General features: G+C 37.2%; 1 protein-coding gene and 1 non-coding gene across 3 annotated transcripts; both read right to left on the bottom strand.

Annotated features, from left to right (window-relative positions):
* Positions 1-7,584: 7,584 nt before the first annotated feature.
* Positions 7,585-7,691, bottom strand: LOC141603099 (small nucleolar RNA R71). The gene has a single exon (XR_012524994.1). It is a non-coding gene; the product is annotated as a small nucleolar RNA R71 (small nucleolar RNA).
* A 22,510-nt stretch (positions 7,692-30,201) lies between these two features.
* On the bottom strand, positions 30,202-51,674 carry LOC141600409 (sterol 3-beta-glucosyltransferase UGT80B1-like). Of its 2 annotated transcripts, none has more exons than XM_074420644.1 (14): positions 51,308-51,674; positions 50,417-50,571; positions 49,389-49,631; positions 47,790-47,901; positions 47,059-47,181; positions 45,867-45,930; positions 44,861-44,918; positions 44,590-44,767; positions 35,129-35,259; positions 34,612-34,714; positions 33,002-33,078; positions 32,388-32,435; positions 31,335-31,484; positions 30,202-30,825 (listed from the first exon to the last, which is right to left on the bottom strand). In XM_074420644.1, the coding sequence occupies exons 1-14, from the start codon at positions 51,438-51,440 to the stop codon at positions 30,622-30,624; spliced, it is 1,779 nt and encodes a 592-aa protein (XP_074276745.1). In that variant the 5' UTR covers positions 51,441-51,674; the 3' UTR covers positions 30,202-30,621. The 2 variants fall into 2 exon arrangements, with proteins under 2 accessions (XP_074276745.1, XP_074276744.1); XM_074420643.1 differs by having other exon boundaries at positions 47,011-47,181; positions 51,308-51,646.
* Between the last annotated feature and the right edge of the window lie 20,415 nt (positions 51,675-72,089).

Below are 72,089 nucleotides of genomic sequence, written 5' to 3'. Positions count from 1 at the left end.
CAATACACTGAACACTTTTATGTCCAATACGCCCACATCAATATTTGAAAATTTCATCATACTTAAACTGAATCTCAGTTTGTTTGCACAACGCGCTAAGAAAAAACCCGGATTAAGAGGATTACGCAACGAACTTAAACCCTCATACATAGATAATCATGTTCCGAAATATTGTCAAATTTCTCAACAATTGTATCATTCCCAAAGAGCTGAGCCATAATGTTTGCAACATTCATGTTTAAGTACTCAAAAGGAAGACCACAAACTCTCACCCAAACCCTAGCCGTGGGGAAAGTAACAATTCTAGGAACCAAAGCTAGCTGCCACTTCTTCAAAACCAATATGGCACCATCAATAACAATAATGCTTTGTTCTAGAACATCATGCAAATCACGCATGTCATTAAAATGGATAATATAATAAATATCACCCATTCGCTTGACATGCACATGTCCTCTAGGTAGCTGAGTAATCTTCAAGTATTATGTTGACATTATAAGCACTTAGAAGCCTATAATCCACTAACCCCAATAAATACTTACTCCAGTATTCCACAAAATCCCCTAAATCATTAGGGTTAGGGGAAATAACACTTCCACTCCTTGGAAATCTCCACTCACTTAGAATCCCCAAATTATTAGCAGCTTCTGTTCTAAAGTTAATATCATTAAAGATATTTTCTAAAGCAGGATTTATGTATTTCGTATAAAAATTGTAATTATTTTCCATATTGAGGCAAGAAAGAGCTTTTTAGAGAAAAGATTGGATAAAAGCTGGGAGAAAAGGGAAGGTTCTGATATAGAAAAGCTAAGTAGAAGAGGAACGTCTAGAGAAGAAATAATAAAAGCGACGAAATAGCTTTCGCTACTTTTGAAAGCAAAGTTTCGGACATAAAGGAATTTTGATTGGAATAACCAGTAGAATACAAAGTTCTACAATCATTAAATTGTTGGGAAAACCAAACGTTAAAGATAAAAGATTTTGAGAACTAAGCATGCAAAAGAGCACTACCTATGATTGTGATGTGACTCATATTTGAGCACATTTAGTCCCCGAATTAACCTCGTTTCCATGCTTTATAGCACATATTTGGGTCATTTACTATCTTTAGTTTCCCATCTTGCATATTCTTTGAGGTTTTGTCTCCTTGTTAGGAAAGGATTGTCAACCTTGCATTTATGAAGCGAAATGGAGCTAAATGGATCGCATCTAATGACCGAGCATCAAAAAGAAGACCGACACTAGAGGCCTAAGTAGATAATTAAAGTGAAATGGGCAATGATGAAAAGATCCTTGCATCTTCAACACGATCCTTGCGGATTGTTAAGGAGCTAAAGAAGAAAAGCACTTTGCCCAAGGATCCGAGCGGCCCGAGCATGATCCGAGCGTGCCACACTGCAAGGATCCGAGTGGCTTGAACCCAGGACGAGCGGACTGTGCAGCAAGGATCCGAGCGTCCCCCCTAATCCGAGTGGGTCCCAAGACAGAACAGCCCATGCCACAGCACGGGACGAGCGGATCGTGGCAGGACTAGCAAGGAGGATCCGCGCATTTCCCTCAGGAGTAGCATTTCCTCAATTTTTCTTAGGGTCTTAATATTCATTTAAGCCCTTAGTAACCTTAATCCTTGTACCTAATCTTTAGTATAAATACCCCTTTGTACTACCTAGATTAGCATCAAAATCTTATCAATTCCTAATCCAATCTTAATACTCTCTTAAATTAGTCTTAATTTAGTTGTAACACAATTCTCAATATTAATCACATCTTAATCTTTCCTTAATTTCTCTATTGTTCTTCCTTTTATTTGGGTAATTAGAAGATTATTTGGGTTTATTTGGAGGATTGACAACCTTCCATAAATCATCAAGTACTTCTATTATTCTTTGATTTATTATTTTGGATCATCTCCATAGGTATAATTCCTTCTTAATCTTGTTTAATTATTGTTAATCACTTTCATTTATTCGTCATGTTTTGCTTTGTTAGTATGATTGACAACCTTATTTGCATTCTAAACTTGATCATGACTGAGTAGTTTCCTTAGCTAGGGTTAATGGGGAAGTAGGGGAAACAAACATGGGGATTGATCTATGCTTAATCTAATATGTTTTCATAATTAATTTGCTTGCTTGTTGTGACTTCAACCTATGCACATGTTATGTTTGATGAAATGCGAGCCTATGAATCCTTGCATTTTTTTTACCATCCATTATCTTTTCAATGAGGCTTGTAAGACATAAACCAACTCGAGCCTCATTAGACCATGCATAGAGTTGAATAGGAAGGATTAAGTCGACTTGTAGGTGTTGTACAGTCTAGACGACTCGGCTCCGGGGCCCAAACATTTTTAGGGAATGTAAGATATACACTAACTCGATCCCATCACACCAATAAGTGCTTGCATCTAATTGAGAACATGTTTGTATGATCAACTCCCATGAATCCCCTATGAACCCATGACACCCTAGTGCTTTTAATCATTTGTTTACAAACCCCTTTAATTACTTTGCTTTGTTTTCATTAATTTACTTTCATTTTGTTGATTAGTTTAGATTACACATCACCTCAACCCAAATTGTGACACCCTAAGATATAGCTATTTACAATTGAGAATCCTACATCAATACCCGTCCCTTGGGATCCGACCTTTACTTACCTCTTTACTAAGAGTAGTTTGTAAAGTTAAAAATATTGTTTTGGTTGGTAGCTTTTAACGACGAGTTTGAACCGGACCAGATTGTTTAATTATTGTTAGTGGAATTTTGATTTATTATTAAAGAAAATTTAAACTCTCAAAAGAGAGAAAAGCCTCTCTCTAGGTCTAGAGAGAGAAAAGTACAATTATTTAGTTTAAAATGTTGGAAGTTAACTATGCGTGTACTTAGGCTAGTTGTATATACAACTTTCCTATTAGTACTGATGCAGAAGCAGAGTCGAAGAAACAAGAAAATGAGGTCTTACTTAGTTAGGACATTTTTCTCATCCAAGAAAGACTTCAAATGAGGCTTGCATCAAGTAATGGAGCTAACTTGGGATGGGAATTAAGAAGCTTGGACAGCAAGGAGCTAAACCGTATCAATCAGATCAACTAGCTAACATGTAATCTTAGATCGTATAGGAGCAGCCGTGAAAGAGAAGGCACGGTTTCCTAGTCCTAAACCGTGTTGGATTAGCTACTTAGTTTATTTTGCTGTTTTCGAATAAAATTAGGAAACTCTGTATTTCCTAATCTTAGTAGAATTGTTAGCTCTAAAAAATCTGATTGTTGTAGTTTATTATTTAATAAATTTCCTAGTTAATTTAAGAAGAATTAGATGGCTTAATTAGCAAGCTAAGGAATTAGAGTTATAGTCAGATTGATGACTTCAAGTAGGACTATAAATAAGGACCGGTTGTGGCCTTATTTTTCAGATGACATTGAGATTTCAATAAAGTTTACAATTTGTAAGGAACTCAGATTAGTCTTGCGAGATTAGTTTAGGACTCTTCCTTGCGAGCTTGAGTTATAGCAAATCGAGCTATAACCTCGCGAGGTTCGAACAAGATTTAGCTATCTCTATCCCTTATTTTCGGTTCTTTAATCACAAATATCCACACAATATCATCAATCACACGCCTCGCTCATAATACAATCAACAATTCTGCTGCAACTTTATTTGAAAGCTACGCGTTTTACATCAAATTGGTTACCAGAGCCAGGTTTAGATTTATTCCTTAATAGATCTGTCTTGGGAAGTTGTTAATTATGGTTAACGACAAAGATGGTAATGGAACTCCGAAAATATGGGAAGATGGTCATAACGAGTTGAAGACAGAGATGGCTCAGATGTCTTATGCTTTAAAGGGGATAGCAGCCATGTTAATGAATAAACACTACTACAAAAGGGCGAATAAGTAACGCAAGATAGAGAACTGTGCTGTGTGAAGAGCGTTTTTTAGGATTAAAGAAACTGTTGTTCAAATAAAAGAATAGAGAACGCTTATATAGAAAACCGTTATTTACTTGATTAGTAAAATAAAGTAGAGAACGCTCATCATACCACCGTATTGTATACCACCACTCACCCAAAATAACCACGCACAACTTATCCCCACAATCCCAGAACTGGAAAAATTTTGAGACTATCGTGCCGAAAATCTGATTTCGCTCTTATAATTATATACCTACCAAAATTCTCTTATTCTTATAATTATAATTGAATCAATTTGGTAAGTTTTCTTCAAAGCGACGGCGTCTTAATCAATTTGGTAATTTGCTCTTATAATCCCAGTACTTATCCCACAATCCAAGACTTTCGTGCCGAAATTCTGCAAAGCGGCATCATTGTCTTCAACCTCACATCAATTTGGTAAGTTTTCTACTGTGTGCTTGGTATTTTTTTTTTTATTTTCTTTCAATCGTGGATCAATTTGTATAATTAAACCCTAATTTTGTTGAAGGACTATGTAGTTTTTTTGATTTTGTCACTTTCAGTTTACTGATTATGGTTTTATTTTTTTCAATCCCAGTAAAGTTAAACCCTAATTTTGATTGACGATTATATGATTCGCAAGTTAATGAATTCTCCATTGGTTGTTTCACCTTCTATTCACAATTTTTTTTACACTATATATTATGTCTTTAGTTGTTTTGTTGTTATCATTGTCGAAACTAGTAATAATCTATTTAATCCTTGCTAGTGTTTAAAAATGGATCGAAGTTGGATAACATCGTCAAAATTGGGGGACTCAAAATATGTTGCTGGAGTTATGGAATTCATTAGATTTGCTTTAGAGAATAATAGTGAAGATCATGAAAAGTTGCCATGTCCTTGTTATATGTGTCATAATCTCATGCATCACAAAGTTGACGTAATACTCCGTTATTTGAATAAATGGGAATTTGATAGAACATACACTTGTTGGCACCGTCATGGTGAAAAAAGAGTATAAATTCCAACAAATAGTCATCAAGGTCGTAATACCGACGAGGGTGATAGATTAGAAGACATGATGAGTCAGTTTGAGGAAAGAGTTTATGATGAGCCAAATATAGTAGAAGAACTACTAAGTGATTTTGAAAAGCCTTTATACACAGATTGCAAGTAAAATAAACTGTCAGTTGTACTTAGGCTATATGATGTGACCATAATTGGCGCATATTTAGCCCCCGAATTACCCTTGTTTCCATGCTTTTTAGTGCTTATTTGGGTCATTTCTTATCTTTAGTTCTTTGTTTTGCATATTCTTTGAGATTTTGATCCCTTGGTAGGAAAGGAGTAAGAATCTTGCATTTTCGTGGCAAAACAAGACTAAATTGATCAAATCCAATGACCAAGCATCAAGGAGAGACAAGATTAGAAGGCCTTTGTACATATCATAGTAGAAGAGCAATGTTGAGAAAGGATCCTTGAGTCCCCAAGGAAATCCCCAAGGAATTTATGAAGAAAAGGGAAGAAAAAGAAGAAGTATCACGGCGACGACAATCCGAGCGGATTGTCAGCAATCCGCCCGTCCCACCTAGCCATAATCCGAGCGTCCCAGCTGGAATCCGCTCGGATTCCCCTCAACAATCCGCCCGGATTCCCCAGAATCCGCTCGGATTCCATCGACCAAATCCGGCCGTCCCGACCCTAATCCGCCCGGATTCCTTCACAGCACGGGTTGTCTTCTTCAAGCTACGAAAAGAGAAGCCCTTCTCTCCAAAAATACCGGCTTCTCCTTGCTCTACTTAAAAAGTATAATTACTAGTTTAGCCCTTAGTTAACCCTAATGCATCCTCCCTAATTTTCACTATAAATACCCCATTAGTCTAATTAGAGGAGCATGTTCTTCTTATCAATAATTAGTGTAGTTAATATCAATCAAATCTCTCTTCAATATTGTAATCAAGTATTAATCAATTTTTAATCCAAGTTTTAGTTCTTTAATCTCTCTTTTGTTCATCCTTTATTTTGGGTAATTGAAGATTATTTGGGTTATTATTGGGAGATTGACAACCTCTCAATCTAGCATTCAAGTACTTCTATTATTCTTGCTTTATTATTGGAATCATTAGTAGGTATAATCTCTTAATCCCCTTTTAATTATTGTTAATTACTTTCATTTATTCATCATGTTTCATATTGTTGGTATGATTGACAACCTTGCTAGCATGATCAACATGATAATGAGTGAGTAGTCTCTTAGCTAGGGTTAATGGGTGATTAGGGGAAACCAACATGGGGAATGATCCATGCTTAAATTAATATGCTTTCATATCTTATTTGCTTGCTTGTTTTGATCTCAACTCATGCACATGTTATATTTGATGAAATGCTAAGCCTATGAATCCTTGCATTTACTATCATCTCCTATCTTTTCAATGAGACTTGTAAGACATAACCCAACTCGAGTCTCATTAGACCATGCATGTTGTTGAGTAGGGAAGATTAAGTCGACTTGTAGGTGTTGTACAATCTAATCGATTCGGCTCCGGGACCCAAACTTTCCTAGGATTGTAAGATATAACCCAACTCAATCCATCACAACAATAATTGCTTGCTTATAATTTGAGAACATGTTTGTATGATCATATCCCATGATTCCCCTATGATCCCATGACACCCTAGTGCCTTTAATCAATTGTTTACACCCCCTTTAATTCATCTTGCTTGTTTATTTTCATTGTTATTCTAGTTTAGTAACCTTCTACATCAACCCAATTTGTGACACCCCTTAGACACCACTAGTTACAATAGAAATCTCATTTCAACTCCCGTCCCTTGGGATCCGACCTTTACTTGCCTCTTTACTAATTGTAGAGTTGCTTGTTAAGCTATAAATTGTGTTTTGATTCGACCGTGACCAACGACCACATCTATCTATTTGTGAATACTAAACGGACTCGATCAAAAAATGGCGCCGTTGCCGGGGACGGTGTTTGTTTGATTTAGATTTCCTTTTTGTTATTAGTTGTGTCTTTCTTCGCCTTGAGGAAGTAAAAATCCTCAAGGTTTGTTCTAATTGTTTTTGAGTTGTTTGATATTTTGCATGTCTAGAAGGTTACAAAGTGATTTGTTACCTTTTGACCGTGAAATCGAAAGAACCTTGACGAATAATAGGAGACTTGTTAGAAGGAATTTGAGAGGTGTTGGTGAAGTTGTTCAACCCACTAGTGAGTTTGTCAATCCTTTCGCAATAGAAGGAGAAGAAAACCCATTACACAATACCTTACAAAATCCACCTACAATGCCAAAATTCTCGTCACACTCCGTACCCACCGAGGAGAATCTACCAAATGGTACTCCTACACCGCAACATCTCACCGGTAATTTTATTGCCAAGTCCGCCTTCATCCAACTAGTTGAGAGAAGCCAATTCGGGGGAATGCCTAGTGAGGACCCTCATTCTCATATGGAAACCTTTTGCGATTATTGTGATGCTATCTCTCAAACGGGCGTGACTCAAGACCAAATTAGATGGGTTTTATTTCCTTTTTCCTTAATCGGCACCACAAAGCAATGGTTGAAGGGCCTTGATAAGGCCACCCTTGGAATAGATTCTTGGAAGAAGTTGGCTCTAGCTTTCTACAAAAAATTCTACCCACCGGAAAAGACCAACATGCTAAGAGCTCAAATTACGGGTTTCAAGCAAAGGGATGAAGAGTCTTTGTATGAAGCTTGGGAGCGGTTCAAAGGTATTTGTCGCTCATGTCCTCACCATGGACTTAGCGAATTTGGTGCAACAATTTTGGAATGGTTTATATGAAGATTCTAGGAACATTCTCAATATGGGATCAAATGGAATGTTCACCGAAGTTGATGACAATCAAACATGGAACAAGATTGAGGAAATGGCGGTCCATAATTCACAATATAGTAGACCTCGCAAGGCTACTAGAGGAGGAAAGCATGAAGTGGACTCCGTTACTCAATTGGGTGCTCAACTTAGTGCTCACATTGACACAATCAACTTGAAGTTTGAACAAGCTATGGCTAGACTTAAGGAAAACTCAAAATCATCGAAGCATCATGTCAATGCCATGACGGCATCCTCATCAATCCCAAGTGGGATATGTGAGAATTGTGGAACTTTGGGTCATGACCCAAGTGAGTGTAGGGGAACAACCGAACAAGTTAATGCTTTCCAAGCTTACAAAAGTGGTACCCCTTATTCGAATTTTTACAATGAAAACACCAAGTTCCATCCAAATCTCTCATACAAGAGCCAAAATGTTCAAAACCCTCAAACAACATACACTCCACCACCCATGAGAAACCAAAATCAAAGACCCTTTTACAATCAAAACCAAGGTTACCAAAATCAAAATCCATACAATCACCAAAATGACCAAGGCTTTGATGTCCAAAAAGCGGTCCTCCAAATGCAAAAGAATCAATAAGAATTTTTCACCCAAATGCAAAAAGATAGCCAAGCAAAAGAAACCACCATCAACAACATTCTAGCTCACACCAAGATGTTGGAAACACAATTGACTCAACTAGCATCTTCAAGCTCACAAAGACAAAAGGGGCAATTACCACCTCAAAGTAATCCCCCTAGACATGAAAAGGTTAGTGCCATTCACTTGAGAAGTGGTACAAGGTATGAAGCACCGAAGAAGCAAGTTGAGGATGAAGTTGTGGAAGCTAGTGAAAAGGAAGAAATTGTGCAAAACTCCAAAGATGGAGAATCATCAAAAGAAGAAAGTTCAAAGAAAAATGAAGACAAGGCCAAAGAGAAGGAGCCCATTGTGATTAGACTTCCTTTTCCAAGTCGTCAAGCCAAGCCCAAATTTGATGATCAACTTGGAAAGTTCATGGAAATTGTGAAAAATTTAGAAGTCTCAATTCCTTTCACGGAATTAATCAATCACGTTTCGGCCTATGCAAAGTACATGAAAGATATCCTCACAAAGAAGAAGTCGATCCGGAAACTTGAGACTATCGCCTTCACTAAGGTGAGTAGTGCAATACTTCAAGGGAGTTCACCTCCAAAGTTAAAGGATCCGGGAAGCTTCTCAATACCGTGTACCATTGGCGACACAACGATCAACAAAGCCTTATGTGATCTAGGGGCTAGTGTGAGTGTCATGCCGTACTCGGTAAGTAAAAGGTTGGGAATGGGAGAGCTTAAATGCACCAACATCACACTTCAAATGGCCGATAGATCGACGAAGACACCATTAGGGATATGGGAAGATGTCCCCGTGCGAATTGGGAAGTTTTTCATCCCGGTGGACTTTGTCATTGTTGATATGGAGGAAGATTCCAACATTCCAATCATCCTAGGAAGACCTTTTCTACACACCGCCGGTGCGGTGATTGATGTGAAACATGGAGAGCTCACTTTAGAAGTGGGAGATGAAAGCATAACTTTTAATCTTGACAAGACCATGAGAGCTCCTCGTTTGCATGAGCCATGTTTCATGATTGATCATTATAGCCGAAAAGATGAAAGGAAGAGATCGGAACTCCAATGGAGGAAGAAAATTGAAGATGCTCCATTCAAAGAGCAAGTGAATTGTGACAAGGAGAGCTTGCAAGGCTCATCAAAATCAACCAAGGAAGAAGAGGATGGCCTCATTGGCCAAGAGAAGAAATTGGGAGAGTTGTCTCCATCTAAGCAAGAGATTTTCAATGATCAACTCAATGAAGTTTGTGGTCTTTGGGACGACGAGTTTGAAGGGATTTTTAATCCCTACATTGGGCATGCCATCGATCATGATCAACAACAAGGGCAAACGGTCTATTGAGGACCTCTACCATAATAATGAACAAGCTTTTGATTACTTTTTCAAGGTGTTGAGCAACATCAACAACACCTTGAACATGCCCCCTTGACATCTCATCAAGAATGAGAGTTTGGTGGAGTCCTCCCTAAACCACCACTTGTAAATATTTCTAACTCCCTAACTTACATTTCAATTCTTGTATTGCATTTTTGTCATTTTTGGATTTTTATTTACTTTGATCAAAATAATTGTCATGTAAGAGAAAAGTGAGGGAGGGACTAACGACTTCAATTGATGTGTAGTGCTTTACCTTAGTGTGGGGATGGGAATTGCCTAGGCTATCCATGCCTTAGTAATGCCCCCACAATGAAGAACACAAGAAATGAAGAAGAATGGAAGAATGGTAAAGGGAAATGCATTGTGCACGAATGGAATGAATCCGGGTACAAAGGACCAGAATCCGAGCGGATTCCCAAGAATCCGCCCGTCTTATGCAATCCGAGCGTCCTGCACAAAAGACGCCCGTCTTGAACTGAGCTGAAATTTGAAATTTTCCCACTGTTAAAGAATCCGAGCGGATTTCCAAAAATCCGCCCGTCTTGAAGAATCCGGCCGTCTTGTAAAAAAGACGCCCGTCTTTGCAGCTGAGGAAAACAAGCAAAAATCTCTGGACTGAAATCCGTCCGTCTTTGAAGAAATCCGCCCGTCCCGTGTTCAGACAATCCGAGCGGATTGTACCAAATCCGCCCATCTTTAGGCGAGCTTTCGCAAAGATTGAAGAAGCAGAATCCGCACGGATTGTACCTAATCCGCACGGATTGCCCCTGCAGTTTTGAAAATTTCGGTCCCTTTATAACCCCTCCCACCTTCATTCATTCACTCATTCATTCATAAACACTACCCACAACATCAAAACCCTCATCCTCTCCATCATAAAAACAAAAACCCTCAACAACATTCAACAAAAACAAATCAAACCACCCTTCCAACAACAATTTAATCACTCAACCTTCAACAAAAATCAAAACCAAGAACAAAATCTTCAACCTTTGAGTCGATTTTTGTTTTCATAAAGGCAAAACCTTTCACCTTCAAATCGATTTGGGCATCCTACATATTGAAGATTTTTCATTCTTTTCTTGGTTAAGCTCATCAATGGCAAGGACTAAGGGTGCAACAAAGGCAACCAAGGCACCAAAGGCTAAGACACTCTCACAAAGGCAAAAGGCTCTTCAAACAAAGAAAGCTTTGGCTATGGTGGTGGCAACACCAAACTTGGAAGTGCAACAACAACAACAACCTTCTATGGGACCATCAACATCCTCTACTCCGGTAATTAATCAACTTTTGCATTATCCGGAGGTAACTTTTATTTCCGATACCCATAGAAATACCTTTGTCAAGTTTGCTATGAAGTCATTACAATCCACCAAATTCATATGTAAAGATGCCTTGGAAAAATTGGGTGTTCTTGAACAAACAAAAGCCTTTTTCAAAGCCATGGGGTTGGAGAAATTGTTTGAAACAAAGGAATTGACATACCCCTCCCTTGTCTTGGAATTTTTAAGTTCTTTGAAAGTCACCAAAGTTGAGAGTAGGGAAAATATCGAGTTTCGTCTAGCTAATGTTAGTAGACGCATTACCTTTAAGGAATTGGGTGAAATTTTGGGTCTTAGTGATAAAGAAAGTTATTTCAAGAGTTATGGAAAGTATGACCCCGAACCTCTTTGGGAGGCAATCTCCGGGAAGAAATTTGAGGATTTTCATGCATGTCGTGCTCTTTTGGTCCATCATCCGGGCATAAGAGTATGGCACAAGGTTGTGGGAAATACTATAATTGCTAGGAAAGACACCAATCATTTCACAAGACTCGATTTTATTCTCCTTGAATCGGCTTTGAATATCGGAAGAATTCACACCAAGCCTTACAATTCTTTGAGGCTATTGGTTGATAGATGGCTTAATGTTGATAATGGGAAGAAGGGCACAACCGTTATTGTCAATGGCGGGCTAGTCACGGTCCTAGATAAGCACTTTTATCCTAATTTCAATAAGGATAAGAAGTACAAAGCAAAGGAAGGTGGCCATCTTATTGATATGCACATTATGATTAACAAGTTCAAGTGGGTTGCCCATAACCCCCTTGACACTAAATATGGATGGTTAACTAGTGAAGCTAGATCGTTCACCTTGCCCTCGAAGATTTGTCGCCTAAGTGTCCACCGGACAAATTATCTACTTCCCCTTTCCAAAGAAGCCGAGTATATCATTCAACAACAAAAGGGTGATCTTGAAACCCCCTCCTCTTCCATTATCATACCACCTTACCCCTTTGAGTATGAAGAGTTCAAGCCGGAAGGAATTGAAATTGGGAAAGACTATGTGACTCTTCTTATGCAAGCAATGCACAAGCAAGCCCATGAAGATCGGAAAAATGCGTATTTGGCTCAATATCCACCCCTCCTACATCTAGCTAGGCAAGGACTCCTTGATCCATCTTGTCCTTTGCCTAGTTGGGCGGATAGAGAAGTCTTATTTCCGGGTGCATCTAGGGACGTGGTGGGAGATAATGAGGTTGTTGGAAATGATGAGCAAGTCGATGATAATATTGAGGAAGAAGCAATGGAAGGAGAAAGAGATGGTGAAGATGATGATGAGGAAGAAGATGAGGAAGAAAGTGACAAGGAAAGTGGCAATGTGACCACTTCTCATGGGGGAAGTGGTGATGATGATAGCATGATGGAAGACTAGCAAGCCTTGGAGACTCCTACACTCCCATGGTTTGTCTATGCAGTGTAATGTCCAAGGCTTTAGACAAAAACAACAAAACAAACCAGCAGAAATAAGACAAGTTCTCAGGAATGCAATAAATTTGTGCTATTTAATAAAATTATGAATTGACCTCCAAAAATCATGAAACTTGGTAGTAAATTAGTTTGATATGAGAACTAACTCTGAGTAAATTTCTAGGATTTGTAGGAGACTCAAAGTAGCATAAATACTCCACTGAACGACGATAGACACAAATGGACAAAGTGAATGAGATAGTTAAGGGATTTGACTGAAAGGAGGGGACTTTGGATATAATTATCAACTGTAAAACCCACAGAATTCTCACAGGGAATTAAGCTAACAATTTGGGGTGTTAGAGTTAAGAGATTCCACAGTTTAACATAGGAAAGACTCAACTGAAACAACAGCAAAGCTAAACTAACCACATCTCAAAGACAGGATAGTTTATACTCTACTAACAGGTACTTAATCAATAACCACAGTCTAAGCACAGGTTATTATCAAGCCTGACTCTAATCTACAGACTAAGCACAAGATTAAGAGGTTTAAATTTGAGAGAAAACTCAGGTTTCATTCATAAATCAGCTGTGTTACAACAGTCTGAGCTAAGGTCCTTATATAGGCCTTTTTAGGTTACAAACTTGAAAAGAAATTACATCCAAGGGTCGGGATCCCTCCTCACATGCTGGTAAGAGTCCAAGTACAATATTACAACGGTTTAAAAGCTCTTAATTGTAAACTGGAATGAAAACAAAAGAGAAATGCAGGTGACAAAGTGACGGGTTGTGGTCCTTTCTTTCAGATTGCTGGCTTTTCTGTTGAATGTAGGCACTTGAGGACGAAATGATTGAGTCCTTGGTATTAAAATTGGCTCTAGGTCGTATCTGGTATATGGGAAGACAAGCCAAAAGTTCTTTGCATGCTTTTTCCTCATGGTTTAGCCAGAAATGGAAAGGTTGCTTTTGTTGTTTGTCATTTGCTGCAGTTCTGTCCAGCTTGGATTTCTAGGACTTGCACTGTGATTCTTCCTTGGACCCCTAGGACTTTTCTGAGCCTAGTTTAGTGGCCAACCAGCTGGCCATGGTGGCAGCTGGTGGTTGGGCTTGTACTCGTATCTTTTAGCCCCTAAACTTAGCCCAGTTTGGCTGCTTCCTGAAATGGGTGTGGTGCTGTTTTGGCCTGCTTGCATTTGTGGGGTGTCCTGGTCAGTGGCTCCTGCTGCAACCTCCCCTGGTTGAACAGGGCTTGTCCTCAAGCCTGGTGACTCCTCCCCCTCAGCATCCTCATAATATGGACTTAGGTCACCTACATTGAAAGTGTCATGCACCTCATACTCTCCTGGTAGATCCACTTTGTAGGCATTTGGACCAATCCTCTCAATAATTTCAAAGGGGCCATCAGCTCTTGGCATTAACTTGTTCTTTCTTCTTGCTGGAAATCTCTCCTTTCTTAAGTGAACCCAGACCAAATCCCCTGGAACAAATTCCTTTCTTTTCTGATGCACCTTGGACTGTTTTATGTATTTCTTATTGGTTTTCTCAATCTCCCTTTTCACAGTTTCATGGAGTTTCAGGAGTTGTTCTGCCCTGGCCTTAGCATCATGATTTATCTCATTTCTTGGTACAGCTGACAAGTCTACAGGCATTAGGGGATTAATCCCATAGACAACCTCAAAAGGACTATGACCAGTAGCAGTTGATGGTGATCTGTTGAAGGCAAATTCTGCTGCTGCTAACTTGATGTCCCAATCTTTTAGACTCTTGCTCACAAGACATCTCAGAATCCTACCCAAGGTTTTGTTGGTGACCTCAGTTTGGCCATCTGTTTGGGGGTGGTGAGAAGTACTGAACAACAGTCTTGTCTTGAGCAGCTTCCATAGAGTTTTCCAAAAGTAACTCATGAACTTTGTATCTCTATCTGAGACAATTATCTTTGGAACTCCATGAAGCCTCACAATTTCCTTTAGGTATAGCTCAGCAACACTGGCAGCATCTTCTGTTTTCTTGCAAGCTATAAAATGGGCCATCTTACTGAACCTGTCAACAACAACCATGATTGAATCCTTTCCCCTCTGTGTCCTTGGCAATGCAACAATAAAATCCATGCTCACATCCTCCCATGGCCTGCTTGGTACTGGTAATGGGATATATGGACCAGTTTGGAAGGAACTCTTAGCCATTTGACATACTAAACATCTCCTGAGAACATTTTGGACATCTCCCATCATTTTTGGCCAATGGAACTGTTCCTGTAGTATGTCCAGTGTTTTCTGAACACCAAAATGCCCTCCCAAGCCTCCTGAATGGACTTCCCTGATTAGGAGGTCCCTGTAGGAACCCCTTGGAACACAGAGCTTGTTCCCTTGGAATAGAAACCCATCTTGCAGCAAGTATTTGTTCCCTGGAACCCTATGCCCTTCAAACTGTGTGATCCACTCCTCAGAGAAGTCAGGGTCTTCCTTGTACATCTCTTTCATGAACTCAAACCCAAGGACCCTGGTTCCCATAGCTGATAGTAAGGAGTGCCTCCTTGATAGTGCATCTGCCACTACATTTTGTTTCCCTTCCTTATACTTGCTGGAAAAAGTGAATGACTGCAAGTACTCCACCCACTTAGCATGCCTGTGACTCAATTTGTGTTGACCATTGATATACTTCAATGCTTCATGATCAGAATGCAACACAAATGGCTTTGGTTTCAAATAGTGACTCCAATGCATGACTGCCCTGATAATTGCATAAAATTCCTTGTCATAGGTAGAATACTTTAACTTAGCTCCACTCAACTTCTCACTGAAGTAAGCTACAGGTTTCTGAGCTTGGATCAGGACTGCACCAATGCCCACCCCACTGGCATCACACTCTACTTCAAAGAGTTGATCAAAGTCTGGCAATTTCAGAATAGGAGTCTCACACATCAATTTCTTAATCTTCTCAAAGGACTGTTGAGCATTCTCAGTCCAGTGGAACTCTCCTTTCTTCATACACTCAGTAATTGGAGCAACAACTGAACTGAAGTTCTTGATGAATCTCCTATAAAAGGAGGCCAATCCATGGAACCCCCTCACCTCAGTGATTGTTTTAGGAGTAGGCCATGATTGAATGGCTGCAACTTTGTCCTGATCAACTGTAATCCCCCTCCCAGAGACAATGTACCCTAGGAATGCCACTTCTTTAACCATAAAAGTGCATTTTTCTAGTTTGCCAAATAGTTTTTGTTCCTTGAGGATCCTGAACACAGCTTCAAGATGTTTTAGGTGTTCCCTTTCATTGCTGCTATAAACCAAGATATCATCAAAGTAGACCACTGCAAATTTGCCTAAACATGGCCTTAGCACCTCAGTCATCAGTCTCATAAAGGTGCTTGGTGCATTGGAAAGACCAAATGGCATCACAAGCCATTCATACAGCCCATGTTTAGTCTTGAAGGCAGTCTTCCACTCATCTCCCTCTCTTATCCTGACTTGATGGTACCCTTGCCTGAGATCAATCTTAGAAAATATCATGGCACCACTGAGCTCATCTAACATGTCATCCAACCTTGGTATTGGGAACCTGTACTTGACAGTGATGTTGTTAATGGCTCTGCTGTCAGTACACATCCTCCATGTTCCATCTTTCTTTGGGACAAGTAGAGCAGGGACTGCACAAGGACTGAGAGATTCCCTGACAAATCCTTTGCTCATAAGTTCCTCAATTTGGCTTTGTAATTCTTTGGTAGCAGTGGGATCACTTCTATAAGCTGGCCTGTTGGGAAGCACTGAGCCTGGAACAAGGTCTATGTGGTGCTCAATGCCCCTCAATGGTGGCAACCCACTAGGCAGCTCTCTTGGAAACACTTCCTTATACCTCTGAATTAATGGCCTAACTTCAGCAGGCATCTCAGGGCTCCCTTCCTTGCTTACTTCTTTGGATAGTAACACCCAGACAGGTTGTTCTTGCTTCATTTCTTTGATCATGGCTGCTTCAGAAAGAAATAGCACACCATTGTTCTCCTCTGGCATACTTGGACCTCCATAGTTTCTCTGGTTGGGTGGTAATGGGGTCAGAGTGACCTTCTTGCCTTCATGCTTGAAACTATAGATGTTATCCTTCCCATGGTGAGTGGTATTCCTGTCATACTCCCATGGCCTTCCCAGGAGTAGGTGGCAGGCATCCATTGGGACAATATCACACAAGACTTCATCTTTATACACTTTCCCAATAGAAAATGGAACCAAGCATTGTTTGTCCACCCTTACTTCTGCTCCCTTGTTCAACCATCTCAACTTATAAGGGTTTGGGTGCTCTTGAGTTGTCAGGTTGAGTTTACTAACCATGGCATTTGATGCCACATTTGTACAACTTCCCCCATCTATGATTAGGTTACAAACCCTCCCCTGGACTGTGCATCTGGTTCTGAATATCAGGGATCTTTGATCAGCTTCCAGAGGTGAGTGTTGGGAATGCATGACCCTCCACAAGACTAAGCTGTGACCTGTATCAGGGGGGGCCACAACTGCATCTTGTTCTGGTTCTCCTTCAGTCTCCACTTCCTCCATTATCAGGGTCTCATCTTCCTCATATTGAACCAAACCTTCCCTCTCCCATTGTTCTACTTCCATTGCTGTCAAGGTTCTCTTAGAAGGACAGTCCTTCCTAAAATGGCCATACCCTTGGCACTGGAAGCATTTAATTTTCCCATCAGTCACAGGTGTGTTGGTTCTAGGATTCACATGACTCTTCCCCTTGTCTGGTGTTGGTTGGGTTGCAAGTTTTGGAGTTTCTCCAATCCTAACCCCAGAAAAAGGTTTGAAAGTGGATCTGGTAAGGGGTTTGGAAGCAGTGACCTTGGCTTTTCCCATCTTTTCAATCCTCAATGCCAGGTTGACTGCCTCATCAAAGGACCAAACTTGTTGCATTCTAACTCTTATAGCAATCTTAGGATCTAATCCTTCAACAAACCTAGCAATTTTCTGTTCAGGCTTTTCAGTGATCTCACATTGCAGGGTAAGTTGTTCAAAGCTCCTAAGATAAGACTCAACAGATTGTTGGTCTTGTTTTGACTTTGGTTAACTTGATAAACATATCCTGTGTGTAATCTTTGTTGGAATATGTGTCCTCCGACAATAATGCGATCACGACTGTTGATCATGATGATCACATGTTTAAGTCTCATTAAAATGAATAAAATTGGGAAGTAATATTGTTACTGTCAACTGGTCAACATATATCGGTAATGATTGGCTGACTAGAGTTTGACATTACTGTCGTGTGACGGTGGTGATCAGTTGACCCCCTAGGTCATACCTAAAGGGCAACACTCTTAATTGATTATTTAATTAATCGTATAATGTTACGAGTTAATTAAATTACTTGAAAATTGACGGACGATTTTTGAAGTAAAATTTACGTATCATATTGAAATGTGATTTAATAAGATACGGTCTGAGTAATTGAATTGTATCATTACTCGGATGAAATAATTGTTTAATGTAACAATTAAATTAAATTAATTGTTATAAATACAATCAGTTGTGATTTATAAATTGGTAAAATATTTTGGCACAAGTAATTATGATATTACTAAGTCGATTTTGTATGTGACGTATTTTTATTAATACGTTGATTTTTAATATGTTAAAAATACATAACAAATATATGTGACATGTGACATGTAACATATTGACAATTGACAAAATTAATATGGAATCCATATTAGCTAAAGGTGCCGAAAATAGGAGGGGCTTTTAAGCTAATTAATTGTTTAATTAGTAGCTAAACACAATGATTGTTTTGCTTTAGTAGCCATGCAAGCCTATGGTGCATTGTGAAGACAAACCATTTCATGCATTGGCTCACCCAAAAGCCCCCCCTACCACCCGGTTTTTGATGTGAAAAACCATCATTGGTTTTTCATTTTATTTTACCTATTACTCTATAATGTGTTAGAAATTAATTCATTCCACTCATCATCCAAAAATATAGTTTTAGAGAGAATTAAAATCCTCCCTTTTATCTCTCTAAAAACCGAAATAGTATAAGAGTTTATAAATATTTTGGTTCCATTTTTCTACCTTGATTAATATTATAACTAGTATTTGTAATATTAATTTAATTAAGAGGAGCCTTGGGTATAATACATAGGGAGAGATCTTACACTTAGATCTTTGTTCTTCCATTGGAAAAGCTCAAGAACAAGAAGAGAAAGGTGATCTCTCTTGTGCCCTAATAGCCGAAATTTACCATGTAAGGACATGATTTCTCCTCTATTTATTTTATTGTTTGCATGCATAAGATCCGTAATTAATTTTATGACATATTATTTAGACATATAAGAGTATGTTATAATGTATATGAATCTACATTTCCTTCAATCTTTAGCTATAAACTTATCCTTCAATTTCTTTTTAAGTTTTAGCCAAGATTTAATGGGTTCCTTGCCTTCTCTCATTCTCTGGCTTTTCAGGGTTTCATACCAAAGTGAGGCATAACCTTTGAATTTAAGGATAGAAACTTTGAAAGCTTTCCTGTCAGTATACCCCTTAAATTCAAAGACTCTCTCAATAGTTCTAATCCAGTCTAACAAATCTTCAGGGTTTAAACTACCATGGAAATCAGGAATTTCTACCTTTATATCTTTGTCTCTTTCCATGTAGATGCCCTCTGCCATAGATTCATCAGTATCTGACATGTCTCCTTCATGTTCCTGGTGGTATGGTTGTCCTCTTCCTGCTCCAACAAAGCCTCTACCCCTGCCTCTGCCTCTGTAGGGTGGCCTCCTTGGATCATGGTTAGGAACTCCTTCTGCAAGAGTGTTGACAATATTTACCAGTTCATTGATTCTTCCTGCTATCTGATCCACCCTGGTTTCAATACCAGTAAATCTCTCTTCACTCATGGGTTATTTTTTGTAGTTTTGTTGTAGTTAGGGTAAAAATGAACTCACTTTCCTTCCCAAGACTAACACAAGATGGAATCGTGTTAAAACCTTGCTCTGATATACCAATTTGCAGTGTAATGTCCAAGGGTTTAGACAAAAACAACAAAACAAACCAGCAGAAATAAGACAAGTTCTCAGGAATGCAATTAACTTGTGCTATTTAATAAAATTATGAATTGACCTCCAAAAATCATGAAACTTGGTAGTAAATTAGTTTGATATGAGAACTAACTCTGAGTAAATTTCTAGGATTTGTAGGAGACTCAAAGTAGCATAAATACTCCACTGAACTGACTGATAGACACAAATGGACAGTGAATGAGATAGTTCTGGGATTTGACTGAAAGGAGGGGACTTTGGATATAATTATCAACTGTAAAACCCACAGAATTCTCACAGGGAATTAAGCTAACAATTTGGGGTGTTAGAGTTAAGAGATTCCACAGTTTAACACAGGAAAGACTCAACTGAAACAACAGCAAAGCTAAACTAACCACAGTCTCAGCACAGGATAGTTTATACTCTACTAACAGGTACTTAATCAATAACCACAGTCTAAGCACAGGTTATTATCAAGCCTGACTCTAATCTACAGACTAAGCACAAGATTAAGAGGTTTAAATTTGAGAGAAAACTCAGGTTTCATTCATAAATCAGCTGTGTTACAACAGTCTGAGCTAAGGTCCTTATATAGGCCTTTTTAGGTTACAAACTTGAAAAGAAATTACATCCAAGGGTCAGGATCCCTCCTCACATGCTGGTAAGAGTCCAAGTACAATATTACAACGGTTTAAAAGCTCTTAATTGTAAACTGGAATGAAAACAAAAGAGAAATGCAGGTGACAGTGACAGGTTGTGGTCCTTTGCTGCATTGCTGGCTTTTCTGTTGAATGTAGGCACTTGAGGACGAAATGATTGAGTCCTTGGTATTAAAATTGGCTCTAGGTCGTATCTGGTATATGGGAAGACAAGCCAAAAGTTCTTTGCATGCTTTTTCCTCATGGTTTAGCCAGAAATGGAAAGGTTGCTTTTGTTGTTTGTCATTTGCTGCAGTTCTGTCCAGCTTGGATTTCTAGGACTTGCACTGTGATTCTTCCTTGGACCCCTAGGACTTTTCTGAGCCTAGTTTAGTGGCCAACCAGCTGGCCATGGTGGCAGCTGGTGGTTGGGCTTGTACTCGTATCTTTTAGCCCCTAAACTTAGCCCACTTTGGTCGCTTCTGAAATGGGTGTGGTCTTTGTTTTGGCCTGCTTGCATTTGTGGGGTGTCCTGGTCGGTGGCTCCTGCTGCAGTCTATATCTCTTTGTATTTTATTTCATTTTGATCATTGTTGGTTTAGTCCTAGCAACATCAAAGGACTCACACCTCGGTACCATTGAGGTGTTCTTTATTGTTCCCATTTGTAAAATCCAAAATGACAAAACTAGTTTCATGCATAGCATAGTGTGTGCATGAACTATACCCATCCTTGGACATTAGCAATAGTGTCTCACTCGGTTTGGGGAAGTTAATGCATACACAACGGGAGGTAATCTAAATTATCCTCTCCGTCATAACAAAAAAAACCATGCATCATGTAGTATAGCTTAGTATAGAATTGCATTTAGTATAGAAATCATGCATCATCTTTGCATAATTTCCATCATTTTGGCCATTGAGGACAATGCCCATGTTAGTGTGGGGATGGGAATTCTAACATTTAACTCTTATTCAAAAACCCATAAAAACATGAAAAATTTCAAAAATCATAAAAATTTGAAAAATTGAAAACCCAAAAACAAGTTCATTTCCTTTGTATATATTGTCTTGTATATATTGTGTTTGTTTTATCCTTGTTCACATTGATTGACTACACCACATCCGAGACATGAGGATATTGAAGACCGCATGGTATGATCTTTCCAATCTCCTTTTTCCTCTTTATGTTAATGACTATGTGGCTTTATTTTGATTGATGCGGTATAACAATGTGAATTTAGGACTTGCATTTAGTTTATTTGTCATATTAGTTGGTAGAATCATATGCATTAGGATGTTTATATGTTAGTTGCATCATGGCATGTAGTTTGCATGTTAGAAAAATTTTGCGAAACCGTCTACTTGGGAAGCTTGACAAGTGTATATAGGCCTTAGTAGATGCTTTTTATTCTTAAGACTTTGCTTGTAGAATACTTGTAAAACACCCTAGGATGTGTCATGCTAGTATCCGTTGACCCATGGTTTAAGGCCTAGTCAAGAGTACCTTGCGGTGTGATAACTCCTTGGCTACCGTTTATTCCAAGGTGACCCTTGAAACCATGCATCCATCCATCATCCATGTTCTATCATACCTTTTTGTCATCAAAGGGAATGGGCACAAAAAGAAATCAATTTGAGTTCAATGAAATGAAAAGTGAAAGAAAGTTTGCAAAAATGCATCAAAAGAAAAGAGGAGCAAAAATAGACTCCTAAGCTTCAAATACAAGGCACCCTCGTTACTAATTGGGGTGACTTTGAAAATGTTCAAAAAGAAATGCAAAAAGTTGTCAAGTATTGAAATGCCAAAAATCAAAAAGAAATGGCAAAAAGAAAGTGTTCTCAAATGTTATATGCCACAAGAAATTGGGGGGAAAACAAAAACAAAAGCAAACTCCCAAAGTGAAACTCAAATATCTATTGATCCCTTTATCCATCATATCCATTTTTGTGCATGGTAGAGAGGGGACGACCCTTCTTCTTGTCTAGGCAAGAGGGGGAATTCCGCGATCCTCCAGTGTTTCTAACACCATAGGGAGTCTACTCTTGACAAAAGCATTTAACGATTGAGGACAAAGGTACCCTAGCTTGACACATTTTGGAGGTGATTTATTGGTATCCTTCTAGGCTTAGTAGTTTGAATAAATTGCATCTATGAAGGATTGTGTACCCTTGAATTGCTTCCCTTGTAGATAATTTCCGCCACTTGATGAGGGAGTGGCTATTCTTTTTGTAGATGCATCCATTATGTGTTTTTGTGTGCCTAATGTTTGGATGTGTCGCCATTTTGGCAAGACCCACCTTGCCTTGCAAGAAGGCATCCTACCTCATGGTTGTCTTGTTGTGAGTTGAAGGGGCGGAGTGAGACCCGCTAATTGTCTCATATCGGCTATATTATTAGGATAGGTTAGTATTGGTCCTAGTCTTTGTCACCTCTTTACTCGGGACGAGCAAAGGTTCGGTTTGGGGATATTTGATGTGACCATAATTGGCGCATATTTAGCCCCCGAACTACCCTTGTTTCCATGCTTTTTAGTGCTTATTTGGGTCATTTCTTATCTTTAGTTCTTTGTTTTGCATATTCTTTGAGATTTTGATCCCTTGGTAGGAAAGGAGTAAGAATCTTGCATTTTCGTGGCAAAATAAGACTAAATTGATCAAATCCAATGACCAAGCATCAAGGAGAGACAAGATTAGAAGGCCTTTGTACATATCATAGTAGAAGAGCAATGTTGAGAAAGGATCCTTGAGTCCCCAAGGAAATCCCCAAGGAATTTATGAAGAAAAGGGAAGAAAAAGAAGAAGTATCACGCTGACTGACAATCCGAGCGGATTGTCAGCAATCCGCCCGTCCCACCTAGCCACAATCCGAGCGTCCCAGCTGGAATCCGCTCGGATTCCCCCTCAACAATCCGCCCGGATTCCCCAGAATCCGCTCGGATTCCATCGACCAAATCCGGCCGTCCCGACCCTAATCCGCCCGGATTCCTTCACAGCGCGGGTTGTCTTCTTCAAGCTACGAAAAGAGAAGCCCTTCTCTCCAAAAATACCGGCTTCTCCTTGCTCTACTTAAAAAGTGTAATTACTAGTTTAGCCCTTAGTTAACCCTAATGCATCCTCCCTAATTTTCACTATAAATACCCCATTAGTCTAATTAGAGGAGCATGTTCTTCTTATCAATAATTAGTGTAGTTAATATCAATCAAATCTCTCTTCAATATTGTAATCAAGTATTAATCAATTTTTAATCCAAGTTTTAGTTCTTTAATCTCTCTTTTGTTCATCCTTTATTTTGGGTAATTGTAGATTATTTGGGTTATTATTGGGAGATTGACAACCTCTCAATCTAGCATTCAAGTACGTCTATTATTCTTGCTTTATTATTGGAATCATTAGTAGGTATAATCTCTTAATCCCCTTTTAATTATTGTTAATTACTTTCATTTATTCATCATGTTTCATATTGTTGGTATGATTGACAACCTTGCTAGCATGATCAACATGATAATGAGTGAGTAGTCTCTTAGCTAGGGTTAATGGGTGATTAGGGGAAACCAACATGGGGAATGATTCATGCTTAAATTAATATGCTTTCATATCTTATTTGCTTGCTTGTTTTGATCTCAACTCATGCACATGTTATATTTGATGAAATGCTAAGCCTATGAATCCTTGCATTTACTATCATCTCCTATCTTTTCAATGAGACTTGTAAGACATAACCCAACTCGAGTCTCATTAGACCATGCATGTTGTTGAGTAGGGAAGATTAAGTCGACTTGTAGGTGTTGTACAATCTAATCGATTCGGCTCCGGGACCCAAACTTTCCTAGGATTGTAAGATATAACCCAACTCAATCCATCACAACAATAATTGCTTGCTTATAATTTGAGAACATGTTTGTATGATCATATCCCATGATTCCCCTATGATCCCATGACACCCTAGTGCCTTTAATCAATTGTTTACACCCCCTTTAATTCATCTTGCTTGTTTATTTTCATTGTTATTCTAGTTTAGTAACCTTCTACATCAATCCAATTTGTGACACCCCTTAGACACCACTAGTTACAATAGAAATCTCATTTCAACTCCCGTCCCTTGGGATCCGACCTTTACTTGCCTCTTTACTAATTGTAGAGTTGCTTGTTAAGCTATAAATTGTGTTTTGATTCGACCGTGACCAACGACCACATCTATCTATTTGTGAATACTAAACGGACTCGATCACTATACAATCTAAAGGTGGGTCATAGTTGGACAGACCAAAGTTTTACGGCATTACTAGAGTTGTTGGTTGACATACTTCGGCCTAACAATGCTCTGCCAAATGGTACATATGAGGCTAAAAAATTATTATGCACAATGGGCTTGCGTTACGAAAAAATTCATGCTTGCCCAAACGATTGCATACTATTTCGTAATGCACTTGCCCAAAGCTAAATTATAATCCTTTCCACTGTTTATGGTTGGGTTATTACTTTGGCTAGTCGGGTTAAGCAAAATTTTGAGAACATTCATAATTCCCTATTTATACGTTTAATGGCTCATCAATTTTTTTTTTTTTTTTGTAGTATTTTGACAAAGTTCCTTCCATGTATTCTCAACAACTGATTGACGAAGTTAGGGAAAGATGGATTTCTTTTGTTAGTAGATATCCTCAGCCGACTGATAACGATAAGACAACGATGGGAATGACGATCTATTATTATAGGTTATGCGGTATCTCGATTGCCTAGTATTGTGTATTGTTTTTCATGTTTGAAAAATTTTGATCGAACTCTTGGCACGATTTTTTGTCAGCTTAGTTTTGAACTTGCTTGTATTGAATATTTTGTGGATGAATGAAACATTTGTTCGTGTTTTTGGTTTTTGAGATTGAGCTGATGATATAGTACGTCGTTGGTTATGCTAATTTGGTGGCCAGGATGTATATACATTTTGTTTAATAGCACACGACACATACAAATATATTTAAATAATAATATTAATTAATGGCCGCATTTTTTTAAAAAAAAATTGTAAATTAAATAGAGAACTGTTGACTTGGAAATATGATATCTAAATTATGAGAATAGAGAACCGTTAATTACTCCACCCCGCTTTCTATTACAGGAAAAGAGAACACTCATCTTACCAGGGCGTTCTCTAAACAAATATTAGGTAAGTAACTCCCCCAACAGAAACATAATGGTTCCCAGGAGCGTTCTCTATAGTGAAGTATACAAAACGCCTCTTTCACCTGTTATCTATACAATATAGAACGCTAAGCTAAAGAACGGTCCTAAGGCGTTTTATAAAGCCTATTTTAACTGTTCTCTATGCCTGTTTTTCTAGTAGTGAAAGAAAAGAAAAAGAATGGGGACGACCAATCCGGATCTGGTTCCGAAGAGGACGAAGGGCCAAGGGGAAAGATGAGGAGCAAGAACGATGATTATCGGGGTCTTAACTCGATATTCCTGATTTTAATGGCGATATGGATCCAGAAAAATTCTTAGATTGGGTTTGGCAAGCCGAGAGGGTGTTTGAGTACAAAGAATATGACGACAAGAAGCGATTCTAGATAGCAATTTTGAAACTTACATAAAGTGGTTTCGCCAACGATTACGAGCAAGAAAACTACCTAAAGCTCCAATCTTTAGCGCAAGAAAGTATGTCTCAGAACCGACTACATCAAGGAATTCGAGAACATGTCCATCATTTACGATTTGGAAGAGAAGGAAGAATTGAGAACATCGCGTTTATTCGTGGCCTCAATCCGAGTCTAGCACAACGGGTGAAAATCCAGAATTATGATAGATTTAACGATGTTTGCAGGTTGGCTCTTAAATTCGAAAAACACAACAAGTGTAATAAAGCATACAGAAAACAAGGTTGGTCTAAGGAATCAGATTTTGTGTTCGAAAATAATAATCATACTATGAGCCCGAGTGGGCCACATAAAGAAGAGCCTAAGGATAAGGGGAAGAGTGTGGCCGTGGAGCCTAAGAATGCTTGTTCAAGGCGGTGTTTCAAGTGTCAAGGCTATGGGCACATAGCAAGTGAATGCCCGCAAAAGAGAGCTCTTACACTACAAGAATTGGGTGATATGTTGCCTTGTTTTGTGCTACCAAACAGTCCAGTAGATTGTAAACTCCAGAACGATGAAACCAAAGGAGAAGGTGAGTTTATCACATATGTTGTCGAACCAGTAAGTGAGGATGACCAACCAGAAGCAGTGGTTCGAAATTTGCATCTTCAAGCCGGTCTAATTGAGCCTTTTGATGATGATGATCATGAAGAAGAGGAGCACATAGAAGGCGGGGATGAACAATCCAAGGTTAATGTAACCTTAGCCAAGGTTAATGTAACCTCAACCGAGCTTAATATAACCTCAGCCAAGGGTACTATAACCTCGGATAAGGTTAATGTAACCTCGTTTCATGAACTTTCAAATCTATCTATTCATGAACCCAGCAAAGCTAATCTGATTTTGGATAAGGTATTATTAGATGGTAATGATTGTTGAAATTTTCACGACAAAGAACTTTATCAATCTCCGCTTGGTAAAGAGATTAACAAGAAGCTATATGTTGAAGATTATCAGTGAAATTCATTTTTAAATTCGTTTTTTGTGGAAGCTCACAATGGTCTTACTATCAAAAGCAAATAATGTTTCAGTTTTTCTACACTTGTGCAAGGAGGGAGGTGGGGTGGAAGGCACAAAGACAAGAGATTCGAAATTCATATCCTATGCAAGAGAGGTGCTGCCATCAAAGAGCTGGAAGGAACACTACTTAGGGTCGCAATTACAATTATGGATAAGTTTGTGTGGGGTCATTTTTTATCCAGGTGGCTCGAAATTTGAGGGAAAATTAAAAAAAAAAAGGAGAGAATGATGTAAGAGCAGAGTCGAAGAAACAAGCAAATGAGGTCTTATTTAGTTGGGACATTTTTTTCATCCAAAAAAAACATAAAATGAGGCTCGCATCAAGTAATGAAGCTAACTTGGGACAGGAATTAAGAAGCTTGGACAACAAGGAGCTAAATCGTATCAATCAGATCAACTAGTTATCACGGAATCTTAGACCGTTTAGGAGCAGCCGTTAAAGAGAAGGCACGGTTTCCTAGTCCTAAACCATATTGGATTAGCTACTTCGTTTATTTTACTGTTTTCAAATAAAATAGGAAACTCTGTATTTCCTAATCCTAGTAGAATTGTTAGCTCTAAAAAATCTGATTGTTGTAGTTTATTATTTAATAAGTTTCCTAGTTAATTTAAGAAGAATTAGATGGCTTAGTTAGCAAGCTAAGGAATTAGAGTTATAGTCAGATTGATGACTCCAAGTAGGACTATAAATAAGGACCGGTTGTGGCCTAATTTTTCAGATGACGTTGAGATTTCAATAGTTTACAATTTGTAAGCAACTCAGATTAGTCTTGCGAGATTAGTTTAGGACTCTTCCTTGCGAGGTTGAGTTATAACCTTGCGAGGTTAGAAGAAGATTTAGCTCTATCCCTTATTTTCGGTTCTTTAATCACAAATATCCACACAATATCATCAATCACACGCCTCACTCACAATACAATCGACAATTCCGCTGCAACTTTATTTGAAAGCTACGCGTTTTACATCAAGTAACTTGGTTCCTTTACAAAATTCTTAAAATTATTTACTGAACTTCTTTATATACTTGCTCATGTCATAAAAATTAGTAAGTGAGCCGACAAAACCGTTCGTTTTCATCATGCATGTAATTTCGAAGCTCCCCTATATACTTGATGGATATATTCATCGATACTTTCTAAAGTTCGTTATAAAGTTTTCGAACTCGTTTACAAAAAAAGTCTCTCACATTCCAAATCCCCCTAATACAACTTGTTAACCGAATAATAATAGTGGATCCTTAGATAGTATGGATACTCCTCCTAATCAGCATACCCGTGTCCAACACGTGTCCATGGTATTTGGACACATTTTTGACACACCTTCAAGCGAAATCAAGTTAAATTTAAAGTGTATGGTGTGAATTGTTTTATAGTGGAATTTGGTGGGGAAATAAGTCGAATTGGAAGCAAATGATGTCTTTAGACGAGTAATGAGATGTCGAAAGAGATTGATTATAAGTTGGCTTTTGGTTTTGAAAATGAGAATGGGTTATATAATTAATGTCAACTTTTACCTTCACTTATTTAAATTTAATATTAAATATTTTTGCAAAAATAAAATCGTACATATATAACTACTCCCACTCACTCCTTCTTAGTCGCTCATTTCTTACCCTTCCATTTTGCACAAAAAATAAGGAATTGATTTTGGACCACATAAAACACTCTACTCCACATGCAAAAGAATTTGGACCACACAAACCTTTTCAAAAAAGATAAGAGAAAAGAAAATCCGATTACCATGAAAAATGAAAGAGGGAAGAAATGAGCGACTAAGAAGGAGCATAAAATATACTTCCTCCGTCCCAGCCATTTATTATCAATATTCACTTCGGCAGAAAAACCAATGAAATGATAAAAAAAGAAAAAAGAAAAAAGAAAAATAATGATAAATGAACGAAGTTTATTTTCACAATACAACTTTTACTCATCTCAAATACCGATCATTTTACGCGGTATTTTCCATGATCTACCCCAATTAAAAAACGGTGTTGCTTTTTCACATACGGACTTTACTCTTTCACATACAATTTTTCATAAAATTTCCATACTATACCCTTTTCCTAAATCTAAACAAATTAGGTTTACATATGACTTTTACCCTAAAATTAAATCGAATTGTTCTAAAAAATTGAAAAATGGATTACAATTTTTCAAAATTTTCATTTAGTGAAATAATTATTTTGTTTAGCAATTATTAAAAACTTATTTATTAGTTATTTTGTCCTAAAATTAGGTTTATAATTTTTCACGTTCTTTAATTAGTTGATGCCTGATGCCTGAGTAGTCGAGTATTTATTACCCTAAATGAGAATTGTGTTGCTGGACACTGCCAGGACATGATTGAATCTTACCTAGGCAAACAATAGTCTAAGCTAGTAAAGCTACAACACGTAGATGTTAGTTATCCATCTATCTGTTTTGGGTGTCTTGAATTATTCTTAGGATTCACTAATTTAATGTCGCTAATGATCAGTCCGGCGTGAGGTCGGCTCGAGTGAGGATCGCCGGCGAGTAGACTGACCGGAGGTGGTGACTGGAGGTGGGTGAAGGTGATTTAGTGGTGAAGTGAGAAAAAAAATTAATTGGGTAAGGATGAAAAAAATGACAAGGGTAATATTGTAAATGACGTATGTGAAAGAAAAAATTCGTATGTGAAAAAAAAATACCCTTAAAAAAAAGCTCTAACCCAATTCTTCTTTGAAAACCTAGCCTACAACCATACAACATCCCAATTAATCAAATTTATTTAATCATAAATGACAATTCCTTTAATTTGATTCACTAATCACAAACTACCCATCAAATTAATACTTCTTCCATGTTTTTTTATTAACTTTATTTATGGGGGGTTTGGGGTTGTTTTTAGTTTGGTGCTTGGCGGCGTTTGACGACATGAATAGGTGCGGGTCGGCAGTGGGATTTCTATGTACAATACTTCAGTGCTACATTGAAAGCGAAAAACAAAGAAAAAGAAATATCCATTATGCACTATGCTTTTATGGCTGTAATGCTGTATGCTACATAATTATCTGTTCATTATGCTTCATGTTGTATGTAATACATTTATAATTATCAACGTAATACATAATACATAATTATTTGTGTTTATCAATAATTTATCAATGTGAAATCATTTGTGTACATAATTATTTGTTCATAGTCATAAGGTGAATGGAATTAGAGGAGAATGTGTATGTGAAGTTAGAGAGAATAGATTAGAGAGAAAATAGAGAGAAAATGAGAGGGGTATAACTGTCAATAGTGTACTATGATGAGTAAAATATGTACTGCGAAAATCAGGACTCATATGTCCAATTGCACACAACATACTTGTCCAGTTGTGTGAATTTTACGAAAACTAGAAATAGATAACAAATGAGTAAGACACCCTAAAACGAAAATAGATAACAACTGACCAAGGAGAATATTTTATTAAATTTAAATACTATATCCCGTGTCCTAAATTTCATGGGATACCCTATGTCCGTGTCCGTTTCGATACTACCTAGGTGGACCCTCTATTTCCCACCAAAATCCACCCTTCAAGCAAAATCTTGAATGACTAGTACATACAATAAAACTCAAAAATCTGCCTTTTACTCACATTGCCCATTCAAAAAATAAAACGACACCTGAAGGTATTTTCTACGCACCACCAACAATATACACCAAAGAATACAGACGCTGGAGGATCTATATGCTTATTTCCAACCATGCTAAGTTGTAGCATAAAAAAATTAAATGGCCAATAAATTACTCCGAATATGATCAGATTAGGTAGGCATAAGATATAACTGTACAAGAACTCCCAACACCTAGAAGCCTATGAACAAACACCGCCACAAAAGTTTGCAATTTGAGTAAAGAACCATTGAATTGGGTTCAGATGATCTTCATCCTCGAGTTTAGACGACATGGGAGGCTTTGGAAAATCACGAGGTAAATGACGATGAAATGCATCAACTGCAGCAGCAACTCCATCTTCATTTTCTATTAACTGTGCAATTTCCAAAACCCGAGATTTTATCTGAAAAATTATAGAACGCTTTAATCCGAATAAGATCATCCCAGACATCACAATAGAACACACATTCCTGAAATACAATTCATCAATATTATACTAGTCCCATTATTGCCCCATATGCGTAGGTCTAACATATCAAAACACTCACGTCTTTTGTTAATCTCAAAAATATAAAGGTAAAAATCATAAAAGCATATTCTTTTGAAAGCTTTCCCTTACGAAATTGTTGATATGTATTCACATAAGACTTTAGACGAGGACTTTTTAATTTTGGTTAAATTGATGTCCAACCACCTTTCCGGGTCAAATTGATGTACACATTAATGCTAATTAAACAAACCTATGAGGAATTTTATCTACCGTCCTATACAATTCAGAGTTTTCAGGACATAATGTAAAAAAGACATTCGTGCCAATATAACCTAGTGTCTCAAGTCTTTGCAGGTAATTAATGCTCTATACTAGAGAGCAAAAGCTACTTACATGTATTTTGCTACAAATAATGAAATTACCTCAGGATCAAGCATAAATCTTATAGCATTTGAAAGAGCTTCAACGCTAAGCTGAGCAATAGGAATGGGTTCTGGTCCCAAGCCTGTTTGATGAATTCTATCACCCCAGAAAAACTGGTCTCCGAAAAATGGTACAATAGTTGTCGGACACTGCAGTAAAATCATATTCAATTACACGCGGTGCATTTTGCATGTGGCAAGATCAAATATAACACAAGTCATTACTGGCAGTCTACTGAAATTAGCAGGTGACTGCACCTGTTAAAAACAAAGAACCACTTAACGTGGATTTGGAGATGCAATACTTCCTACTAATAATGGATTTAGATGCTCCCTTTCTATTTTTCTAGAATTGCGCTATTTTCCTTTTGGACCAATTTAACAAAATTGCGCTATTTCTAAACTTGTCAAATTGTGGATATAAAATCTCTCTCTAACCTCTACAATATGAATTATAGTACCACATACATATATATGTGCGTGTGTGTGTGCGCGCGCGTGTGATGGCACATCTGATACCTTCATCTTTTCTTTCTTACACTTACTAATTATTTGCATTACTTGCTCGCCCAAATCTCTGTACTAACAGTAGATGTGGCAGTTGCAAATGCATAAGAGATTAAGAGGGAGTCAAATATTTGCTATTTGAATATGGCATCTGATTGTAAGAGAAGATAAAAACATGAACCAAAGATTAGTGTTGGGAAATTATCTTCAAGCACAACGAATGCAAAATCGACAAGATTATCCTAGAAGTAAATAAACACAAGCCAATAACAAAATGAGACAATATTTAGGGTAAATAAACCTAGACATAAATAAACGCAAGCCAATAACAAAATAAGACAATATCTAGGGTAGGAACCAAAGACAACCCCACAAAACATGCTCTAATGTGGACTTCGCAACATTTACTTTTGGGTGGTCATTAATTGGGTCATAACCCAATAATTAGATTAAACTGCAATAAGCTCTTTTTCTTATTGTACAAATCTAAGATAACTAGCTTCTCAAAACTAAAGTCGCATAAACTAGAAAAGCCATGAAACTTACTCCAGCTCTTAATCCAGCTGCTGTAGTTCCTGCACCACCATGGTGTACCTGCATTTATGTTACTAATTGGTAAATGTGGTGACAACAAAGAAAGATACGAGTATTTCCATTTCTTATAGAGATAGTATTTGGTTCTGAATTATGATGGCATGAAGAATAATGACTACCTAAATTAGGGGTGTGTTCTTTTTCCTATCAAGAAACAGTCAATCAATAGAATTGCAAGTTCAAATGCACAATTTTCATTATGGGTCGCCCAACAACTGCCTCACATGGCAAGTTGGCTATAGATTTACGGTTTTGTACATCAACTCCTTCTCCCCTTTACCTAATTGTAGCAGGAGTTTTTGATCCACTAGGAAAAGTAGTTGTAATTGTAGTGACTAGTGACAACTGAAAAGTAAGAAAGAATGAGCACAACTAAGAGTTAATAGTGTCTCTAATGGCATACTTGATCTCTAGATTGAGGAGACATGTGTAATGTATTTCTAACATGGGATTTGGAAAAAAAAATATATATTATTTAAAGCATGTCAATCAAAACAATGGGAAAAGATCCCCGGAAAGACGAAGGCTCCAAGTACTTGATTGCAGGAGAAATAAAATATACTTACCACAGCACAGCATTGAGGGAAAAGCCAATCATGAGGGCAGTTGTCAAGAAGGAATATATGACCTGGGACTTGTGAAACTGCATGACACAAATTAGCATTTGGAAGATCAACCAAGATTCAAGACATCAACTCTATCTCAAAGGTTCACGTCTTTGAAGAATTAGGGGCTACCATGTACACAATCATTTCCCTTGTGTTGATCCAAGAAAAGTGTTTCCAAATTACCGACGATGGAAATTGCTTTGAAAATGTAGAGATAAGTGAGACTTTCTAGAATTAACTAGTAAATTCAAGTTCATGAACTCATTTAAGATAAGTTCTAGAATAGTTTAGATTATTCATGTATGCATCCTAGAATGTGAAAGCGTGTGTGTTCAATTATACCGTGTACTCCTAAGGTTTTGGGTATCAATCAAAAATAGAACATTTTCATCACAGATTATTTTCTTCCATCAAACATATATTTCTGCACTTTCTTATTTATAAACTATCCCAAAATCCAAGAGAAAATTTAGTTGACCAACTTCTAATTCATGTTACAAGGTGCACAAATAATTATACTATCGGTTTTTTTTCATCTCTTAAATGTGAGGTAGTCTCGTTGTGATGGGACTTCTTAAGGCTTTGATTGGATTGAAGGTCATCGTTACAAGGAGCAATAGAGCAGAAATAAAGGGAAGAGAAGAGAACATGAAACTACTAACGAGAACGATAATAATTGCTTTTATATCACATAGTTAAAAAACACCCTTGTAGCACATTTGTTAAAGACTAGTCACCTCCCCTCGAGGGTAATGCATTACATTCATATGGCAGTAATGGTTTTCCCATCACCTGTTCACCTTCACCTTCCCTTCACCACCCCTTTATTTTTCCTTCACCGCATTTCACTCATTTTCTCCTCTGTTTTAATGGTCACTACTCCAGTAACAACTATCCCCAATCCAAGCAATCCCTAGATGTGTGAATTTTCTGTTGAGGTCAGTGTTAATGTGTTATTCCCGTACGGATAGGTAAGAGGTGTGACTTTTCCAAGCAGTTTTCTCCAAAGAGTTAGCAAAACAAGGAGGTGGTTTCCAAATAAACATTGCATTGTTAATTGTATCAAATGACTGCAACTTCATAATAAAAAGAAGCGTAATCAGTTATGAACCATTTTGCTTTAGTCCACCATAATGATGAACAGAAGAGTAATGAGCCGCTGAGAGCATTGGAAATATAACATAGCCTTAGAGTGTGTTTGGATGGAGGGGTTTGGAGGGAAAGGGAGGGGAGAGGAGAACATGAATCATCTTCCGAAACCGCTTAAGCGTGAATCCCACAATACAGCCAAAGATATCATAAATATACAAGAAAAAGAAAATAAAAGATAAACAGCAATAATGAATATAAAAAAAAAAAAAAAAAAAGTAAAATCCAAGTGGCAAAACTTTATGAGAAGAACTTCGAATCAAACAGCATTGGGCAAATATAGCTTCTACACTCTTAACAGAAACAAAGTTAACTCGTTGTCAAAAAACTACAAATGCAGATCTAGGATTTGCAAAAGGCAGCAATTAACTGAGTTTTAAAGATTAGAAGACAGAACACAAGAGGTAAAATAGACTTACAAATACCAAGGTCTCCCCAGCCACGGTCGAGAATTCCACGCTGACCAGTAACTTTCAAAGCTTCAAGAATTATACTTGTGGTTCTTCCTGGATCTTCAAGAGGCTACGAAGGGGGGGAAATTTTAGAGAGAGGAGAAGCTCATATGTCACTTTGAATCATGAAAGCGAACTAAATACAAACGGGTCAGCGCATATTCCGCTAATTTATCTATTTTTGTAACCTTATTGATCTGCATTTGGTTTTTATCCAACCCCTTCCAAATTGGTGCACAAGGCCATTAAGGGATACACTTACATCAGAATATTTGATGCTTTAATTGTTCATACTCGTCACTATGGAGTATTAGGTTGGTACTGATGTCGTGATGGTGCGTTTTTCTTCCACACTCATGGTGCACCGCGTGAAAAATGTAATAAATTAAGCCAAATGGAAATTAAAGATAATAAGAACATTTAAAGTGCAGGCAGTCAAACGAAGTTAACTACTGAAAAAAAAAACAATAGTAAGTGACCTTACCATGCTTCCAAAACCAATATATATGGGCTTTGTCCCTCTATCTATCCATTCAACAAAATCTTCCCCTGGTTGATACTTCGATGCAAGATTTAAGAAACAATAACCAACAACATCAACTACCGGTCCCCAATCTGCAAAGCCATTGAACTTCTGTCAAAACTGTAAACTTCAAGAGCTAATAACTCAACCAGAAAGCATACTAGCAAGGCAAATTAATAAAAATAGCCCAACATTTGTAAAATCCTTTTATAAGAATATGACGTCTTAATTTGAAAAAAAAATAATTTAACGTTAGCGGACGCGTCAGAAAAAATGCCCCATACCTTGTTGCTTAGTTTAAAGAGACACACGGCGACCAATGCACTAAGTGGGGCGCAGAGCATAAGGCAAATGTGCGTGCCTTTTGGACGCGAGGCACCTTATTTTTAGTAACAAGGTTGTATTTTCCAAATAAATTTGGGAAACATTACCTTTCTTAGGAGTTCTCAGGTTGGCAAATATGTAAAGGAGTAAAAGTTGGAATAATGGGAAAAAGAAAGGGCATTCTTAAAGATTTTGCTGAAAAAGATAGGGAAAGTGCATACTAGTGACTAGTGAATCTTGTTAAGTGAGACTTGTCAAAAAGGTGCATTCCAGGCCTTCAAGCTAGTGCTTAATCCGAGGCGAGCCTTAGGCGCACTCGAGGCGCGCCTTTTTAAACTAAGCCTTGTTGGCATTAAAATTCTAGCAAAGTTAGTTTCTGAAAGATCATACTCCCACCCATGTCAATTTTATTATCTTATTTGATATTGGTGGTCAAGGATGTCTGCGTTGACCGACATATTTCCATAATAAACTATAGTTATAGCTTTAACAAAATGATAACATCAAATTAGTTACTCCCTCCATACATTAATGTTCTTCCCATTTCTCTATTATATGTCAGTAGTATTTTAATGAAATGGGAAGAACATTAATGTGTGGAGGGAGTTTGATTTTCCAAGACGAGCCTTAGGCGCACTCAAGGCGCGCCTTTTTAAACTAAGCCTTGTTCGCATCAAACTTCTAGCAAAGTTAGCTTCTGAAAGATCATACTCCCACCAAAGGTGGCGTATCCGAAAAATAAATTTACGAGGTCCCTTTGATTACACGCTAAACATATTGGAAAAAAATTGTGTCTCTTTTTTCATTGAAGCAAAAGTTTTTATAGTAAAATGGATTAACTTGTTACACAAATCGCATTTTATTTCATACAAGGAGAGTACAAAGATCGTTTCTTGAGGCAATCAATACTACTATCCAAAACGAATCGAGTGACACTTTGGGAGTGTTTTTAGCTCCGGTTTTATTAATGGGTTAGCTTATGGATTTTGGAATGTAAGATGACTTGACAGTCCTAATAAAAAAATTAAATTAAAAGTTTTTGCATAAGAACAACGGTAGGCTTATTCGGTTTTTTGAAAGTAGTGTTTAGGGTTCTCCAATGTTTCAAGTTGCTAGGAAGTTAAAATTCCTGAAGTCTCCTGTTAAGAAGCTTAATTCTACTTTGTTCTCAAGTGTTGAAAAGAATGCTCATATACTGTATATTGCATATTAATATCTCTTAATTGCCCGCATCCCTAGATGTTGAATATATACATGGTGGTTGACACTCCGTCGACCGCCAAAGACAAATGCTAAACTTGGATAACGATAGAATCACGAATCGTTTTCCTTAAAGAGTATTTCGACCTTACATTTGCCTCGGGTTGCACGAAATCTCTTGTAGGATAAGACTATCGATTCCCTCTCGTTCTTGGCAAATAGAATCGAAATAATACAAATGAAGTTTTATAATTTGTTTGTTCTTTCAAAGTTGAAAAGTTTCGATTTTTTCATCATTTTTCAATCATGCATCAACATGTATTTATACATGTTATGTATGCATACCCTAAAGGAAACAATCGGTTATTTCCAAGAGGTACCTTTTGGCATAAGTATGAAACAATGCAACACGATTCATAGAACCCGATAAATATCACTCACCCCGATCGGGGTTAGCGTTCCCGATCGGGGACGTGGTTTTTCCAATTTCATGTAAACAAAAATTTGGAAACTTTTACTATATAACAACAGCCCCGATCGGGGCTAGCCACCCCGATAGGGGTTATGTCAATTTTCCATTTTTGTGCTACGATTTCATCGACTAATTTGCATTGTAACTTATTCTTTAAATTTGCTCATTCAAACTCGTTTATATGAGCATGTACTCCACACTCCCTAACTCATATTATAACGGTCAAACTCGCTACGATTTATGGCCAAATCCCGATTGCATTCAAATGATATCGTGATTAACTAAAATCACCAACATTCCTCCCCCATTTAAATGCAATCCTTGATTCAAAACAACAAACCAAACCAAACTCATACATAAAGTAAAAATGTCACGCAGATTGAATTTCCACCTTAGTGAACTATGCATTCTGCATTCGAGTATCGGGGTGTCTCTATGGATTGAACCCGTCAAGTCATATGAATACATGAAGATAGAACACATACAAGTTCAAGATAACTCCATAAGTTTATTACCGACACTATTTTACATGGCCTAGTGTCCCTATCCATTCATGAGTGCTTGCAAAGCCAAGCCCGAGCTTTAAGAAGCGGCCACACTTCACACTCATATAGGTGGACTCTTTTCATCGTGCCCTGCAAAGCACTTTTTCAAAAGATCCATTAAGAAGATTAACTTCACCCTAACTTATCATGCAGGTCTGAGCACACACTTTCGGGACAATATAAACAATGTGCTCCAATCTTTGATAATAGGCTTTCCACATTGAATTCTACCTCTAACGTCATATTAGAGGGGAATTGGGTGTCCTACCACCAAAGATTTATATAGGCTTTAAACATCCCGATACCGACTATGAACGAAGCTCCTAATTGATTCTTTATGCAAAATTATCAACTAGAACTGAGATCTCACAAAAGACAACCAAGATCAATCCCCATTTATGATAGTCCATAAACCGTGTTATAACAAACAACCCGATGCGCATCGTTACTCACTACCAAAATATCATGGATGAAATTGGTCTAATACTTTTAAGTAATAACGTAGAATAATTTCCTTAGCTACTTAGCCTTAACCGGCTATGCTAACACTACGCATACCGACTCCAATGTCAAACTCAAAATGCAATTTTGCTTTTCGGAAACCCATAAGCTAATGGTGCCTCCCCTAAGCAAGAATACTCTACCATTTGTAGAAATGACCATCTACATTGGTAAAATCAATTTGCATAACATTATCCCTCTATAACTGGAAAACCGACAAAGGACAAACCATATAATTCATGGCTTACTTTATGCATTTTCACACTTGCCTAATAACTTGCAAAGGATAAGGACTAGCTATACTAGTATACTTACTCAATTTGTCAAATCACAATAATTAAGCCCTTGTGAAAATCAAAGTTTTGTTTCCACTTTTACCATTGGATAAAAATCACACTCGATCCAGGAGTAAAAATAACCAGAGAATAATAATCATACTCTCACCCTTGATCTAAATATCAAAGATCATTTTACCTCCCCCATGTCCTTTATAGAAGAAGGGGATGACAAACTACCTTTTACAAGGTAAATCATCTTTGGTCTATGTCAAAGATCAACTTGTCAATAATCCTACAACAAATGACTACTCCATTACGGGATTCGTCAAATAACTTTATATTCAATGCTATTGATTTACCTCTTACATGATTAAGCCACCATCACTCCATAATCTCATTATGGTTATCACAAACCATCATTCCCAAGATTATATGGTAAAATCAATTACGTAAGCAAACCTTTAATACTTTACTCTAAGATATTACTATACATGTTCAAGGTAATACTTAATCTTGTCACACAACATCAGATTGCAATATAAACAAAGAGATACACTCTTAATCATTACAAACAACCGATCAAAGTTTAAAACCACTTAATATTGTATCATATTAAGAATTAAATCTGATAATGAAGCATGACTCACCATGAAATAAAATATCACTTAACAATAAACATGTTTCAAATAACCTTATTAAAATTGTAACAATTTTTAATGTCATTACTTGCCATTAACATAATCACCAAAATTATAAGGTAAATTAGTTACAAACTTTACATTATACATAAATTTATCAATTAATCATTATATAACAATTATCACAAGGATTATGCTATTAAATTATTGATCAAATAAACATCCATTAATTAAAACACCATTTTACATCAATATTCAATGTAAAACTTAACAAATAATACCATGTCACTTCCATCCGAATTTGTGCAATTCAAATATTTTATAATGGTCTTGTCCGAATGATATCATAAGTTACTCTTATCAATGTGACTCATATAAATTAATATCAACACCATTCAATATAACCACAAAATGATAATTATAATAGTAAACAGGCATAACATCTAATGCTCACAAAATAACAAAATCATTGTGTTAAACAAATGTATTCTCATGATTACCCATGTTATTAAAACATAACAAAGTAACGCAGTCGAACATAAAGCAAATGCCACTGTCAACCAGAATAATTATACTATATGATGAACACCAAATCATCATCAGAAACAAACATACTTTACGTACACTAAAATCAGATGGCACATTCATCAAAACAACCAATTACTTATCTGTGATGGCTTCAACATTTCGTTGGCAGAGAGCAAAACTCCCATGGGCAAATTGCAATACCCATTACATCATTATCCAAAATTACGTACCCAATAATTAACTGAACCAAATGCATTAAATCGCAACTTCCAATCTGATTTATCAGAATTTGATTGTCTCGACTCTTGCGTGATCCCATCATTAATCCAAACGGAAATACTCTTTAAGAATGTTGAATATATACATGGTGGTTGACACTCCGTCGACCGCCAAAGACAAATGCTAAACTTGGATAACGATAGAATCACGAATCGTTTTCCTTAAAGAGTATTTCGACCCTTACATTTGCCTCGGGTTGCACGAAATCTCTTGTAGGATAAGACTATCGATTCCCTCTCATTCTTGGCAAATAGAATCGAAAGAATACAAATGAAGTTTTATAATTTGTTTGTTCTTTCAAAGTTGAAAAGTTTCTGATTTTTTTCATCATTTTTCAATCATGCATCAACATGTATTTATACATGTTATGTATGCATACCCTAAAGGAAACAATCGGTTATTTCCAAGAGGTACCTTTTGGCACAAGTATGAAACAATGCAACACGATTCATAGAACCCGATAAATATCACTCACCCCGATCGGGGTTAGCATTCCCGATCGGGGACGTGGTTTTTCCAATTTCACGTAAACAAAAATTTGGAAACTTTTACTATATAACAACAGCCCCGATCGGGGCTAGCCACCCCGATAGGGGTTATGTCAATTTTCCATTTTTGTGCTACGATTTCATCGACTAATTTGCATTGTAACTTATTCTTTAAATTTGCTCATTCAAACTCGTTTATATGAGCATGTACTCCACACTCCCTAACTCATATTATAACGGTCAAACTCGCTACGATTTATGGCCAAATCCCGATTGCATTCAAATGATATCGTGATTAACTAAAATCACCAACACTAGATGCAGAGCGGAGTAATTTTGAAAGAATGGCGGCTGAATCCTATTTATTGCTAGCCCAAGCTAAAAGCAGTTTTTTTGCACCAAAAGGCCAAGACATAGTGGGTAATGGAGAGATGACAATTCCAACTTCTTTCACTAAGCTCTAAGAACTACACATTCTCATAGCAAGGTCATTCAATTTACTAATATGGTTGGTGACATCAAGACAATCCTGCTGAAACAAAGGAAGCTTTCTTGGAGTATTATATTGATCTATTGGGGAAGTCCTGTGCAGTGGGACTGTTCATGTTAATAGCGCTCATGTTAATCTGTTAGGAAAATAAAAGTGCTATCAGATGAACAAGCTAGATTCCTGGAAAGAGAGGTCAAGAAGGAGGAAGTTAGTCAAGTAATGATTGAGATTCAGAAGAATAAGACCAGCCTCTGACAGTTATTCTAGCTTATTCTTCAAGGATGTGGTTGGAAATAATGTCACTTGTGCTATTATGGATTTTTGTTGTTGATGGCAAGTTACTTAAACAAGTGGATGTGCATTGGTGCCCAATTGTACTTCTTCATTAGTGACGACTTTTGGCCTATTGCTTGTTGTAATGTGATATACAAGTGCATCACTAAAGTGATATGGAGCAGTTGAATGTGGTACTCCCTTAGATCTAACCAAAGTGCTTTTTTTAGAGGAAGGTTCATGTCAAGAACATCCTTATATGTCAAGATTTGGTAAGATGTTATAAAAGAAAATAATCGTCGGCCAGATTTTTAACGAAAATGGACCTGAAGAGAGGGTATGATAGTATAGAATGGAGCTTTTTGGGAGATATGTTCAATGCACACCAAGTTTCCAGGAAAAATCATTGATTGGGTTATGGAGTGTCTCGCCACTACATCTTACTCTATTAGTATTAATGGTGACCTTTATGGTTTCTTTGGTGGTAGAAGAGGGATTTGACAAGGTGACCCTTTGTCTCCTCTACTCGTTACTATAGCTATGAAGTACTTGAGCAGAAATTGATAGTGATTGAGATTCACAAGGAGTTTCAGTTCCATCCTCTTTGTGTTTCCCTTAAATTCACCCACTTATGTTTTTGTGGATGATATGTTGTTATTTTGCAAAGGGAATGCCAAATCCATCATGTTGCTTTTTAATGCCTTTGATACATTTTCCTCTCACAAGATAATATAATATTACATCTCATTCCATTAACTTTTCCCTTTACTTTCCGGTATAAACCCTGGATTGTTAGATCGCCGTTGGATGAAATCTTGAGCGTTAGAGGAAATGGACCTTCCATTTCTGTTAGGAAATGGAGAGGATCCTAATTGCTTTCTATAGCCTCTGGTTTAAAGGCAAATACTACGTTTAGCCATTTACTTTAATGGGTACCCTGTGGGGGAACAAACAGTCCAAACGCCTCTAAGTTCAGTAAAGGAGCTCTCCTTTCACCTATTTGGGTGTACCCATCTCGCATACGAAGTTGACTACCAATGAATGTGCTATCTTAACGGAGAAGATGGTGGGCAGAATAAAGGGGTGGGGTAATAGTCATGCAAGGAGACTGGTCATGATCAACGCTTTCATTACCCAATTACTGGGAATTTTTAAATCCCTATAAGTACTAATAGCTATTTGTAGGAACTACTTCTTGGAGGGTCGTGATAGGCCTAGGCCTAACAAGGTTCCTTTCGTTGCTCGGAAGGATATATGTAGGAGTTAGGAACATGGAGGGTTGGGTGTGAAAAGTTGCAGATGTGGAACATTGCTGCGTTAGGCAGCTACTCCTGGTGGATTGCTAGGAAGGAAAATCATTGACAGGCCAAATGGGTACAGCACACTTACTTGAAGAATTATGAGTGGTGGGATTACAGTCCTCGTACTGACATTAGCTGATTTTTGAGGAATATATGTAAAGTGAAGGCAGACTTTAGAGACTCGTGGGTTCAGGAGCAGGAGTAAGACTGAGTATTTGAGGTGTCAGTTCACTAAGGTGGCGGGGTTGAGATCGACAGAGGCGGGGAGTATTATTTTCGATGGGAATGTTGTTGAGGGTTCGGATTTCTTCAGATATCTAGGATCTATTATTCAAAAAGATGGGGAGTTAGACGGAGATGTGGCTCACAGAATTAAAGCGGGATGGTTGAAATGGAAGAGTGCTTCAGGGTTTCTATGCGATAAAGATATGCCCCAAAGATTAAAGGAAAATTTTATCGCACGGCAATTAGGCGTGCCCTACTTTACTGACTCCGAGTGTTGGGCGTGAAACATTGTCACATTCAAAAGATGAGTGTGGCGGAGATGCGCATGTTGAGGTGGATGTGCGGACATACAAGGAAAGATCGGTTAAGGAATGAGGTGATTAGGGAAAAGGTAAAAGTGGCGCCAATAGAGGACAAGATGATGGAAAACCGACTAAGATGGTTTGGCCATGTGAGAAGGAGACCTATGGGCCTTTTGATTAGGAGGCCGGAGACTTGGAGAACGAAAAAAGGTCCCTAGAGGCGAGGGAAGACCGAGATGACATGGTTGAGAGTGATAGAGCACGATATGAGAGTTCTGGGGCTTGAGTAGAGTATGGTGACGGAGAGGGCACAATGGAGGGAAAGGATACATGTGGATTTTTAGTATTTGATGTTTTTTGACAGAATTAGTGTTTTTTTATTTATTTAATTTAAAGAAATTAATTTATTTATTTTTCTCTCCTTTATTACACACTTTTTCAACAACCACTTTCTTATAGATTTTACCTGGTTCATTCCGGATCCTTAACTCTATTTCGGTTTTTAAAAATCGTTTTAATCTTTTCTCTCGATTTAAATTTTAAGTTTTTATAAAAGAAAGACGGAATTCGATTTTAAAACCCCTAAGTTCACCTTGACGTTCCATTACATTTTCGTTCTCCCTTTTTGTTTTTCATCTCCCCTTTTTTTATTCGCATTTTGAGGCGTGCGTTCACCCATGGACGGTTCGAAAGGATGATTCATGTCAGCCGACCCCAAATCATTTTGGGATTAAGGCTCTGATGTTGTTGTTGTTGTTGTTGTTGTTGTTGTATATGTAAAGTGAAGGAGAAACTAAGTACAGATGTGAGCAATGGAAATTAGGCTGGTATGGATCAAAATTATACTATATTAAAGGGATATGACTGGCTGTTGGGACCTCATGAGAAGGTTTCCTGGTTTCAGTTTGTCTGGAATAGGTTCAGTATCCCTAAACATTGCATTGTTTACTAGCTGGCTTGACTGGACAGGGTTGGTACCTGCGATTGACTAGCAAGACATGGCAATTCTGGCTGGTTTGAATGCTATAGGTGTGAAATGTACCCTGAAGGCCTGAAACAAAGGATCATCTGTTCTTTGAATGTGGGTATAGCAGGCAGTGTCTTGGATTTGTGGCAGGAAGATCAGGCATGCAAATTACCTGCTCATCATTTAAGGATGAAGAGTTTATTCCAAATAAAGGTGATGATTTCTCTTCTGACTGTGTTGCAGTATCAGCACTGGTGTGCAGTGTGAGTCATGACAAAGGCCACTGTAAGAAGACCTTAACTGTTGGTACATGGACTGTTTGCTGAGGTAAAATGCAGATTAAAGGTAGAAGTCAGACCAGGGATTTCAAGGGAGGACATTATTGGGCTACTTAATCTTGGTTTGCTGTAACAGCATTATCTAGGATAAGGGACTCGGACATGATTTCTGCACTGTGTTGGAGTGTGCTGTTGTTATGTGTTTGTTTTGGTGATTAATAAAATACTTACATTCTAGCAAAAAATGGTCAAGGTTGACCTTGATTGATAACTAAAGTCAAATGTAGATCATAAAAACAAGATCAAGGTAGTAGGTATAACTCTACTTCATACCTTTTGGTTTTGGAACCAGATGGGGGCTCCACATGTATCCTGTTGGAAAATGCGATATTGATCCACGATACAAGCTAAAGTATGCAATAGGAGGAAGCTTCAATTTCCTTTTCCTAAACTCGTTAATATAGCTCCTTATTCCCCACCAGATTAGCAAATCAACAATAATATATGATAACTGTTTTGATTGACATGACAGAAGAAAACGTCAGATACACTAATAGGTGCAGGTCAGGGAAGTGAATTAGAGTAACTAAGGACAGAAGCATACCCAGTTACCAGCACTTTGAGGTACACGAGCCAGTGGGTGAGGAAATTCATAAGTTGGCCTGCCTAATAAGCAAGTGTAAGAAGTAATTACCACAGGAAGATTCTAAAACTGAATATCAATATTGAATGACAATGATAATGAAATTAAGCTTGTTCTCTCTCAAACGGAAGAAAATGCTGAGGAATAAATATTTCATGTGAAAAGGTGAAGGTATGTCAGAAACAAAATTAAACGGACAAACAAATCACAGACAAACAAGAATATTATAACCGTACGAACGTCTCCAAGCAAAAGGAAGCTGGAAGGTGTAAGGGTGTGAGAAAGTATGACTGTATGACCTCATAAACAAGCAACTAGAAACAGGCAAGTATTCGCCCAAAAATATCTCAACATTAATAATGTGCTTTGACCCCTCAATCCCTCATAACGGTCAATATAACTAATGAGCGTTGTTAACTCCAAAAAAGAAAAACCCTTTCACAATTTACTAAATCATCAGCAAAAGTTAGGAACTCACCTTGCAACCTAAACCTAGCATATATCTAGCTAACGAAGTGACCACGGAACAGCGACCACTACCCCAAACCCAGTCCAGGGTTAATGCCACACTATGTAGAACTTATGAAGTGTAAATAACTTCTATGCTTTGCACATTAATATGCCACACCTACTAATCTGAATTTCCACACTAATACACAAGCATTACCCTAGTGCTTCATGGCTCCCTTCTACGGCAGGATTAATGGTTGGATATAAATTTCCCTTTTCTCAAAATCACAAAGGTTGTTTCCAAATGACCCATAATGAAAAAGTGGTGTAATGCACTATAGTCTATTTACTTCACTATACAAAAAACAAAGAGTTTAGTGAGTTATTCTATCAAAATGGATCAGATTGCCAATGCGTGATGCAGTAAAAAAAATATTTATAAATGCAATAAAAATGACATCATAACGCAAGATAAGATTATCCAAGTGAAAACATGAAATTTGGAGTGACAACTTACGTCCACGGCATTGTGAAAAAAATGTGTAGAGGTATGCCAAGAGCTTCGGCAACATGTGCATGACCTGAAAATACATTCCAGCTCATTAGGCTAAACTCTAAAGCAAGAAGGGACTAAAAGGGGAAAGTAAAATGATCAAGAGAGGCAGCCAGTCATTCGAAAATGTCACACCAATTCAACCACCGCAACCTGTACTAGGAAGCATGAACAGCCAGCAATAATACACAATCTCCTTCATCTAAAATATAACACAATGATTAGCTTCAGCAGAGGATCGAGTGACATTCTCTTCTGCTGAAGAACTCAGAACTCAGAACCCACAACTTACAACTGGTGTGTTGTGTCCATCGATGAATGATACCTAATGTTGTTGTTATACTAGCTAGCATCCTAGTACAGCAAAATAGACGGATCTATTACAAATAGTGCGTGTGTACATCATGCATTTTAAATTCCACTTAAGGAACGAATTATACTCAACGAGTTCAAAGAGAATTATATACTCTGACAAATAGTGTGTCAACTGTCAAGACACTACTTTCACCATGTCCCTACTTCAATTAAAGTGTCAGATACTCCGACACTGTATCTGACACAATACGTGTCGGTGAGTCTGAGTAACATAAGATGAGATGTATTACAATCCTCTTACTTCAGCAACAATGGCACAGGATAAATGAGAAAAAGGGTAGTAAAAGAAATACAGAAAAAATTAGCAACCACATTAAAGTGTGTATAGTTTTGGGACAATACATTCTACTGGAAAATGGGTTTGCCTTATTTTTCTTATTTGGTTTTCAAGGGGGTGCGAAAACTCTACCGGAAATATAATTTCCTCCACAAGTAGTTTATTTCACTTTGAAAATATTAAATTTCAAAGCCTCTCCCTCTCCCTCTCCCTCTCCCTCCTTCCTATTCTTCTTTTTCTTTCTTTCTTTTATCTATATATACACAATTAAACAATGCAAAACTATTAGGAACTTATTTCACTGTTAAGAGATTTAGTTAATAATGTTTTCCCTCAAACCAAACCAAGCCTGAAAGAAGAAAAGTTTAGATCCCAACAACAAAAATAGGTTAGGAACTGGCATTGGAAAAGTGGTAATCATGGCATGTTCCTCTTTGCCACTAACAATAAACATACCATAAGCAGGAGGGTTAGCAATAATTGCTTGAGCCTTAAAAGGGACACCTGTCTCTATGTCGGGTTCTGTACACGCTGGCAGAAGTGATTCAATAATAGCCTTCAGTTGCTTTCGTTGAATTGATATTTCTCCTGGTGAAGATGGAATAAATCCTTTATTTCTCACCATATCTGATTACAAGTAAGAGACCTGAAATTACCTTCACCTCGATTTGGATTATGTACATAATAGTCATATCAAACAGAGAAATGCAAAAGGAACTGAAGAACATGTGACCGAAACACAACTTTCTTTTGACAAGTACATGAAAAACAATTTTGTTAAATAGAATACAAAAGTAGATACATTGTTCTATATTAGTAATGTTGATAATGATGATGATGATAGCACTCAAATCATCAACCTATTGTAAATGAATATTTAAGGCTTGGGATAATGAATTTACACACTAAGAATTGAATGTAGTTACCGCTTTAAATTTAGCTCCGTAGCATCTCAAATATAAAGATGGCCCTACTCCCTAGTCCTTGAAACCTTCCGAAACTAATGATAGTAACTTTCAACGCTAACACAATATGAATTGTTCAAAATGAAAATTTCAAAAGGGATTAGAGAGGTTTTTGACAACCTGTACGACTTCTCCTTTTTTTGCGAGATAAAAGATAATCAGGCTATATAGGAACATATTAATGGAAAAAAAGGCTATTTGTGAACACAAAAAAAAAAGAATTATCGAAACAGAGATCTTCAATATAATTGTAGGATTTGAGCTTCTTACACCCTGCTAAAACACGAGGATCGCCACCTAAAGGATAGAATTCCACACCAGCTGACTTAACAAAATTGCTAAAGTTGATATGAGTGGCCAACCGAACATGATGACCGAACTCCTGCACATACATAATAGATGAACCTTTAGACAACTATTTCATTCTTCGTCACTCTTAAAAGACGGTAAAGAAATCCCGTCATAAGAATGCCAACAAACATGAAAAGAAATTATTTTCTTAATCATTTTGGGATTAAGGCTCTGATGTTGTTGTTGTTGTTGTTGTTGTTGTGCACTTCTCCAAATAATTGTGAAGCAGTTCAACAACTACACATGACAAGGATAGAACGATGGCAGACTCATATGTCAGAAAGAATATAATACTCAATACATAACTGTCATACTTCAAATAATGACTTATCAGGACACAGTTCAGCGAATGACTTATCAGGACATAGTTCAGTTGATCAGAAAGAATATAATACTCAATACATAACTGTCATACTTCAAATAATGAGAATTCTTACAAACTGAAGTTCGGAGAAATCTCTTTCCCAGATCTCAAATTTTAGAAGTTTTGGTCATATACCCGAAGTTTATAACATATACTCAATTTTAAAACTCCTCGAAGGTATACATTAATTCAGATAACTAACCAAAACTTCCCTAAACTTATAAAGGATGGACACTACAACTTCTCTACATTAAAGTTAAAGTTATTAACTCTAGTGACACTAACACGTTATTATGTAACTCTAGTGACACTAACACTTCATACTTTAGGAAACCTCCAAGAAAAGCACTATTGGAGTAAGGTTCTCCTTGAATTAACTGTCAGTTACAACAAACGCTAGCCTCATTGGACAACCACGCAAAGCTATATAAGAAAGATGTACTCGTTCTACTACTCCACTTTCAAGAAAAAAGACATCACAAACATTAAGGGATTATAAAAATATAGTCCGAATGCCCTAAGAGGTTGCAGATTGAAAATTCACAATAGTGGAATCCAGAAAAGCAAACCACACACCACAATAGTATACATATCTACCACGGGTCTCAAACAGAGAAGACAGTGAAGCTATAATACACTCGAAAGTTGCATTTTCTTATTTTTGATAAATGTTGTCGCTAAAAAGCCACATGGAAGCATTGCGAAGGCTGTTTAAGACTGGCGCTCCCTTGCCCTACTGCAAGTGTGAGCCATCTTGTTGGCATTGGCAATAATGATTGTAACCTTTTTGGTGAGATCGTTCTTGGGTCCTTTCTTTCGGGGGGTTTTCGGTCCTTTTTATTTGGTTTAAGGGCTTTTTAGAATTAATGTTGGATGATGGTTCGCCGATGCATCTCTTCAATTGACAAGTTGATCAACAAGAAGTTTCAGAGCAAAGTCAATTTTTCTCTTACATTGAATGAAATGAAAATCTCCTCAAAAATTGCATGGAGATAGCGATCCGAAGATGTTTCGAATTATGAAAACATGGTCTGAGAGTGTAAGGAAGAACATTTTTCTTTGATTTCACATATTCTTGGTACCTGTCGTATGGTGTTTTGATAATAAATTGTCTTCCCAAAAAAGTTACCAAAAACAAAGGTATCAACACATGCCTGAAGTCTCTTTGCCAGAGCAAGAAAAGGTTGAACATCCCCCCTTGTCCCAACAACAAGCACGACAATTTTTAACCTTGGAACAGGTCTATTATGATCAAGAGCAATGCCATCAACATGAAGGGAAGAACTTTCAATGGAATGCAGCCCTAGCAGTTCAGAAGCTACGGGGCCATTTTCAGCAAGGTCCACCTCCACAGTTCCATCGTTTTGGATTTTGACTAGGTTTGCAATGAGCTTCTCCTAAAATTAAATAAGCAGTTGTCAATTACTGATATGGTAATTGCACGCGAAGATATTACATACAAGAGCTATCAAAAGAGTGTAACAAAGACCCAAAAGAGAGTGGACTAAAAACGAATACGATGCAGCATATACTCTCCAAGTCTCAATATAAGAGTTCATAAACATGTATGGGCAGTTATAGTAATTTCATTGCCAATTAATTTTACTAGAAGAATTGCTATATCACAGGCAGCAAAACGCGACAGAACATGCCCCAAAATACAAAGTTATAGAATGAATTCATTGGTGATGGCGGAAAGGGATGATGATCTGTTATTCATTACCAAAGGTAACTTATTTCAGCAACTCGGAGATGCATTATTGTTAATTATAGATCGTAAACTTTGTTACCAGTAAGCCTACTACGAAGATAAAAGGAGTCATACTTGCTCAACAGACAAAATAAAAGAAAACAAAACAAAAGGCACAAAAGTAATATTACACATGCTCGAATGTGAGAATAATGTTTTCTTCAGTTATTCTATGTTGTAGATAAATCCACCACTTTTATCACTTGTGTGTGGAACTTTTTATCGCTATATGGCAAGTATAAATTGATGACTTCTTATGAAACATTTTAAGCAGGTAACCTGTATTTATAACAAGGCAAAAAGTAAGCAAAACAAACCTGTATATCAGCTGAAAATAAAACAATCCTCAAGGTGGGAAAGAGGCAAAGTAACAGCATCTAAAAAAAGTTCTACACGAAAACTTGAAATGATAAGTAAGAAAACGCAAATTACCTTGTCACGCTCTGACAAGTGATCCAATTTTAGATTGGGTCTTTGACTCTCCTTCTGGCTCTTAGATCTACTTAGCATAACCTCATGATTATCAATTAAAAAACTTCTCTGGGTTCCGAAATTGCCTACAGGTGCTGTAGTACAGTGATCCAACACTTTTACAGCATAATATTTGGTGTCAGTAAACATGCGAGTGGGAAAAAAGATGCAATCCAAAATCAAATAGTTAAAGATGAGTATTAGAATTAGCTTTTGCAATTTACTTGTATAATCAAATGAAGCCAAAACAAGTGCAATCGCAAAACAAAAACAATGATAAGAAAGAATTAGAAACTACTCAATAGTAAAGAGACACAATCTAAATAATGAGAAGCTGACAAAGTATTTAGGACGAAAGGGAAAATGTGCATTTTTAACATCTAATCATTCACCAGTCACCACTAATGTAATCTCGTATTTTCAAAAACACTGTTAATGACGATGATGGTGTCTAATCCTGAGGTTGTCAGAAACCTAGCATTGCTTAATACGGAAGTAAGGCTATCAGTACAATGTTTACACTTGCATAAATGTGGCTCCAGGGAAGTTAACGGGAAGGGATACCAGGTACTCCGTATTTTGCAATGACAATTCTTCAAAGCAATGGGATAAAGAAAGTAAAGAACAAAGTAGATAAAGGGTGAAGGAGCAAGCATACAGAGTCCATCCAACTGGAGATCGCCCATATGCCAAATTCGCTCAATCGAGTTAATCAGTTAATGTGTAACTAAATTCAGTAATCCAATTATCTCTTCTAGACAGTTATGCAGCTACACCAGCAAAAGCTAAAATGGAACATGTATAACAACAAACAACAAATGTGATTACAATGAATTATAAATTTATTGATACCTCTTTGAGGTGAAGGGCTGTTATCAATTTCTGGTAATGAACGCTGCTTATCATTGGCAGCCATTAATTTGTCAACTCCCTCTCTAATCTCAACATTACCATTTCCTCCATAATTGCTTCCTCTATAATCCATTTTACAACCATCAAAACCCAAATGAAGCTGATATCATGATCAGGGCCCAATCAGATTAATAATAATTCAGTCGTAACACTGAAAACAAAAAAAAGAAAAGTTGATACTGAGTAGTTTTTCGGTAGCACGATACTTTAAACCAACCAGTCAACATAAACAATGAAAGACTTTTAGTTGATCAACTAATTTTTGTGGGCTTAATTTGTGAGAATCTTGAGTGTAAAATGGGGAAAATAAATAGGAACTGATATGTAAGTTGTGTTTTCTATATTTGGTACGAGAGTAATTATTTATGGGAGTTGCTCTTTCATATACGAACTTTACTCTTTTACATACACTTTTTCATAAAGTTTTCGTATTATACCATTTTCCTAAATCTAAACAAATTAGGTTTTATATATACACTTTTCCCTAAAACTAAATCTAATTGTTCCGAGAAATAATGAATTATAATTCTTCAATTAGTGAATTAATTAATTTGATTAGCTATTACTAAAAATTAAAAACTTGTTTGAGCAATTATTTTATCCTAAAATTAGGGTTTATAGTTCTTCAGTCCTTTAATTAGATTCATGACGGAAGGTTCATGGCGGAAGGTTGGTGGTTTGGTTGTTCGACGGTGTTGGTCAGAGCAAGGAGGGTATGGTGGTCGTGGTGTTTGGAGCAGGGAAGCGCAGTGCGATGGAGGGCGAGCAGTTGCAGTGAGATTGGAGTGGTCGTCTAGGGACGACGGTGGTCGGCAGGCGCTGGGTTAGGGACGATGACGGTGGTCGGCAGGCGCTGGGTTAGGGATGACGGTGGTCGGCTACCTGAGGTCAGTGGTAACTGGTATGTGGTCTGGTGGTACGGGTGGTTTGTAGTTTTATTTGCTTCTTTTTTTTCTTTTTTTTTCCTTCAAAAATCATAATTAGTTTATTGAAAAATAATATTTAGGCTGGCCAAAGTAAGGTTTGCCGACGAGTGGACCAACTGGAAGTGGTGAATGAAGGTGGTGTTGGTGATTTAGGGGTGAAGGGAAATGAGTGAAGGGAGAAAAATAAGAATCAATTGGGTGAGGGGATGAAGAAATAACAAGGGTAATACTGTAAATGACGTATGTAAAAGAGTAAAATCCGTATGTGAAAAAGCAATACCGATATTTATCTCCCGAATCTATTACCCTTATAAAGGGGTACTCCTCAGTAATCATTTTCCTACATACCAAACTTATCTTCAATGAACTCATTACCAAGTAATTAACTTCCCTAATAATTATCACCCAATTAAAATCTACCCCTTGATTATTCCATTGATTTCAGGCAAGCCTTAAGAAGAAAAAAATGGATACAGAGGTGAATCAAGGGTTTTCTTCGTGATGGTCATTTAATGCCTACTCTCAAACAAACAAATACACGGTCATGGATGGTCTACGAGTTCTCTTACTTCAACCATAAATTAATTAAATCGAAAAAATAAATAAATAAATTGTATTAATAAAGAAGATGTTAACTAGCTGATTAGTTGTTAAAGTCATGATGGGTGACGCTCTCAATAAGCCGAGTAGGTTTTCTGAAAGACGGTCTCTCAATAAGTTTACGTAGTTGCTCTTTCATGTACTTTTTGTCATAACATTGACTTACCTTACCCTTCTTCAAAAAACCAAAAAAACAAATTCCTCTTCCTCTCAAAATTAATTAAATCTTCATAAAATTATTAAATTAAGAATCTAAATTCTCAAATTGTAACACCTTCATTTATTCAGAAGCCTTTAGTTAGGCCTCCTAAGTAAATGAGAGTGTTACCATCTCGATTGTCCGAGGTAGTGAATAACAAAGTACAACAAACCAAAGAACTTTAGATTAAAATTTAGCGATTACATGTTTATTACAAATTAACCAATACTAGTCGGTAACCGTCGACTCATACCATGGCAACAACTCTTCTGGCAACCATCGTAACCAAACCTTCCCACCGCAATCACGGCGGAACCCCGCACTACCTCACAAACACCATAAATACCATCAGATCTAGGCACTACAAAGAACAAACGATGGGGAAAAAAAGCTATGGCCGCTATGAACTAACGACGCTGAAAAGGGTAATGGTGTTGGTCGCCCTTATAATTTGTTAAAGCTCCTTGAGTGGTGCTTGAATGGCGGCGACGGTACTCGCGCCAGGATGGGGTTTAGACTGGTGGTGCTCACTCCAATGTTGGGTCAAAGTGGTGGTTAGGGTTGCACATCAATTGTCGGAAAATGAAGAGAATTACTCCGATTACGGTCTTTTCTTGCTAAATTATGCTGACCGTATTGATAAAGCACCTCCGAACTTCAGTCCATTTCGAATCAACAAATTTGACCATTTTGTATGTGTTCTACTCTTAAGGAGAGAGAGGCTATATAGTAGGATAGAAAAAAGAGAGAGGAAAGATTGAAAATTTATATAGGAAGAAATTTTTACAGGTAACCATTAAGAATGTAAAGGGAAGAAAATGAAGTTCTAAATAAACAAAAAAGTGGGTCCCGCCTCACAGTTTACCGGCTGCATTAGGTGAAAAAGAGGGCAATTCTATTACATGGGAGGAGGTGCATTAGTTGGTAGTATTAGTAGTTAAATGAAAGCATGGAGTATTTGGAGAAGGACCCTAATAGTTCAGCGTATTCTCATTAAATAACCCTAAATTATATGATCTAGACTTCTAGGTAGACTGATTGAGTCCTCACGCATTCCCATAAACTCCCAAGTAAGTTAATCTTAAATAGTTGTCAAGTCTGCTCCCCATTTACGGTTCATCACAGATGTTCACGATTACACTGTCAACCACGAGATTGAGTAGCAATAACCAACAACAATACAAGTGATACCGTCGTAGAGTACCAAAGATAAATTTATAATTTCCAAACTACTACTATAGCTAGTGGCAGTCAGGGTCGAACCACGGAGAGGCGATGCAATTAATAGTTGTCTGATTTTAGTCTAAAGTAACAAATGTGTGGGGGTTTGTTTTGAATAGTTCTATAACTAAAGGTAATCATATTAAAACTAAACCAAGGCAAATAAATGAATGCTAAAAGAAACTGGATGAAATCAAATATTTAAAGGGATGCTAAGATGGTCAGTTCACTGTAGTTTCGGCGGCAGTATACTAGGTAGGTCTGAGCTAATCATGTAAGACGGGAAAAATAAGAAGTCCTCTCGGTCCATTCTTAACAGGTAGCATCTTTCGATCTAGCTACGGGTCCCTAATATCACTAGTACTGACTCTCGTCCCGAAAAGTGATTTAAAAGTCTAAATTAACTTATCTCCCGATCTTATTAATTTAGTCGTCTTAATTAAGTAGTCTATCTCCCTCCCCTATCTTTCGATCTTATCGGGTCGGTCAATTCCTAAGCATTCAACTAGTCGCGTGCACTCGATTCGTCAAATATAGCAATTAAATTAATTAAAACGAAGTTAATCTCACGGGAGCCGGTCGATCGACCAGGGTAGGCCAGTCGATCGACCATGGCGCGACTCAGGTCTACCAATTTTATGCCGCCTACACTACAGGTCCCCTACATCCTAGCACGAAGGGCTTAGCTACTCATGATCGTGATAAAAACAGCAATAAGATTATCAAATAAAGCTATAGAATGCATAATTGAATTAACCAAACAAGTAGATAACATGAAACGATAATTCGGCTTTGGGAAATCTACACTAGCAATTCTAGACTATGAACGAATAAAGATAAACTGAAATCAAAGAACGTAAATTACCGAATGAAAACAGGAAGAAGAATCCCAAAGCACCAACTTTTATTAAAGAAGAGCAAAACTAATTTGTATTGAATGATTATTAAAAATAAATGCTAAACTTGGTAAAGAACCCTAATTATTTCCCCAAAACTGATGATAAAGACTTGATAATAGGGTTACGTTATATAGGAATATAACGTGATTCTTATTTCCTAAAACCTAATTACATTGGGCTTTCTCGTCTTTTAATTCCCGTCAGATTAGCGGTTTGGTCGATCGACCAATGGGACCGGTCGATCGACTGAGCTGCGCTGAACAAGAGCTTCAGAAATCGTGCTCGTCGATCGATCAAAGCACCATCTATCGATCTTCATCGTGTACTTGGCTCCAAAAGCTTCGTGAATTCGTCTTTCAGGCCTCGATACTCGCACCAAGTTTGCTTCCCGAGTCTTTACTCCATGTCAAATGCAATGCTAAGTACTCGGGGACGGATTCGGCTTGATTTCCGCTACGTTCTTCACATTTCTGCAATATTATACAAAAACACGAAAGTAGACGGAAATATGAAAAATAGTAGCATAAACTACATATTTGAGCTCTGAAATGCGTGTAAAATAGGGTATAAAACAACATATTTAGGACACGCATCAACAAGATGAAAAACATGAAAATGTATTATATGATATGATATGCCAATACAACTGAGCTTATCACACGAAACACCCGTTCATCCCGCCAATCCCTGGCTCGGGATATCCATCATCCCAACACGAGGTTGAGGTATCCATCATCCCAATATAAACTGAGGTATTCATCATCCCAACACAAGGTTGAGGTATCCAATGCAAATGTCATGCCAATAATAATAATCATCCCGAACGACTCAGGGTATCCAATGAATATGATATGAATAAACAACCAACGCATAATCCAATGATATATAATCCACATCCAATAGGTCATCCAATGACAATTCCACAATTACTCCTATCAATTAGATAGTAAGACAAGTTGAGTAGTTATCCTACCTGGCAAGCAATTACTCCAAATAATGCAATCTACTAAAAGTATTTTCAATAAACCCGTTCAACAAGTCCGTCACCTAGAAATTATAATAATATTTATAATCACTAGTTATTCACTTTATTTAAATAATTCAATCAATTATAAATTAATTACGTCAATTATATACCCATTTAATTATAATACGAAAACTCGTTTTATTAAAGTCAAAACCCGATTACTCATTAAACCCGTCACAACCAACCCATTTGACCCACCTATAACACGGTTAAAACCATGTTCCCCTAAACACCACAAACCGCCCAAATCCGACACCATTCGGCCACCACCGTCACCACCCAACATAGCCACCGCAAGCTCACTACACCGCGCACCCATACACCCCCTGACCACCCATCAAACCTCCACCAACACTCCACAAACTCACGCCCTAACTCCCTCTACCCGACACCAACAACAACTCCAACACCCTCAACCACCGTGTACAAAACCTCACGCCAGCACCACCACAAGCACCAATACCACCTCTGGCCACCACCGTTGACACCACTGTCCCACGTCAAATCCAGAGGTGGTCCCCTCTTCCCAGCCCGGTCAATAGGCTAACCATGGTGCTCGTCTTAAGACGGTTACAACCACGCTCCCCTGTTTTCCCCTGTTTCCCGTTTTTACCGCCACCACCAAGACACCTCCACCATGGTCGACTCTCTCCCCTACGACCAACTGTAGATATCTAGTATCTGTCTCCCCAACAAACACCCGATGATTATCGGGCTATAACATGCTTAGGAATCGCTACATTTAATCGACAGTTTGTATAACTATACGTCGAAAAACTCAAAACGGTTTCGCAAACAAAACATTTTCAAAACTTTTCAAAAGTACCTGGAGTGTTTTATGCATGACGACGGAGTTGTAATGACACTAACTAGAGTCAAAATCAACACCGGACCAAAAACCGACTCAAAATTCAAATCCCGACTCCAACAACGAGTCAAACCGAGTCAAACACAAAAGGCAAACATCCCAAAGCTTCATGTTAAGTATACCTGGAATACTTGAATGGTTAAGTACAAAAATCATGACATCCAAAACCTAGGATAGAACAAATCATGATTTCAACTGCGTAATAGTGACAAGACAACTCGAAGACCCGCAAAATGGCTCGCGCCTCTTCGATTAGCCCAGGTGGCCACGTCTCTCAAAATGCACACAACCACACAATACTCTATAAATACCCCTCAAATTCCACCATTTGAAGGTACGTGAGTGTCAGCCCCCTCACTTCTCCCTTAAAATTCTAGACTCGACTTCTCAAGTCACAAACCGACACGTATTTTCGACCTACCGATCGAAAATACAAGCTGCAGCAGGAGCTGTTAACCAGGCCACTGATTTTTTAGAGGGAGGCCAAGGATAAACTAGCCATGGCCTTACTTTGCCAGGCATAGGCCAGGTCACAGCAGGCCACATTCAGGCCAACAACAATCACAGCAACAATGCTCAGACCACCCTAACTATCAGTCCATTTTCTCCAGGTCACAACTGCACGTTCCAGGCCAACCACCAGCTGCCACCTTAGTGTTGGGAAATGTGTCCTCAACAATAGTGCGATCACATGATTTAAATATCATTATTAAATCTCATTTTAAGAATACAATTGGGAAGTAATTTTGTTCTCATCAAGGTCAACATATATCGGTAATGATTGGGTCGACTAGAGTTTGACATTACTTGTCGTGTGACGGTGGTGATCGATTGACCCCCCTAGGTCATACCTAAAGGGCAATACACTTAATTGATTATTTAATTAATCGTATAACGTTGCGAGTTGATTAAATTACTTGAAAATTGACGGACGATTTTGGAAGTAGAATTTACGTATCAAATTGAAATGTGATTAAATGAGATACGGTCTGAGTAATTAAATTGTATAATTACTCGGATGAAATAAATTGTTTAAATGTAACAATTAAGATGAATGAATTATTATAAATTCAATCAGTTGAAATTTATAAATTGGTAAAATATTTTGGCACAAGTAATTATGAAATTACTAAGTCAATTTTTTGTATGTGACGTATTTTTATTAATACGTTGATTTTTAATATGTTAAAAATACATAACAAATATATGTGACATGTAACATGTAACATGTTGACAATTGACAAAAATAATATGGGATCCATATTATGTAAAGTGCTTAAAAAAATTGGGGAGAATTAAGCTAGTTAATTGTTTTATTTAGTTGATAAAACACAATGATGAAAAATGCAAGTCTAGGCATGCAAGCCTATTGTTCTTGTGAAGAACAAATTTTTCATGCATTGGCTCCCCAATAGCCCTCTCTTACACGGTTTTGGGGAAGACAATTGTTTTTGTTTTTCTCTATAATTTTACCAAATAATATACTAAAAGCTAGTGTATCATATTCATTCCACTTAACTCATCCAAAAATACAAGTTCTAGAGAAATAAAAATCCTCTCTTTATCTCTCATCAAAACCGAAATAATTCAAGTGTTATACATTATTTTGGTTCAATTTTCTACTAAGATTAATATTATACTAGTACTTATAATATTAATTAGATTAAGTGTTAAGTCTTGGGTATAAAGCTTGGGGAGAGATCTTATTCTTAGATCTTGTTCATCCATTGGAATAGCTCAAGAACAAGTAGAGAAAGGTGATCTCTCTTGTGCCCATTATTGCCGAAATATTGAATGTAAGGACATTATTTCTCTTCTTTTATATTAATGTTTGCATGCATAAAATCCGTTTTAATTTTATGACAAAATTAATTTGACATATACGTGTATGTTATAATGTACTTGAATCTACATTTCCTACAATTGGTATCAGAGCCACGGTTGTTTGCATGCAAATTGGTTAAAAGTTTTTCCGAGTTATATGAATAACAAAATAAAACTTGTAAAATTTGTGTTATTATGATATATCACGAAATAATTACATGCATGTTAATATTTCTGGTCCTAAAGTGTTTTAGGATTTTTGGGTTAATTTTTCGGATTTTTATTGTTCATATTTAATAATAATGACATTTAAATGTGATTTTATGAGTAAAAATGTCATTTTTGGTCGAAAATTAGCTATACTTCGAATTTTAAGTTGATCTTTGGATATGTTTTCACACATATTATTTTGAGATAACCTGTAATTTTTCATAATTTTTGCACTTGTTATGCTCGAAAAATGAATTTTTCATTGTTAAATTCGGATTTAAGAGAAAAATAGGTTAATATGAGTTAAATTTCGAATCTGGTCATAGAAAATTAATATGTTGTCACATGCAATTTTACAAGATGTGTGTAAAATAATTGGCTATAAAGAAGTCTTTTAGCATGATTTATGAATTTTTGAAGAAAAATGGCATAAATAGTGACATTATTAGTTGAAAATTAATAAAACATAACCTATGACTAAGGAAAAACGTCTAATGTTGCATTTTATTATATTTTTCAGATCTAAAATTGAAAAGTTAATGAATATAATTTTTCCATGTTTTTATGATTATTTTATTAAATATCGATAAACCGCAACATTGTTTTTCCGGAAAAATTTCGAAATTTTTAACCTAAGATTTTGAACATTATGAGTGTCATGGATTTTTCCAGAATGTTCATGAATTTAAATTTCAAATTTTGAATTTATTTGAAATTTTTGGATTTATTTGAAGTTTAATGGCTTATTTTTGTAATTTTTGGTCCATTTATGAACAATTTTATAAATAAAGGTTAATTATGGTCAAATTATTAGTGAAGACTATATTTTGAGTCCTAAGAGGTTAGGGTAATTAACTTATGCATAAATATGAGTTTATGTATTTTTGTGATTATAAAATGTTGAAATCACGCAAATCCGTAAAAACCGAGTAATATACGATATTGGCTATTTAAAAGGCGATTTAGCATAAAAATTGAGCATGTTTATACATATTATAATGCTGCATTTTCTTATGATTGTCATAATTTTAATTTATGTAATTTTGAATTATGTAATTTTACTTAGTATGGCCTTAGATTTTAATTGGTATTTCCCGAAATGTATGGGAATATCGATTCGGTTGTAATTTTTATTGTGATCTCGTATCACCGTTTTGTAATATTTAATAGATTTATTTTATTTTAGTTACAAATGTATAATAGGAAATTATGTAATTTATTATGTAATTTTATTCATTCCGGAGTTCCAAAAGACGGATTTCTTCAAGAATGGCGATACATAAAGACGGTGATACCTCGAGATGCGTGCCACAACCGAAGTTCAAGGGACCAATGGAGTTGGTTTCCGAATATGTAATAGATTAATAGTTTTTCTATTTTAGGAAAGGCCATACTAGGATTTATTTACTTTTATGCTTGCATTTTATTTTATGTCACATGCATCGCTAAACCGCCATAACTAAACATGCATTGTCTTTTATCGAGTTTATCGACCGTGTCAATTCGAATTATCGTAGTTCACCGCTTTAGTTCACTTAAAACGTGATAGATAATAAATTGACATGACCTCTCGCTAAAACAACTAATTGAGACATAGCCTTACCAAATAGTAGAAACCATGAAAACCTATTTCGCGAGGGAGTGCACTCGGCTACCCCGGGGTACAAACCTTGTTACGTAGGGGAAGTGGGTGATAAATGTCTAATCCACCGAATTCATGTTGATGAGGGTTTCATCGGCTACCCCGTGCCTAAATTAATATGGGTTTGGATAATGGACACATTTATTCGAAATTTGGATTGAACTCAACAAAAGTAATTGATAAGGGTTTCATCGGCTACCCCGTGCCCTTGTTGATGTGTTTTGGGCTATAGATAAATATTAGAGTAATTTTATCGACCAAGAGTTCTAAAAGTAGAATCGATTAAAAGGTTAATCCACCGAGTTATATTGATGAGGGTTTCATCGGCTACCCCGTGCCTAAGTTGATATGAATTTGGGTCTTGGAATCATTTATTATAGTTGGGTAGAGGTCACTATATAAATGTTCATATCTTGTTAAATTTGCAAGTATGATTTAAAAAGACAAATGTTAATATTTCCTTTCCTCCATATTTGTAGTGCATTACAATGAATCCATCAAATGCTACCGCACCCATTACTATTGAGTCATATCACCATGTTCTTGACGACGTATGCTCCAACAATAATTTCGATACCACTAGAGAACTTCATTTCGGGATAGGTTCGGATGGAAACCTTAATTTCATCACTTCTTCTAAACCACCCACTACTACTAGACCTCGTGTGAGTCCGTCTCAGGAAGACTACCTCATGCGATCTATAGGGTCTTTGTCTCTGGAAGATAAAGATGCCAAAGCTAGTGGGAGCTCTAGCAATCAAGTTCTTGCGTCAAAGGGCAAGAGGTTCAAGAAGAAAGGAAAGAAAATCAAAAACTTCAAGCAAGTTAATGATGAGTGCCATTATTGCTATGGCATGGGACATTGGCTAAGGAATTGCCCTATGTATTTGCGAAATATAAGGGAGGGTCTAATTACTCCAAAAGGTACAATTCCTAAAGAAATTTATGTTATTGATATAAATTATACTTCCACTACGACATGGGTACTAGATACAGGTTGTGGTTCTCACCTTTGTAATCATTTACAGGGTTTAAGAGATGTGGAGAAGCTTAGCAAGGGAGATGTGGATCTTCGACTTGGAAATGGAGCTCGGGTAGCGGCCGAATCCAAAGGAACTTATGTTCTAGCTTTGCCAAATGGTTTTGAGTTGTATTTGCATAATTGTTTTTATGTTCCTACGCTCTCTAAAAATATTATTTCAATCGCCATGCTAGACATGGATGGTTTTTGTTTTGTCATTAAGAACAATCGTTGCTCTATTTCTAGGAATGATTTGGTTATTGGCCAAGCTTCTTCCATTAATGGCATTTACATTTTAGAGACCTCAAATCCGACAAATGATATTTATAACATACAATCAAAGAAACTCAAAACAAGTGACCCAAGTGAAGCGTTCATTTGGCATTGTCGATTAGGTCACATAAACGAGAATCGCATCAAAAGATTAATTTCGACTAATGTGATTACACCATTTGATTACCAATCATTTGGTACGTGCGAATATTGCCTACTTGGCAAAATGACTCGTAATCCTTTTAGTGGTAAAGGGACACGAGCTAGTGAGCTATTGGGACTCATACACACCGATGTATGTGGACCAATGACTATCACCGCTCGTGGTAATTATGACTACTTTATAACCTTCACCGATGACTTGAGTAGATATGGGTATATCTATTTAATGAAACACAAGAGTGAAGCATTTGAGAAATTCAAGGAATTTCAAAACGAAGTAGAGAACCAATTGAACAAAAGAATTAAGGCACTACGATCCGATCGTGGTGGTGAATACCTTAGTCTTGAATTTGATTCACACTTGAAAGGTTGTGGTATTATATCACAACTTTCTCCACCCGAACACAACAACTGAATGGTGTTGCGAAAGGAGAAATCGAACCCTACTTGATATGGTTCGATCCATGATGAGTCAAACCGAGTTACCGAACTCGTTTTGGGGATTTGCAATTCAAACTGCAATTCTATCTTTGAATAATAGTCCCACTAAAGCCACCGAAAAGACTCCATTTGAGACATGGAAAGGAAGAGTTCCTAATCTATCCTATATGAAAATTTGGGGATGTGATGCTTATGTCAAGGCTAAACCCGACAATAAGCCGCCCCAAGATCCGAAAAATGCATCTTTGTAGGTTATCCTTTGACCTCTCGAGGTTACTACTTCTACAAACCTCAAGAAAACAAAGTGTTTGTGTCTTGTGAGGCTGTCTTCTTAGAAAGTCAATTTATTTCTAAGAGACAGTGGGAGAAATTTTGAACTTGACGAAGTTCAAGAGCCACAAACCGAGGTAGAGACGCAAGAAGATGTTCCTTCGTCGTCTAACGCGGTTGTACCTCCTCCACTAAGAAGGACGGGCCGAGTTATTCGCCATCCCGATCGATATGTGGGACTTATCGAGGAAGATGGAACACTCGATGTGTTGCTTATGGAAAGTGACGAGCCCGCCACCTACAAGGCCGCAATCTCTAGTCCTAATTCCACCTTATGGCTTGAAGCCATGAAATCCGAAATGGATTCTATGCTTGAAAACCAAGTTTGGGACTTGGTAGATTTGCCTAAAGGGGCAAGACCCCTCCAATGCAAATGGATATTCAAGGTCAAAAATGGCATAGAAGGACATGACGATGTCTACAAAGCTAGGCTAGTGGCAAAAGGATTTACCCAAGTCCAAGGTCTCCATTATGATGAGACCTTCGCCCCCGTAGCCATGCTAAGATCCATACGGATTATGTTAGCGATCGCCGCATTTCATGACTATGAAATTTGGCAAATGGATGTCAAAACCGCTTTTCTAAATGGGCATTTAGAAGAGGAGGTGTACATGATACAACCCGAAGGTTTTGTTGATTCTAAAAATCCTAACAAGGTGTGCAAGCTTAAGAGATCCATTTATGGTCTTAAGCAAGCATCTAGAAGTTGGAATCATCGATTCAATCATGTAATAAAAGAAAATGGTTTCACTCGAAATATTGAGGAACCATGTTTATACATGAAATTCAGTGGGAGCAATGTTGTATTCCTAATCTTGTATGTCGATGACATACTACTCATTGGAAATGATGTTCCAATGTTGTCTTCAGTTAAGAAGTGGTTAGGTAACCACTTCCAAATGAAGGATTTAGGAGAGGCACAACGCATATTAGGTATCCGGATCTATAGAGATAGACCCAAGAGGATATTGGCACTTAGTCAAGAGTCTTATGTTGATAAGATTCTTCGACGATTCAGCATGGACAAATCCAAAAGGGGTTTGGTACCTATGGTAACCGGAACGATATTGAGCCAGACTCAATGTCCCTCCGAACCCCATGATGTTGAACGCATGAAGTTGATCCCTTACGCTTCCGCTGTTGGATCAATCATGTATGCCATGATATGCACACGTCCTGATGTCTCGTATGCCTTGAGCATGACGAGTAGATATCAAGCGAATCCAGGTGAGAGTCACTGGATTCTTTGTCAAGAACATCCTTAAGTACTTGAGAAGAACTAAGGACTCTATCCTTGTGTTTGGAGGAGACACCGAGTTGCGTGTTACAGGATACACGGACTCAAGTTTTCAAGCAGATAGAGATGACATGAAATCACAAGTCGGTTTTGTTTTCATGCTCAATGGTGGTGCCGTAAATGGAGAAGCTTCAAGGAAGTCAGAATCATGATTCAACAACGGAGGCTGAGTACATTGCGGATCGAGGCTGCCAAGGAAGCTATGTGGATCAAGCAATTCACGGAAGGTCTAAAAGTAGTACCTACCGCCGATGATCCCATCACTCTCTATTGTGATAATAGTGGGACGATCTTCCAAGCTAAGGAGCCAAAGTCTAGTAATAGATCTAGACATGTACTTAGAAAGTATCATGTAATAAGAGATTTCATTGAAAGAAAGGAAATTGCGATTTGTAAGGTTGGGACGGATGACAACATAGCCGATCCGCTCACCAAGCCTTTATCGCAGGCTAAGCATGATGGGCATGTTACGTCCATGGGACTTAAACGTGTACCAAATTTTTGTTAGATTTTGAAATGAAATAAAAGTGTTGTTTTTGTTCATGTTCATAATCACATTTGTCTTTTATCTTTAATTTATACTTTGTTACATCCAAACGGGTTGTGGAGACATTTGAACCCCGTTAAAGTGAACACGGATTAACATAGTATTTGCCCATAGTCACTTGTATGGGGTGACGTCTCGAAGTGACTAGAGTGTGAGGCGATTGATGGCAAGTTCAAGTGCCATAGAGTCATGTGAGATGACTAGTCGATCACATAGGCAGACTGTTAGGAACATTTTGTCGGGCCTAATGACCGCTTATAGAGTTCTGGCAAATTTATATAGCCTGGTCGTGGCGAGAGCTACTATAGTATTCAAATGAGTCGATTCTTTTGACTAAAGACTATTCTCCTAAGATGGCACGATTTGATTAACTTTGATTTGTGTTACTACGACCTTCGTAAATGGGGTCAAATGGGCATATTTTGGGTTATGATGGTTATGGCTAGTCGAAGGGAATGAGTGCGATAGGAATTGTCCACCCCTAGTCAGGGTTATAACAATATCTCAGGGCCACTCGAGGAGTAATGAACTGGAAATGCGTGGCCACGCTCGGAAGGTATCCAGTGTGGATAAATCCGGTCAATCAGTTATTCTCCAGATCGAGGAAACCACTCTCGATATGATCACTTGCAAGTACGACCTGAAAGACACCTTGCATTGAGTGGGAGATAGTAATAGGACAAGAGAATTGGTGACGCACACTTGTCGAGAACAAGTGGAAGATTGTTGGGAAATGTGTCCTCAACAATAGTGCGATCACATGATTTAAATATCATTATTAAATCTCATTTTAAGAATACAATTGGGAAGTAATTTTGTTATCACAACTGGTCAACACATATCGGTAATGATTGGTTGACTAGAGTTTGACATTACCGTCGTGTGACGGTGGTGATCGATTGACCCCTAGGTCATACCTAAAGGGCAATACACTTAATTGATTATTTAATTAATCGTATAACGTTGCGAGTTGATTAAATTACTTGAAAATTGACGGACGATTTTGGAAGTAGAATTTACGTATCAAATTGAAATGTGATTAAATGAGATACTGGTCGATCGAGTAATTAAATTGTATAATTACTCGGATGAAATAAATTGTTTAAATGTAACAATTAAGATGAATGAATTATTATAAATTCAATCAGTTGAAATTTATAAATTGGTAAAATATTTTGGCACAAGTAATTATGAAATTACTAAGTCAATTTTTTGTATGTGACGTATTTTTATTAATACGTTGATTTTTAATATGTTAAAAATACATAACAAATATATGTGACATGTAACATGTAACATGTTGACAATTGACAAAAATAATATGGGATCCATATTATGTAAAGTGCCGAAAAAAATTGGGGAGAATTAAGCTAGTTAATTGTTTTATTTAGTTGATAAAACACAATGATGAAAAATGCAAGTCTAGGCATGCAAGCCTATTGTTCTTGTGAAGAACAAATTTTTCATGCATTGGCTCCCCAATAGCCCTCTCTTACACGGTTTTGGGGAAGACAATTGTTTTTGTTTTTCTCTATAATTTTACCAAATAATATACTAAAAGCTAGTGTATCATATTCATTCCACTTAACTCATCCAAAAATACAAGTTCTAGAGAAATAAAAATCCTCTCTTTATCTCTCATCAAAACCGAAATAATTCAAGTGTTATACATTATTTTGGTTCAATTTTCTACTAAGATTAATATTATACTAGTACTTATAATATTAATTAGATTAAGTGTTAAGTCTTGGGTATAAAGCTTGGGGAGAGATCTTATTCTTAGATCTTGTTCATCCATTGGAATAGCTCAAGAACAAGTAGAGAAAGGTGATCTCTCTTGTGCCCATTATTGCCGAAATATTGAATGTAAGGACATTATTTCTCTTCTTTTATATTAATGTTTGCATGCATAAAATCCGTTTTAATTTTATGACAAAATTAATTTGACATATACGTGTATGTTATAATGTACTTGAATCTACATTTCCTACACTTAGCCAGCTGAATCTTTATTAAACTAAGTTTAAATCGATCCGAGGGAGCCAGGCTTAATTCCCAATGTATTTCACAGAAAATCAAACTAAAGAGCAAGTTGTAGGAAGGGTAAATTGGTTAAGGCAGAATTGCCATTTTTGGCCAAGCAGGGAATAACTTTTAGCAAAGGACTTTTCGCTTGTCTTCAGCATTCCTCAGATAACACCTTGAGCAACAGATGGTGCCTGAACCAAGGTCATTTGACCTTCACACACCCAGCCAAAGAAATGCAGCAGTCAATGAGCACCCTGTCACTATCATGTCTACAACACAACCAAGGTCATTTGACCTTCACACACCCAGCCAAAGAAATGCAGCAGTCAATGAGCACCCTGTCACTATCATGCCTACAACACTTTTGTTTCTTGCTCAGTTTGCTTTAATTCCTTTTGTATCTGTTGTAATATATTTCTATTATTCTTGTTTGCTTCCTAAAACAAATCTTGGCCCTTAGATGGAGGTATTTAGGGTTTTTTTGTACTAAACTTCACCAGGAAAGGCCTATATAAGGACCCTTCCTCAGTCTGTTTTACTCAGATTTGATTAATGATAAACCTTGAGATTTCTCTCAAAATTTGCAAATCTTATTAACTTTGCTGAGTCTTAGTTGTAAGTCAGACTTAATATCTTCTTGTGCTTGCTTAGAAGGTGATTAAGGATCTGTGGTGTACCTTAGAACAGGTTTGTGCTTGCTTGAGCTGTTTTAAGTTGCATTGTCTGCCTTAGATTGAGTTATTCTGTGCTTGCTTGAATAATTTGCTCTTAGACTTCCCAAATTATTAAGTTTAACCTCTGTGCTTGCTTGAGGGTAGTCTGTGGTATACCTTAGAACAGGTCTGTGCTTGCTTGAGCTGTTTTAAGTTGCATTGTCTGTCTTAGATTGAGTTATTCTGTGCTTGCTTGAATAATTTACTCTTAGACTTCCCAAATTATTAAGTTTAACCTCTGTGCTTGCTTGAGGGTAGTTTGATAATTATATCCAGGTTTTTAGTCACAACAAGAGTCACACAAATCTGCTGAGGAACCTGTCTGAGAACACTACAAAATAAACATGGAAACCTGACGGAACAAATCCGTCAATAACTCGCTTTTCCCGTCAGAAACACGGTTCCTGACGGTTCTTCCGTCAGGAATTGACGTCACTACGATTCGTCATGAAAAAAGGATTTCTGACGGATTTTCCGTCAGTAAAGCGCATTTCTGACAGATTACTGACGGATTTTCCGTGAAAGATTTACTCCCAGATTTGTCATAAAGTCAACAAAAAGTCAACTTTTCTGACGGAAATTTCGTCAGAAAAGTTAAATTTCTGATGGAATTTCCGCCAGAAAAGTTGACTTTAAAAAAAAAAAAAATCCTCCTGCCATATATGACTGAGATCAGCAAAGTTCAAAAATAAACTTTTTTTCATCATGAAACAATCAAAAAGCAGTGAGATCACTACTGCTACTTGATCAATTTAAATCCAATAACCAATACATTCTGATAACATTACCGCTACCTGATCAAAAACTAGAAAACGCATTGCTATGACAACGACAATAACACTACTTGCGTAAATTGGGCAAGCTTTACCAATCTGTTCCTCGGCTTCTGTTTATTACTGAGGTCAAAAGTCATAGAACCAGCTCCCACAACTGACAGCAACGAGGTTATATCATCATCAATTTCAGTATTAGGCTGCAGTAGAAATACAAAAATTAATACAAACACCAATTTCATATTAATGAGTCCATAACATTATTATCGATTCTCTTGAAAGATGAAAACACTTGGAAACTAATTGCAATAAACAATGAAATTAACACTTACATTAGCATGATTCTCCAAGAGAACCTAGTTTTGGGAGGGCAAATGAAAAATCATTCGAGACCGCATACACCAATTATCAAGTCTAGGCCTAGTAAAACAAACAGTCATATTTCAGTTCCTTATACCGAAGCAGCGGGAAAGATACAAAACATGTCAGTTTAAAACACATATGTCTTGAAAAAATCATGCCAAATGACAGGCGTAAGTTTGGGTGAACACATTACTTCACCATTCATCGATATCCTCCTCCATTACCAAATTTCATATTGAATGACCAATATACGATAGCAAGGTCTGCACCAAAGATTTTTACAAGGAAAAGGAAACTCACCAAGTTAGACTGATCCAGTGCAGCGGACGATTACAAGAAGAATAGCAGAATGAAGAGCATCAGCACTGATGACATGCGAAGAAACTCACCGTCAATTACTAGTAAAATAAGGAGAACAAATAAGAATGAGAAAAAAACCATAAAAGGGAGTTGATATACAAGCAAGTATTGGAAACAAAAAAATTTCATGATGCTCTCTTTTTTTAAAAAGGGAAAGGAGAGAAAAAGTTAGGATACAAAATATACAATGAAGACCTTGTTTATGTGTACAACAAGGACTCGAACTATGCAAAAATGTAGCAATAAGGACATAAACTTCTAGAGTTTAGCACTAAGTACTTATTCCTCATCACCGTTAACTTTCTGTTAGTTTATCAAATTCATTTGGGCGGATATGGAGAGTTATGGACTATGGTGATGATCCACCACTGCATACGTAATTATAAAACCTGATGGCATAATGATGGTGGAATTTTTACAGGCGAAATGACTTGTGAATGGATATGAAATATATGAACACAGATTATATTTAATAAAAGCTAGTTCCCATTTTAGTTATTAAAACCAGGGAACTCAACACGATATGATAAAATCGGCAATTTCGAAAACGAAAATTGTTAATACCCGATTTGATGATAATGATCCAAAGTTAATTGAACTAAATTTAATCAAGAAGATCTCATACTAAAGCAAGAACTAACACCGATGACATGCGAAGAGACTCAAAAATGAGATTCTATATACGACATCCCGATTAATCGAAAAACGTTATAAGAAAGAAAATAATACCATAACAATAATAACTTGATGATCCTTATTCACATTTCTACTCTCATCGTCCCAATTATTCGTTTAACTTCTATTTAATTACCATAACAAAGAATTAAAAAAAATTGAAATTAGTGACAAATGTAACAAGTCATACATCCCCAAACGTGAATTAGCAAACGTGAATTACCATCAGCAGCATTGTCCATATGTAACTCCTTTTCAACAACTGCACGAATCTGATATGTAGAACATCAGCCATAACTCAGAACGCAAATGTAAGTATACATATATTACTCATAAGTCATATATTCAACTCAATATCAATAAAAACACATTCAAAAAATAACCCTAATTCATATGTACTACAACACAATTAGAAAAGCTAATTAGAGCAATTAGAGTAAGATTAGTGAGGGATTCAAAGAATCAAGCTTGTTCTGCTACACGGATAACCACTTTAGCTTAAGTTAGAGACGATACTTTATAGAATATATCATTAGCATATTTAAACAAAAAGTTACTAAAATAAAAAATGAATTAGGATATTACCTAATTAAATAAAATAGGAAAGAAAAGGAGGAGGAGGTGGCAGTCGGTGGTGGTGGTGGTGGTGGTGACCAAAGGTGACAGCTGGCGGCATCAGAAGTGTCTAGGGGCGGCCGAAGTCGGAGGTGGCAGCCGACGGTGGAAGAAGAAAAGGGAAGGAAAAGGAAAAGGAAAAGGAAAAGGAGAAAGAACAGAAAAGGGACTAGGAAGTACGGCGAGATGGCAGGGGTCAGAGGTAGACGACGTCGGAGGGGAGTGGCCGGCATCGGAGGGGAGGGTTTTTTTGGAGTTAGGGTTTGGAAAATCAATTGGGTCATGTGTTATCAGATAATGAGAGAAAACTAAGTTTTCTATCTTTTATGTTAGAAACTTCCTGACGAAATTTCTGTCACTAAAATAGAAATTATGACGGAAATTCCGTCAGAAAACCGCCACATAATATTTGCGCCATTGTCATTATTTAACGCGCCATTTAACTCTGACGGATTTTCCGTCAGGAATATTTTTCCGACGAAATTCCTTCAGTATTCCGTCAGTTTTCCGAATTATCTGACGGTATAAAAAAACCATCAGATTTCCCGTCACTATTCCGTCTTATTTTAGTAGTGGAATTAAACCATTCCAGTCTGGTTTTCTAATTATTAAAATTACTTAGAGTGCTTGTAAAATTCTGAAATTTGGCTCAGTTTTAGTTTACTATCTTAACTAAATTGTCACCAATTTTCATGATTTATCAAGGTCATTTGCTATTTTTACAAAATTCCTAAAGTTCATTGCATTCCCTGAAAGTGTCCTTTGTTTATTGTCAGGATTGTCAAATTTGAGTGAGTCCTTGCATATTACATTGCAAATTCTAGTAGTCAGAGCTTAGGTTATAACACAATTCCATCTTGTGTTAGTCTTGAGTGAGAGAAAAGTGAGTTCATTTCCCCAGCTACATCAAAAATACAAAAACTAACCATGAGTGAAGAGAGATTAGCAGGAATGGAGGCAAAAATGGATCAGTAAACCAACCTGGTTAATGTGACCCTGTAAGCTGTGAACACTGTCATGGCAAACATTCTGACTCTAGAAAGAGGAAGAACACCACCCTACAGAGGAAGAGGAAGAGGCAGAGGTAGGGGTTTCTTTGGAGCAGGAAGAGGCCAACCACAAGATGAGAATGAAGAAGAGCTCAACTCAGAATCAAAAGAATTCTATGATGAAAGAAAGTAACTACTTAACTAGAGATAAAGATGTTAAGGTAGAAATCCTTGATTTCCATGGTAGTTTAAATCCCGAGGATTTGTTAGACTGGCTTAGGTCTGTTGAGAGGGTCTTTGAGTTTAAAGGGTATAATGATAGAAAAGCTTTTAAGGTCTCCATTTTAAAACTCAAAGGATATGCATCTCTTTGGTATGAAAGTCTGAAACACCAAAGGATTATAGATGGTAAGGAACCAATCAGGCCTTGGGCTAAATTGAAAAAGAAATTAAAGGAAAAATTCATAGCCAAGGACTATACCCAGGATATCTTTATTAAGTTGACTCAGTTGAGGCAAGACCAACTATTTGTTGAGGCTTACCTTAAGAGCTTTGAACAGCTAACCCTACAATGTGAGGTCACTGGAAAACCTAAGTAAAATATTGCTAGGTTTGTTGAGGGTTTAGATCCTAAGATTGCTAGCAGAGTGAGGATGTAGCAGGCGTGGTCATTTGATGAAGCAATCAATCTAGCTTTAAGAGTTGAGAAACTGAGAAAA

This window comes from Silene latifolia, chromosome 9 (genome assembly GCF_048544455.1).
Source record: "Silene latifolia isolate original U9 population chromosome 9, ASM4854445v1, whole genome shotgun sequence".
NCBI lineage: Eukaryota > Viridiplantae > Streptophyta > Magnoliopsida > Caryophyllales > Caryophyllaceae > Silene > Silene latifolia.
Note: the sequence above shows the minus strand (reverse complement) of the source record. Positions and strands in the feature narration are given on the sequence as shown.

What these genes read in the sequence shown, in the direction of transcription:
- LOC141600409 (XM_074420643.1), bottom strand. Translation starts at nt 51,440, where the DNA reads ATGGATTATAGAGGAAGCAATTATGGAGGAAATGGTAATGTTGAGATT. An exon ending in TGCTAACCCTCCTGCTTATG is followed by an intron (nt 45,931 to 47,010) that starts GTATGTTTATTG and finishes ATGTATTTTCAG; the next exon opens with GTCATGCACATGTTGCCGAA. An exon ending in TCTGGTTCCAAAACCAAAAG is followed by an intron (nt 35,260 to 44,589) that starts GTATGAAGTAGA and finishes ATGGCTTTGCAG; the next exon opens with ATTGGGGACCGGTAGTTGAT.